The 72,089-nt window shown below is 38.7% G+C and overlaps 2 protein-coding genes across 2 annotated transcripts; one reads left to right on the top strand and one right to left on the bottom strand.

Annotated features, from left to right (window-relative positions):
- Positions 1–22,647: 22,647 nt before the first annotated feature.
- LOC121870608 lies at positions 22,648–67,195 on the bottom strand. The gene is made up of 8 exons (XM_042372445.1): positions 67,103–67,195; positions 53,898–54,048; positions 49,982–50,133; positions 41,043–41,171; positions 34,800–34,943; positions 33,230–33,319; positions 32,474–32,877; positions 22,648–31,588 (listed from the first exon to the last, which is right to left on the bottom strand). The coding sequence occupies exons 1-8, from the start codon at positions 67,158–67,160 to the stop codon at positions 31,337–31,339; spliced, it is 1,380 nt and encodes a 459-aa protein (XP_042228379.1). The 5' UTR covers positions 67,161–67,195; the 3' UTR covers positions 22,648–31,336.
- LOC121870566 (tigger transposable element-derived protein 1-like) lies at positions 23,516–24,256 on the top strand. Its single transcript, XM_042372397.1, has one exon. It carries the CDS (start codon positions 23,516–23,518, stop codon positions 24,254–24,256), a length of 741 nt encoding a protein of 246 aa, XP_042228331.1.
- Positions 67,196–72,089: the final 4,894 nt, after the last annotated feature.

Raw genomic sequence — 72,089 nt, 5'->3', positions numbered from 1 at the left:
TGACGCACGCAGATAGCATATTTGTATACTGCGGTGGCCAGAGACGATACGTGTTTAATATGCAGGTAGACAGAAGGCTGAAATATTCGGCACATCAGACACGCTTTCGACATTACAAAAGTCAACAGCGCATATCAAACCACACAAGTTAATAAACTGCCGAATTTAATACACGATTCGAAACTTACACTATAAACCGTGGAAGGTTAGTACATACGAGGACAAACGAATGAAACCAAATGGTCTAAGGGCGCCGTCACGACTGTTTGTCCCCACAACACCACCACTTGTATGATTATGGAGTCGTTTTATTGATTTTGGGTCGACTTGTAGTGCCCTGGATAATACTGAAGTAATTAGACGGTGGGTGGCGTATGGTTGGTTACGATCAACAAGTGTGTGGCCCACCTACCAGTGTGATGCAGCATTACTGACCACGAATAAAACTGCCGATTCTATCACCTATGACAACAGTAATAAGAAACTGGCCTACCTTCATCTGGCACTCCCGGCTGAGACCGTATGATGGACCGTGGTAAGCCATTTTATATAAATTTTACACCGGATTTATCCAGAGGGTGGTTAAGGCCACAAGAGCGGCTGGAGCGCTGCGTGTTCACTGAACGAGAGTCAACTAGTGAGTGAGCCAGGCAGCCCCCCGCCCTGGCCCACCGCCGACCGTCCGCCTGCCCCCTCACTTTCACAGGACAAACCAAATATGGCAAGGCCGGACGATGCCAGCTGTTAGCCTTTATATCTGTCTCTTATCTTATACAGCCTGTGATGCTGTGATCATCACCGCCGTTCGATGACTTTCACAAATCTAAAGCGGGAGGCAGCAAGCAGGAGGGGAATTATTTTGCAGTAAGTTGGTAAGGCTTCTGGTAAGATCCACACGGGGCACTCAAGTCTCTGACCCAACGGCCAATCATATTAAGAGGATGGAGTGACTCACTTTTGTGGACCAATGAGGTGTTGTCTAGCAAGCGTCTCAGTGATGTCACTATGACGTCGGAGGAGAGAGAGAGAGAGAGTTAACATGCCGGCGTGTGTTTGGATGACATATTTCACCGACACTAGACTACAGAGAGTGTCCCTAGCTAATGATGGTGTCGAAAAACAGGTGAATGAAATAATACCCGGATGACCTCAATAAACTGGGTTAGGGGCATCAGAAGTTAACATGGTGAATAACCCTCGTAACTAAACACTTAAGTATACTGTTGACTTAACCTACAACAAACAATCTTAACATTATCTCCTTACAGCGAATTATAATCATGATTTTTTTTAGTTTGTTTTTGTATTTTAACTCAAGTCATCCTGTTAGGTTACGAGAGACTTTTGAGAATACAAATCCTGTTATTTTTACTAGTCCTACTTACTTCAATAACCTCTAAGTCACAAGTACACAATCACAAAATTAATGAAATATAATTAGTTAAAATATAAAAACAATATAAAGAGTTAGTGGTGTGGGTAATACTTAAAGCAGGTAACGCCATAATTTACCACACCTGTGAATGGCAATCACCACCCCCTACCCTCATAAGGTCAGGTATTTCCCTTAACTCTTTATATAGACACACTGAGACCCGCCTGTCTGGGTGTCTTAGAAAACTTTTGAGTAGGACAAGCTGTCTCTGTCTCTCTCTGTCTCTCTCTCTGTCTCTCTCTCTCTCTGTATTTCCACCTCTCCCTCCCCCTCCCGTTATTCCGTTTCTTCTCCCTCTGCCTTTTTTCTTCTCATCTCTTCTCTATTTCTCTCCTTCCTTCGATTTCTCCTTATTTCCCACCCCACCCCTCCCTCCTTCCCTCCTTCCTTACCTTTCCGTCCCTCCGTCATTCCATTCCTCTCGTTCCTCCCACCGTAACAGTCAGCCAGGCCACAGTTCAACAATTCAACTGTTTATACACGCAAGAGGAACAGTCTGGCTGCCATACACCTGACGTAGTGAGTGAGTGAAGTCGCTGCTGGGGCGCCATGAATGAATGAAAGTGGTGAGAGAGAGAGAGAGAGTGATAAACATGTGTGAGCGGTGAGAGGGTTGATAATGGGGAGGAAAGAGAATTGATAATGGAGGAAATAGGTAGGGAAAGAGGATTGATAATAGGGAAAATAATGGAAAATTGATAATGGAGACGATAGATAATTGATAATGGAGAGAATAGATAATTGATAATGGAGACGATAGATAATTGATAATGGAGACGATAGGTAATTAACGGTTCTAGAACAATTCACCAGGTACTTTCACAACTGTGGCATTGTTATTGTTTTAGTCTTTATTCACAAACAATTAAAGACCAATATAAACCTAACCTAACCAAACAAAAACTAACTTAACCTAACTTAACCTATCCTAACCCAACTATGACTTTATTGTTTCTAAAGTAAATACATTATTATCTAAATTTAATAGATATAACACGACATTCAACAAAACTAAATAGAATTACATATTTGTTAGGGGATCGGATATTACCTGATGACGAAAATATCCGATGACGAAAATATCCGGCGATGAAAATATCCAGTAAAGTAAATATCCGATGACGAAAATGTCCCGTAACGAAAATATCCTATGATGAAAATATCCTATGATGAAAATATCCTATGACCAAAATATCCGGCCACCATGACTGACAGACAGATTCATTGTCATGTTAAGTTAATTGATCTATAATAAAGCTTAATATCTAATAAACTTTATAATCAGTAATAAAAATTGTCATGTGATTTACGGCTTATTATTTTAATACATATTGACGTGTATAGATTAGTGTAGGTAATTGTGTTTCTGATACTGGGGCTTAACGACACACACACACACACACAGACACACACACACACACACACACACACACACACACACACACACACACACAGACACAGACACAGACACACACACACACACAGACACACACACACACACACACACACACACACACACACACACACACACACACACACACACACACAGACACACAGACACACACACAGACACACACACAGACACACACAGACACACACACACACAGACACACACAGACACACACACACACAGACACACACACACACACACACACACACACACACAGACACAGACACACACACACACACACACACACACACACACACACACACACACATACGCAGCTTAGTAATTTAAATATTTTGTGACGTAAATATGGGATCTCCTGAAAATTAAAAACCCCAGCTTACCTCACCTGATGATCTAACCTGACACCAAATGTGGGGTTAGTTAGGTTAGCTTAGGTTAGCTTTAAGTTAGGTTATGTTAGGTAAGGTTGGTTTAGTTTAGTTAGGTTAGCTTAGGTTAGCTTTAAGTTAGGTTATGTTAGGTAAGGTTGGTTTAGTTTAGGTTAGGTTAGGTTAGTGTAAATTAAAATAAATGTTTCGAAATTATCAGTATTTAGCGTGACAAACATAACAGGTATTCATATGTAAATTATAAGTAAGTGAATCAGACAAAGTTCACGTTAGCTTATTAATCTTCGCCTCAGGGGTGACGGTGGGTATACCTTTCACTTTATCTGTCTCTGTTGGTCCGTCTGTCTGTCTCTTTTTTTTTTCTTATTGTCAGTCTATCTGTCGATCTTTGATTATGTCTGTGTGTGTGTCTGTCTGTGTGTCTGTGTGTCTGTGTGTGTGTGTCTGTGTATGTGTGTCTGTGTGTGTGTGTGTCTGTGTGTGTCTGTGTGTGTCTGTGTGTCTGTGTGTGTGTCTATAGATTAGTTCATTTATCTACCTGTGTGCTTGTCTGTCATTATTTTCAGTCGATTTCTCTACACATGTTCGTCTGTCAGCCTCTATCTATCTATCTATCTATCTCCTAACACTTGTCCGAATTGAATAATTGGGGTCTACACAAACTGACAATATATTAAACAACAGAGAAAGTAGGTCAGAGGTCAAGGTCAGAGGTGAGTGCCCTCTAATCTATTGTTAAGATGATTGTCAATTTACCCTAAGGCCTAAGTGATAATTGCCTGATTCGTCGACTTACATGTAATAATAATAATAATAATAACAAAATATAATGCCATTTTCTTTAAACATAGTATATGAATTCAGACTAAATTATTTATATAGGAACAACAATCAACAAACGCTACCAAGACATCACACCGACGCCCCAGTGACTTCAGCGAATGGCGTCATCATTTCCCTGCGCGGAGTTCCTAAATTGTTTTGATAATTACAAGTGAATGTTGCCACCTGTTGCTGATACATTACCTGAATCGTATTATGTATTATTACCGGTATATAGTTATCGACGACGTGTGTGAACCTGACATATGTGGTTAATTCGGGTCAGGGCGTGTGTGTGTGTTTGTGTTCCTTGTGGCTGAGTAAATAATTTCTTACTGTTTTGTTCATCGTTGAAGTTTAGGAGAAATACGACATGATGACAAGTTTATGTAACAGCAGACTCACAACTAAAATGTTGACAAGACGACGATGACGACAACATCCGTCCCCTAAATATTTAAACACGTGCTCCCTACCTCTCTCTCAGCTCACCTTCTCCATCTAAGTATAAAAGATTGTTCTAGAAGACGTTAAATTCAAAATCGATTTCTGCCCTACTACGCTGTATTATTAACGTCTTTAGTCTATTTTCATTATATATCTTTTATTTAGATGCATTCGTAGCGAAAGATCTGGTGGGTTTTCATCTGGGCATTATATCGGGCGAGACAGATACTTTAAACATATGTTCAAGGCCTCGTGACCTGCCCAGTACTTCTCCATTTTTTTCCGATCAACACATTTTCGCAGCGAGAGTTAATTGATTTGTTTAACTTTGCTACTGTAATTCTTGGATGAGTGTATGGACGTGCCAGGTCCATCGTATAACTATGATCTTTAAATATACCATTATGTAGTGGGCAGGATGGGCACCGTGGGCAATAATAACCAAGGCTCATGTCGGAACTCCATATTAATATACGATAGACTTGTTTTTAGCAGATGTTAAGTGTACCTCCACTGAATCTAGGTTAAGCCCCTAGTCTAGAGTCTCATGATGGTATCGCTACTTGGAAATGACAAGACAGTAGGTGTACTTGCTGTAACACTTGCGCCTGTTTTACCTTGTACTAATTTATCTCAATAAGGAATACGTCCTCACATACAGCACCATTGTGTACATTTTATTTTTTCCTGACGCCGTTTTATTCGCGTTTTATATCACTTAAATTCCGTTTTCTATAACACTTCATTTGTTTTTTTTTAGTTTTGTGTACCTGAATTCACTTCTCTACCAGTAAAACCATTCGTATTCCTTATTTTGTATTTATTGCTGTTTCTCTCCCTTTTCCCGCTATGCCCTTCCTTTTTTATCGCGCTTTGGTTCACTTTACATTAATTCTTTTTCGTTACTTTAATAATTCCACGATGCTTTTTATTATTGTCTTCGTCCGCTTTTCCTCGTCTCCTCCTACCATTCATTCCCTTCGTCTCCTGTCATTCACTTTCCTACTCCCGTTATTCGTCCACTTGTTTGTTTTTCTATGGTGTTAATAATTTTCCTCTCCCTCTTCTGATGTTTTCTTTTTTCCCCCTCCAGTTGTTCTTATAAACATCAACAGTATAAGCATGTCTTCTTTTATTTCTTCATCCCTTTAGTTATCCTTCTCCTATTCTTCCTCCGTTTATCAATCCTTCCCTTGGTATGGTTCTTCAGAGTAAACACATTTTTTATAAACATCAAAATGACTGACTGCCGATTATATTTTGTTTTTTAATTGCTTGTTTTCTTTATGTAACTGCTGGCAGTATTTTTTTTTACACCAAACTTGTCAAAAATTTAATTTAATGATTTTGCTTTAGTTTTAATTTAGTGTTATGTGGTTTTTGAAAACGGTGGGTTTTTATTTACAACACACACACACACACACACACAGTGGTTCCAGAAACTGTATCAGGTCAACTCTGAACCCCTGACATGACCTTTTAAATATTTACAGCAGTAGTTGCAGTAGCTGTAAACGGATACCTAATTTCACAGTTGGGAAAGTGAAGACAGTCTAGTGCAGTGTCGGTCACGCTGCCTCAAAACTGTGCCAAACAGTCGTCAAGCCTATGAAACCCATGAAGTGGGTCTCATAGCTTCATATAGAAAAATTACGATGTTCCTGAAGTATTTGTTCAGTTTGTCCACAAGAGCTGATAGCACCCTTATAATAACACGCCGTGAACGGTTCTTGGATTAGACAAGATATGTCTGACTGTCGGGCACTAGCAGAAGACATGTTGTGTAACGAAACTTGTTTTACTTTCTCTTTTGTTATTCTCCAACTTTCTCTTTGTTTTCTCTTTTTTATGTATCTGTTTGTCAGTGCAGTTTACTGAACACACACAGTTGGTCAGGCTGTTCTTGTAAAGAGTGTCGCTTCTCACGAGAGGTAAACCTGAACTTGGTGAATTATGAAATGGATAAATATGCAGTATAATCGTCGTACAGGTTCACTTTGGTTCAGCATGTAGCTGGCATCTAAAAATGGTAAACAGTAAGAAGAGTTCACCAAGTATAGCCCAAGAAAGCTGTTAAAAGCTAAATTCAATTAGGATATTTATTAAACTTTGAGGGAATATTTGAAAAGGTGCATAGAAAAGAAACACTACATTCCTTCAGTCAAAAATCTACACTGTTAGAAAGTTAAAATCAACTAAATTGGTTTAAATGAAAATATTCAAATTTGGAGAGATAATCACGTCAGCTACCAGACCAATCAGAGACCGGCATCCTCGATGACGTGTCCAAAACCACAACTTCACGTAATCTTTTTTTTCTTTTTTTTCATGGGAATTAGCCCACCCGGGCACAGGTCAAACGACACACAACGGAGCCTGGGGGGCGAAAAAAAACCCGGAAAGAAATTGTAAATATAGACGAAAAAGGTGATACTGTATTAATCTACACCAAGAAGATGCCGGAAAACCAGCTTTTTAAAATGAGACAGATTGTAAGAGCATGGAAACACAGAAGAAGGCAGAGCATTCCACAGTTTGGCTGTGTGGGGAAAGAAGGAGGTACTATAACGGGTTATTCTCGTGTGACCGACATCCACAGAGAAACGGTGGGCACCGCGGGCAAGACGAGTGTTACGAACCCACGGCCTTGCCGGCGGTACACAGGATGCCAAATCCTCCAAACATTGCCTGTAAAAGAGATAGTGTGAAACAACATTGCGGCTAAGAGAAAGGGAAGAGAGATTGTCGACTAAAGGAGGAGAGTTAATAAGACGAAATGCCTTTGATTCCACCCTATCTAATAGTTGGACAGAAGAGCCACCCCAGATATGAGAGCAGTACTCCAAGTTAGGACGAATGAATCCCTTATATACTTGGAGCAACTGCTCGGGAGTGAAGTAGCTGCGGCATCTGTACAGCATTCCCAACTTTCGGAAGGCAGCTTTAGTTATGCTAAGGATGTGTGATTTCCAGGACATATTGGAGGAAATGGTGAGGCCTAACATATTTATTTCAGAATTTGGGAGGATGATAGCGTCCTGAAATGTAATTGGTGGGAGATCGTCTAGTGCAAATACCTCATCCTAAGTTATGAAATCCATTCAGTTCCTTAATAAGACCTATAGTGTCATACTGTTTCCATAAGTCGAGTAACACATCATAGACCTGGTAATAAGTATAAGAAAAACAAAAAGAAACACCGTAAATGTTCCTGGCGAGATCGTGAGTTTGTGACTCCAGATGGTGGGAGAGGGCGCTGGCACAGTTTTCAAAGACTCCTGAACAACTGTGCCACTGTACTGTTCATTTAACTGTGCCATATATATATATATATATATATATATATATATATATATATATATATATATATATATATATATATATATATATATATATTTACGTACCTGTCTTTCCTTAAAATTGTCCCTCAGTTTCCTTATTTGTATTAATGCCTTTATTCTCTCCCTCTTTATCTCACCTTCCCTCTTAAATATGTAGGTCTGTCTTTCTCTAGTATCTTCTCACTCACCTTTCCTCCTATACGTGTACAGTATATGTATTTAATCATGGTCTCTTACTTTCCCTCTCATATGTCAGTCTGTTTTCTCTCTGTCACTTTCATTTCTCCCTGCCTCGCCTCGCCTCGGTTTGACCTCAAGCTGACACGGAACATAAATCTAGCCACTACCATAATGGGATCCATGTGTCCAGTTTAGTGCCCTCACACTCCACTGTCCTACTTCTCCCACACTGTACGTCCCGCAACGCCTCCCACACGTTAGCAGGCAGCTCATGCCCGCCAAAATATATACAGTTTAACCTCTTATAATTGTTGATAACTCGTCTAATTACTAATCTAGTATACGTGCTTAAAAGACCTTAGTTGTTTAAGTGCAGTCATGCATTATAACATGAACATAAACATGCACACAGACACTTCCATTAGTAAGTTGATAAATTATGTACAGTACAGTATATCTGAACATAATTTATTGATATTTTGAACCGGCCAAAAAACATAACGGTTGTAGAGATTACCTGAAGATTAACCACACCCAGATTATTTTCCCTGATGATTAAACACTTCAATTCTACCTGGGGGAGGGGGGGTTCTAGGATAATGCTAGGTTAGGTTAATGTAAGATTGGGTTAGTGTTATGCAAGGTTAAGTTAGGTTTGCGTTTAGTTAATGTTAGGTTAGGTTGTTGTTGTTAGGTTAGGTTGGTGTTAGGTTAGTCTTAGGTTAAGCCAGATTAGTGTTGTGTTAGTGTTGTGTTAGGTTAGTTGGCATTAGGTTAGTGTACTGTATAGTGTTAGGTTAAGTTAGTGTTAGGTTAGGATTTGGTTCGGTTAGTGTTACATCAGTGTAAACTTAGATTATGTTAGGGTGGTTAAACTTCAGGTAAAATAATATGGGGAACTAATCTTCAGGTGATCTTATCGTAGTGTAGCTCTTTCTCTTCTCAAATTAACGTACTGACACACATATTTGCCAGTTGAGAACCTTAACCTTTGACCCCTTGACCCAAAAGACATGGTAGTTCTAGAATACCTGAACCGTCTAAGACTCTAGGTAGTGTACATTGGAAACTGGATACCTGCACGATCTACGTACACTATACCTGCGTTGCCTATATACTGTACTGTACATGCCAAAACAGCCAAACCAAATATAAACTTGTTTGGTGATTTTATTGTATATATTATTATTATGATTATTATTGTAGTTATTATTATGATTATTATTATTATTGTTGTTGTTGTTGTTATAATTGTTATTATGGTGATGCTGTTGATATGACTTAATGAGTTTGATCAAGACCAGATGGATCCAGACAGTCGGCAGAGACAGTCGGACACTTGGCCACTCCAGTTTCATATAGATAAACGTAAAGTGAAGATTACTGGCAGGACTGAAGAAGAAGAAGTTAAATATAAAACAATTGACCATGAAGGGAGATAATGAGCAACTATTTAAAGAAGAGAGACAGAGACAGAGGCCTGAGAGAGATAGGTGATTAGTATAATGACATTTGAAGATCACAATAGAGTAAAGAAGAAGATGGATCATATCGAGTTATTTTACTCGTCTAAATGCCGAAAACTCCAAGTGCTTGTAGCCACCATTATACTCCTGGATACCGAAAACTCCAAATGCTTGTAGCCACCATTATACTCCTGGATACCGAAAACTCCAAATGCTTGTAGCTACCATTATACTCCTTGATACCGAAAACTCCAAATGCTTGTAGCTACCATTATACTCCTGGATACCGAAAACTCCAAATGCTTGCATAAAATCATTCAAGTGACCATACTTAAGAATTTACCAGTGCAATTTGGCATCTCATCACAGAGACCCATACAGTCTAGAATGATGGGGGACGGGCGACGATTTTGATAAGACGCTCGATAACACTTAAGGTATACAGCTATGAAGACCACCTGGGGGAAGGTCTGACCAAAACCTTTAAAATGATGTACAGTACGAGACCTATTATGATGAGGGACAGATATATGATGATGAAGGACGGATACATCACAAAGAGGGACAGATATATGATGATGAGGGACAGATACATCACAAAGAGGGACAGATATATGATGATGAAGGACAGATACATCACAAAGAGGGACAGATATATGATGATGAAGGACAGATACATCACAAAGAGGGACAGATATATGATGATGAAGGACAGATACATCACAAAGAGGGACAGATATATGATGATGAAGGACAGATACATCACAAAGAGGGACAGATATATGATGATGAAGGACAGATACATCACAAAGAGGGACAGATATATGATGATGAAGGACAGATACATCGCACTGATATATTATGATGAGGACAGATACATCACAAGAGGACAGATACATGATGAAGAGGGAAAGATACATTAAAAATAGGGACAGATATATCACAAAGAGGGACAGATATGAGAGGACAGATACATGATGAAGAGGGACAGATACATGATGAAGAGGGAAAGATACATGATGAAGAGGAAAGATACATTAAAAGACAGATATATCACAAAGAGGACAGATTCATGATGAAGAGGGCAGATTCATGATGAAGAGGGACAGATACATTATAAAGAGGGACAGATACATGATGAAGAGGGGATACATTAAAAGAGATACAGAAAGACATACATGATGAAGAGGGACAGATACATCACAAAAAGGGACTGATACATTAAAAAGAGGGACGAATACATCACAAAGAGGGACAGATACATGATGAAGATGGAGATACATTATAAAGAGGTACAGATACATGATAAAGAGGGACAGATACATGATAAAGAGGCAACAGATAAATGAAGAATAGGAAGGAACACTACTGAGACAGGCACCAGAGATCAGAGTTTTAAGCTACTCAGACACGACCACACGCCAGACTGAGACAAACCGACACCTGACGTACTGAATTTATATTTTGACATTCTGAAGTACTGGTAAAATGTTCACCATCTTCCAGTTCCTTGTACAAAGTCCAATATTCCCCTTCTATTTTTTCTGTTTCTCAAGCTTTTGTGAACCCACACATTAACTTAATATCACACAATCTATTCCCCTCCTCCTTTTCATCCAATAATCGTGCAGTCGCTGCAAGCTTCAAATTTCCGGCCATGTCTATTCATCAGGTGGACACAGACTGAATGGAATACAAGGTAATTTTAACGGAACGTTGATGGTCAGTGACGGAGCGGAGACACAATGGTAAATGTGAGTCGGCCTTTTAACTGACTTGCGCAGCTTGGGGAGGTAGAGATATGATGTCAGACCTCAAGTTGGAGCTGTACTGAGATCTACTAAGCACAGGGAAAGTGGTGTATCAAGATAGACTTGTGAAGCACCAAGCATTGCCTTGCTCCAGTGTGTTGGAGAGATTCCTGTTTATGTCATCCTAATCCTGTATATGCTACTTTTGATGGGCTATAAACATCAGGTATGGTACTAAGTAGTGCAGTGGCATACCATGGTTGCACTGATGAGGCAGGCAGAACACCCACATATATCAGTTATCAAATCAAATATCAAGTAGGAAATGGCCTTTCTCTAAATAAGGGTTGTCAAGCTTTTATAAACACCTATACTGTATATACTGCCTATTTTTATGTTTGGCTTGTTGCCATTTAAGTTAGAATCTAAATTACATCTTCACTTAATTTCTTAAATTATATCAGTGGCATTTGACAAAGTATCTATTATAAATCATTAAATAATGGGTGCAAAAATTATTACGGCGAAAGAATATTAAGCTTTCAGTGTGATCTACAGCAATTTAGAAATTAAGTAGTTAAAAAATGACTAAGCATCATGCACAATGCTGGCCCTCTGTAAAGTTGCCAATGATCTTATTGTTGAACATTTAAATAATTAGTACCGGGTAAATATTTTTATTTATATGATCCGATTATTTCAAGTAAAGCAGAAAACTGAATAACTTTCTCAAGTGAAAAAACTATAACTGAAAGCAGACTGTAGGGTTATTTAGAAAAATAAAAAATAATAATGAGGGCCAGTTTTGTCCAGCTGACGGAGAGCCGCTCGACAAGTGAATGTAGTTTTCGATGTGCATGCATTTGTACCCATTACATTTACAGAAACCTTATTAAACAGCCACTCTAAGGGAGCAACAACTCTTAGTTAATATAATATCACCGTATAACATAAGACTTAATGCTTATTAAAGGAAAAAAGTATTAAATTTGACTAAAATGACTCATATTCCTTATGCTCCAACACAATAAAAATAATTTTAGCATGATATTGTTAGGATGGTTACGTTTATATGTCCATTGAGGGCATGCGGCTTATCCTTGCCTTCTGCATGTACTAAGGGATGCTGAGTCTCCTCGACTTTCCTGAGTGAAAACTGAAGATTCTAAAATTAAATCTCTATTATTGAAGATACTATTTAAAATTATATTTTGCTTTCTACTAGGCATGCAATGCATGCCTTGCATTCATTAAGAATATGCCACTGAAGTAGTGTGTATTAATGTAGAAATTGCCTGTACTTGAGTGAAGTGCAGAGATTAACTGTAATGTACTGTGTATGAGTTATAGGTGATCACAGACTGTATTCACGGTTTGGTGAGCTTGAATTAATGAGCTATAACTAAGACGCCTAGTTGCTGGTCCTAGGGAGTTGACAGTGTGACCTGTAATCAGGTGCTTATGTGTGCTATAATGTTTCATAATTCAAGACGAAGAAGGCATCCGTTATTGCTGGAGAGACCACTACCATTCGTTGCTCAACCAAAACACCGATGTGGATGTCCTGACTACCCAGCAGGTCCCTAAGCACCCAGAGCTGACCCACCTCAGCTATCCTTCATCCTTGAATGTGGTAGCTACTGCCATCAAGCAGATGAAAAAATAACAAAGCCACATGGCCTGATGGAATCCCAACCGAGGTGCATAAAGCAGGAGGACATCTACTTACCAGCCGTCTTCACTCTCTCCTGCAGAATGTATTAGAGGAGGCACTCCACCAAGCTCTCAAAGATGGCTTCATTGTCAATATTTATAAGAACAAGGGAGACTGGTCAAGCTGTGGCAACTACCTCGGGATCTCGCTGCTGACCGTAGCTGGCAAGATTATCGCCTGAGTTCTCCTAACCAGATTTCTTCCCGAGGCAGAAAATTTCCTCCCAGAAAATCAATGTGGCTTTAGACCGTCATTTGGAACCACTGACACGATCTTTGCTGCCCACGAGATACAGGAAAGGTGCAGAGAACAGTATCGTGACTTATACATGGCCTTCATCGACCTTACTAAGGCCTTTGGCTTGTTCTACAGTGACGCCCTCTGGCGAACCCTCAGTCATTTTGGCTGCCAGCCAAAATTGATCGTCACTGTGAGGCAACTCCATGATGGCAGAAATACCAATGGTACTCAATCTAAGTTCTTCCCCATCCAAACAGGGGTAAAACAAGGATGTGTACTGGCATTAACTCTCTTTTCCATTTTCTTGGCTGCCTTCCTTACTCGTGCCAGTACCGGACGAACGGTCTTTCAACATAAGACGACTCCAGGCAGGAACAAAGGTGTCGCCAGCTTCCATTACTGAACTTCATTATGCAGACGACCTCACCCTCAACGGTCACACTGAACGCGACCTACAAGAGATCGTGAACACCCACGCAGATACTGTACGTATGCACTCTTCGGCCTTGAGGTGAATGTACGGAAGACTATGATTCTCTTTCAATCTGCCCCTTGTTCAACCACACCTCCACGATCAATCCAGATTAACTGTATTACCCTCTCTAATGTTACCCACTTTCAGTACCTTGGCTCCCACCTGTCCACCACCGCAGACATCGACGAAGAGATTCAATATCAGAGCTGATGTCGAGAGCTTAAATTATCTACAAAGTTGCATGCATATTGAGCAGTGATCCTTCCCACACCTGCTGTATGGCAGCGAGACATGGGTCATATACAGGAGGCACCTAAATGCACTTGAAAACTCTCATCAATGTAGTCTAAATTCCATCCTCCGAGTTCGCTGGGAAGACAAGAGAACAAATGCCAGTACTGTATTCCCGCTGACACCATCTGTAGGAGCATCGAGGCTACCATTATCCATGAGCAACTATGTTGGACTGGTCATGTTGCTTGCATGGGTGACAGTAGACTGGCAAAGCAGCTACTTTACAGTCACCCAATGAATGGTAAACGTCATGCTAGCGGGCAAGGGAAAAGGTATAAGGATACCTAGTCTTAAGGCAAACCTAAAAAAGTGCCAAATCAACACCCTCACCTGGAAGACGATTACTCCACACCCTAACACTTGGAGGAGCACCACACGAGAAGGTGTCAATACTTTCCAATCAGCCAGGCTGCATACCAAGGCAGACAAGTGCCACTGGCCGGAAAGAAACTACCGCTGCCCCTCCTGCACTAGATGTAGCCATCCACACGTGCAACATCTGAGTCACCTCAGAGCTCACCAACGAAGGTGACCTCCATAATAACTCATATCATTGTACCATAGCTGGATGATCATCATACTTGATTCCCAGTGACAGCAAAGTAGTAGTAGTAGTAAGTAATGTTTTAGTATTATGATTGTTAATTGATAATTGTTGATTGAATGTGCTTATTTTTTAACTATAAGCAGTGGGTGGACCTTTGCAAAGATTCTTTATTTTTGTACCTTATGATTCAGCATGGTGATAGATACTATGTTTTACCTTTAATAAACTGTACTGTAATTAACTGTTATACAGTACTGTACTGTATATAGTATATATCCCCTTCCTTCCTTCCTCCAGTATAATTTGTATGCCAGAAATTACCCAGAATTTATGTGTCTTGACTTCTGGCCAGCTACCAAAATAATTTAAGAGGTTTTAATGATGAAGCCCAAGTTTATGTTGTGTCAGGCATGCCTGGGTGGTGGCAGTATAATTACCAGTTAATTCATTAATGAGAAAGATAATAACAAGTAAGTACAAATTCTCCGGTATGCCCAGAGGAAATAAAATTACATTGAAAATATAAAATAGAAATAGTACTATACTGGCAGTAATGGTGTGCTGAGTCACTGGCTATGACACTGCTTTCCCATGACATAACCCAGTGCCAGACAATGCCCAAATCACTGATACATGGCTGAAACCAATGGGTGTGGTGGTAGCAAAGGATATACAGCCTACTGGGTGAGTCAGTAACTTAGTATAAACAACTTTGCAACAAGATTACTAAATGCTATACTGTGCTCACCTTATTTACTTATACCGTACAGTACTACTTTGAACTATGTGTGATACATCCAACCTACAACCACTACAAAGTGTCAGAAAAGTTAATTTAAACCAGTTACTTTCCAAAAACAGAAACATAGTTAGTGGACTGCATGGACATACCCCTGTATAACTAAGGGAGGCTGGAACACCAGGCAGTGCATCTAAATCCAATGTGGCTGCCATTCATAATGACTGAGTGACAATGGTGCTATACTGTACATGCCTTCTGAGGGTGACATCACTGTACAGTAGCAATTCACTCAACATCCATTTTACCCCAGAACAAACTACTTTACTTAAACACAGTCGACCAACCTCTTATTTAATTATACTGTATATATCTTCCAGATTGTGGTAGTCAAGTGGATACAGCATTCACCTCCTGTTTCATGGGTTGGTGGTTCGATCCCTGGGCACTCCCAGTTTACCCAGCTGTAAATGAGCACCTAAGTTTACAATTTGGGGAAGTGAAGGAGGTCGAGTGCAGTACCGGCCATGCTGCCTCCTTGTCTACTGAAGGTTTAGTTCTATACTGTACAGTATATAGTGTGCTGTATCCACACTGTCCCTTATGAACAGTCATGCCTATGGGGCCCACTTTCCCATTTCATCCTGTATCAATCACATTTTGCATCTGTAAATAACAAAAGTTATTTTATTTTTTTTTACATTTGTTTATGTAAACTTTATAATTTTCATTTGTCTTGTGTGATTTTTATTTTTCAAACATACAGTATACAGTACTTAATACTGTAAACATATGGTGTACAGTTGTGATTTTATTTGCTCTTCACCTTGAAATACTGTATATTACTCTATAACTACGACGATAAAAAACCTATTTGAGAGAATGAAAATGGCCATTAAATGTTGATGAAGAATAGAGACAGAAGCTTCATCTCAAAAAAGCCTGAGCCTCTGGTAAATTTTGATTGATTTATGTACAGTAAATGAGAAACACAACATTAACCATTGTGCTATAGATACAAACTGCAGAAGTAATTCATTGTTTTGTGTCACTTATTCGCTTTACTATAACAATAAGGATACAGTATTCAAGAGTACTGTACTGTATATCCTTGGTGCTGCTGCTACACAAAATATAATAAAAAGTTAAGCTTCATCTGCTGTTATATGGTTGAAAAACAGTGAAAAACACTCTGTTAAAAAGTACTGAACTGCACTCTATGCAAAAAAATTTTCCTTCACAAAAAATATCATCACAAACCATCATAGGAATAAAAAAAAAATAAATAAAAAAACTTAGGTCATCTGTATATATTTAACAACTTTAAAACAAAATTTCTGATATTTCTAATATAAAAAAGGAAATAGACATTTATTTAGGCATACAATGACTACAGTATACAAAAATTTCTGTGTGAACAGCTCTGGGCTTTGGCACATACCAATACAGCTAACATACTATTGACACGTACAACATTTCTCAAGTTATAACTACTAAACAGATTCAGTCTATGCTTTATAAATTGCTAAAAGTTTTTGCAAATAAATACTGTACAATGTAAATATCTCTATAGGATCTAATAAAAAATAAAAATAAATGTTAATGAAAGATGTATATATAAAAAAAAAATCTGCTCCTTTACGCTGTTATACAATATGACACACCGGACCAAGAATTCTGAACAATACTAATTTACTAGGGTGATTCCTGTAAATTTCTCTGTATTAACTATGCTGTATGTGACATAGAGAATACATCGTATTGGTTATACAATGCATTGTACAATCAGAAGTACCAACCTTACCAAATTAACATGGCTCAATCAGTGATCATTGTGAAGGCCGCCAGACCAACTACAGTACGTGCAAACATGAAGGTGCACCACATCTGTCTCACCATGATCCTCGCTCTAATATCTATTTAATCCAGTGCAGCTGATGATGACCTCATTATCTCTCACATTCTTTTGAGATGAATTTAAATAAGTAGTTTATTCAATTTCATCCAAAAACTTAGAGCAATTATATACTGTACTGAAGATTGGTCAAGCAACAACAGTACAGTACAGTACAGTACAGTACAGTACAGTACAGTACAGTACAGTACTTACTCTTAATACTTGAGTGATTTCTGTATTGTACTCTGGAGTTTGTTTTATGTACCGGGGTAATCGCAATTGAACTTTGCAAAAAAAAAATAAAACTTTGAGAACATCTCAAGTTTTATGTTTAATGGTTTCAACTGGTGAGAGTCTGGAAACTTTCACACTAAAATTTTACTCAAACATTAAAAATTTATCAATATACTGTAAAGATAAAATATAGTTTGCCAACTGTAAAAAAGTAACTTTTTACACATAGCTGGAATCATTTGTAATATCTCTTTCAGATCTACAGTATATATAGATTACACTCCTGCATGTACAAATCATCAAGAGGCCAACAGTGACTGTTTCCAATAGAATTTCTGAGCAATATTTATACAACAACAATTATAGTGTACTATAGTACTGTACACGTATAGTATTACAGTACTTTACAGCTTAACTTTCCAGAACTACAGTATTTCAATAAACTACTTAACACATCACAAATTATTATTATAAACCAGATCATAAGTGTATGTTAAAAATGTAAGGTTGTGCTTATCTGCCAACCAGGATAAATATCCATAACAATTCACCAAAAGAAAAAAATATGTTTCAACTAGTTGGTCTTTTGTCTTTGTGTGAATCTAACTGGTAATATAACAATAAAATTGAAGCCAGGTTAACTATAAGCTGGCTCCTGCACGTTCTACACAGACAACAGGTACAGCCTGGTAAACAAAAGCTCTGATTGATGCACTACATCAAACATTGTGATAGAAACAAACTGTATCTAGGCAACTGTGAATATAAAATGGACGATAATAATGTAATAAATTCTGTGATATTTGCCAAGAAAAGGTATCCAGTATTTCACAAGATAATCCTATTGCTTCTCGACATGAGCCAGTAGGTTTCTCTGCCCTAAGTACTGTACAGTTTTCCTAATTAATAATCCTTTCTCACTATATAAGTAAATAAAGTATTAGTCCATTAGGTTAATATAAAAAATAATTAACCACTCAAAAAATTTCTATAAATGATTGCATCTTCCACTTTATTTCATGCTGACTGAGGTAAAAATAAATATATTATGCTCACAATATTTTTTCAATAGTGTCTATGATGAGGGAGTTTAGCCAGTTAATGCTGGTAATGACCCAGTCTGTCCTGTTGTTTAAGTAACAAAATAATTCAGCTCTATAAACTACTAAGAAGGAAAGAGGAATACAGTATAGGAGAAAAATAAATTGAAAAACTAAAGTTAATACTGAATAACAAATAAATGTGAATGACACCATTGTATACAAATGTCATAATCTGAGCAAAGGAATATAATAAAACAGATCTAAAGTGGACTTCACAATACCTGTAAGGCCATCAACACAGGTCAGTTGTGTCTCACATTTGCATGAAGCTCTGCGTGAATGTCTCAGTTTGTGCATTACAAGACACACTGTAGCAGCAATGCAAACATGGAGCAATTTACTTAATATCCAAAGGTGTTGAATGAGACCAATGAACTGAACTGTTCAATCGTTAAACCCACACGAGCAGACAGAAGTAAATCAGCCATGGCTCTCCTTACTGGACGGGTGAGAGTCATACAACTATTGTCTGTGTGTGCATGATTCTCTGTGTGAATGAACTGCTATGACCTTAACTAATAAACCAAGTCATACTTCAAGTACAAGTGTTTATTGTCATGACTGAGGATCTGTAGTACAGTATATTGTCTGTCTGTCAAAGAGAATAGCATGTATTTAATACCATTTATGATATTTTCTCCCCCCCCCCCAAAAAAAAAGTATTAAAATTTATGCATGAAAACTATGCAGCCAACTGCCATATGTCATACTGCATTCATACACTAACAAGATAATTAGATATACTGTATTTTCATATGATGCAAAATTTCCTGTTCAGTATAGTAGTTGTCTTCACCAGCTAAAAGAGAGATTCTACTTTTCTTGAAATAGCAAAAAAAAAATTTATTTCTATTTGTAGGAAGAGAAAGACATTTATTCACATACAAAGTGACAAAACAGGGTGTGACCATGACACTGTCGACGTGTAAATGTATGTTCATGTGTAAATTTATGCACAAACATAAAAAAAAATCGGTTTTTGTTTTTAAATAAACTGAAATTACAATAACGCTGTCCAACACCAAAACAGGAAAGAGTTTATCAGTATAAATAGAAAGTTACACTACAATGATAACATTGTAATACACACAAAATACCTTGTTCTTTATAGGATAAACATAAACTGGTCCTGAAATTAGTAAAGTATACATATTGAGCATATTATTATTATTCATCAGCAGTAAACTCTCTGATTAAAGAGGTTTTCTACTTAATAAGATGCCATCATCCCAATAATATTCCAGGATTGAGCCCAGCATCTCCCTTATTAGAAAATACTCCCACTATTTCCCATGCAATATACAGCACAGTACAGTCCCCCTCCCCTGAGATACTGGTCGAGTCTAGATGGTGACTAGTCAGCTGCTTCCCGCACCACCATCATTGTGTACTGCCTCACTCATAAATTCAGGCTGTGATAGGTACAGCCAGTTCACAAGTTCCTCAGTTCTTAATCTGGAATTGTCTTGATGTCTTTTTGAGCATTTTTTAGCATTTATTATTCTGTGTAATTATGTAGTATAGTACAGTACAGTACAGTATACTTTACAAAATAGTGCAGGGATTCCCCAATTAACAAAAGGACTCGTTCCTGAAAACCTTTCATGAATTGATTTTTCGCAAATTGGATCACTTTTCCCCACAGAATCTCATTATAAAAGTTGAGATACGTTCCTACAAAAAAAAAAAAAAAAAAAAAAAATATATATATATATATATATATATATATATATATATATATATATATATATATATATATATATATATATATATATATATATATATATATATATATATATATATATATATATATATATATATATATATATATATTACACGAAAGCACTTAGGAACTTTGTGTTTTCTTGTGGTTATCAGTGTATATATATATATATACACAGTGGTCCCTCGGTTAACGAGTTACCTTCCATAAGATTCTTAACTTCGGTTAACGAGCAATCCCTCGATTAACGAGTATCTTACGAGCTAACCTGAACATGTTTTTGCTTGCATTTGGCGGTCCACCAGCTGTAGTATTAGTCCGCCAGTACAGTAATCGGTTCTAGAGTTTAAATTCCTTACCATTTTAGTAAATATCAAGAAGTGTATACTATTCAATAATTTTTAAAGTTTAATATTAAATTTTTTTTTTAGTAATTTTAACAATTATTGAACATGCCATCCAGCCTGCCAACACACCATGCAGGTGTCAGTCTTTGTGTCTTTTTAGTGGAGGTAACATCTTGCTTGAGACTCTCTTCAACTAAATGCTTTTTTCTGTGTTTGCAAGAAAATTATTGGTCATTTTGAAATTTATTTTACATATTGACAATATATAATGCAGTGCAGTGTTGATTTAAAGGACATAATCTTGAATTACACCAAGAGAACTAAAATTTTATGGGTGAAATGGCACCATGGGGTGACTTCTCTTCCACCCCAATGCCTTCTCTTCTCCTCCACCCCCATTCTAATTCCCATCATCATCATCAGCATCATCATCATCATCCAGGAGCCTTCTACATACACACCTCAAAGTAAGTGTACTTTTCTACCTTTTTTGTTGAATTTAGACAATTTTCGGTGAGCTGGAACCAATTACCCCAAAACCCATTGAAACAATGGTTTCGGTTAACGAGCAACCTTCTAGAACAGATTGTGCTCGTTAACCGAGGGACCACTGTATACACTTCTGGTAGCGAAGAAAAAAATACTTAGCATAATTTAAATATTATTGACAAAAATTTAAAAAAAATAATTTTTTGGTTCGTAAATTGAATCATGTGACAAAATTTACTCATTCAGAACTCCGTATTTTGGTAAACCAAACCTTCATAAATCAGGGACTGCCTGTACTGTTTTCTAAATGCATTACAATACAAATGAATCATCATTACTGGTCTATTAATTAAAAGAAATATTATAAAAAAAAAAAAGATTCTTATTCAAAGATATTCTACTAAGTGTACAGTACTGTACTGTACTGGGATCTTGCTAGACCAAGTCTACCATTAATAAGAGAGTTTACTTTACCTGTACAGTACCTAAAACACCATCCCTCTCAAGATAATATGAGCAGCAGAAGCATACATTATTGTCCAACAAACATTATATGCAAGTATCTATTCCAAGAAATACCTGACAGAATTAAAATATCAAATAACATAAAAGGCTACAAACACCAAAAATTAAGCTTACATTACTATATACAGTGCAGGTATACAAAATTTATGAATATTTCAAAAAATTTAGTTGAAATACAGTTTTGCTCTTCATGGGCATTAAAACTCCTGTGACCATAGCAACAGTCATGAGGCTCAACAAGGTACTGTGTAAAACAAAGGTACACCACTGATATTCCGGGAACTGATGGTCTGGCACCTCCTATAGTCCGGGCAGAATAATGAGAGGGCATTTAACTTCCCTCCCAGCCAGGGTGAAGGTAGTTTTAGGCTTAAAGTTTTTATCTTGTAAAATGAAGCTGACTAGACTTAGCAGAATATAACTTGCATTGCTGGAATTCTTGTAAGATAGTGATTAATTTGAGTATAAACACCACACAGTTTGCACAAGAGATAAACCTTTTAGTCCTTTAGTGTACAGTACTGTAGTACATTTGAGTACAAAGTGAGTACCGTACAGTAATATGTTGCTTAAAATTATGGCTTTTTCACATTTAATTTACATTTAACATTTGTTTAATTTAAGTTTCTAGCAGTCCATGGTGCTTTAGAGACATGGGAGGTGTATCATTAGTTGGTTAGGGGTGTATTGTTGAATTATTATTATGTGACCTCGGTTTGTCCGGCAAAACGGATAATCAGCAAGGCTTTGGAACCAAGGGTGCCGGAAAATCGGTGGTGTACCTGTACAATAAAATACATTCAAACTAGAAATAACCAAACACACTAACCCTAACCTAACAGTGTCTACTCCAGTATGACCTCACCTAAGTGAGGTAGGAGGAGGTTTGATTTATCGGACATTCTACAGTATTACAGTACTGTACTAAATTCTGTTTTATTTCACCAAAGTTACAAAGGTTTTCCATAATAAAAAGACAACTAATGGGTTTCTTATTTGGCACAACATTTGTGTATGACTGAATTAAACTTTATATTATTACCAAAATTACATACAGTACTTGTACTCATATACAATATTTTGGTAAATTTACAAATAATATACCCTTTATTTTTTTTTGGCACTATAAATGGTAAGAACAGCAAAACATCCAAATTTCTGAAGGTCTGTGTAACTGAATTTTACATATCCACAACACCCAAATGATATTAGAGTACTATACTGTATAGTACATACAGTACAGTGTACAGGCATCCCCCGGGGTTATGGCAACTCAGGTTACGGAAATTCGCTCTTATGGATTTTGTAAATTATGACCCATATATCTGGGATACGGACAAAAAATTTCCCATTACGGAAATTGGGTATAAAATATTATAAGCTTTTTTTTTCAATACCTGTACTATAAGAACAACTATAAGAACAAAATTCAGAGATGTTAAAATTTCTTTCGTGTGAATTTCTTGGTGGTTGCTACAAAACTGCACAGTGGGGACGCCGCGTACCCACGCCACGCCAACCCGTTCTGTTTGAACCCACGTGCGGGGTCGTGTGCGATTGGTCTCGCGACACTTACATACTTCTGTATTCAGGACTGTATTACTGTGTACCCTTATTCAAGATAACTGGAAAGAGGCCAAGTTCAAGTGAAAGCAGTGGTGCTAAAAGATCCCATAAAGGAATTACATTGGACATTAAGCTTGATGTTTTATGGAGGTTTGATGCGGGAGAAAAACTTAGCCAGGTTGCAAAAACATTAGGCCTTGCTACGACTACAGTGTGCACAATACGTGATAATAAAGACAAAATTAGGTCAAGTGCTCAATTGGCTACTCCTGTAACTGTCCGTACATTGTTTTTTCATAGACGTAATGTGATGCTTAATATGGAAAGACTTGAATTTGTGGATTGAAGGCCAAACAAAACGGAATGTGTCGCTAAGCACGATGATCATTCAGGAGAAAGCAAAAAGTTTGCACGAGGATTTGCAGAAAGAACAAGGTGCAAGTTCTGATGCAAAACCTTTTCAGGCGAGTAAAGGATGGTTTGAAAGGTTTAAGAAGAGCCTTCATTTGCATAACATTACGATGGTCGGTGAAGTTGCTAGTGCTCATGCAGAAGCTGCATGTAAATATCTGGAAGAACTGAAGAAAATTATTGCTGAAGGCAGCTATATACCAGAACAAGTGTACAATGTGGATGAAACCGGACTTTTTTGGAAGCGCATGCCTGCTAGGACGTTCATTTCCAAAGAAGAAAAGTCGGCACCAGGTTTTAAAGCTTCAAAAGATCGTCTAACTCTTCTTTTGGGAGGAAATGCTGCTGGTGATATGAAATTAAAGCCTCTTCTTGTGTACCACTCTGAAAATCCAAGGGCTTTCAAGGGCTACGCCAAGCCTAAACTACCAATGACTTGGCGTTCAAACAAGAAAGCTTGGATGACCATGAGCCTTTTTCAAGACTGGTTCACAAACTATTTTGCCCCTGCTGTTGAGAGGTACAGTAACAAGCGTAATATATCCAAGAAAGCTTTGCTCCTCTTAGATAATGCACCCAGCCACCCAAATAACCCGAATGATCTTTCTGGTAATGTACGAGTGGAATATATATCCAAGAACACAACTGTCTTGCTCCAGCCAATGGATCAAGGTGTGATTGCAAACTTTAAGGCAAGGCCTATTACCTAAGAAGAACATTTAAACAGCTCATAGCAGCAATTGATGGGGAGGATAAACCAATAATTAGGGACTTCTGGAAAAGGTTCAACATCATGAACGGTGTGGAGAACATAGCCAAGTTGCCGGATGAAGTTAAACCATCAACTATGCATGGTGTGTGGAAGAACATATGGCCAGAGTGCATCAACGACTTTCAAGATTTTCACCAAGCAGAAACCATTAATAAGTTCAGCAAGACATTGTGACATTTGCAAATAATGTAGGCTTTGAAGTTGTGCAAGATGATGTGGTTGAGTTACAGGGGTATTAGAGTACCATAGAGAGGATCGCACTTGAGTTGACAACAAAGCATTTGGCTGAAGGGTTTGCACTTGTAGAGGAAGCTTTGCAAATCTTTGCTACTAACGATCCTGACCATGAATGCAACCTCAAAGTTTCAAGAGAAATGCAGAATAGTCTCAACTGCTACAGGGAGTTGTACAAGGACAAAATGTGCCGTCAATGCCAAACAACCTTGGACAAGTTTTTGGCCCCAAGAGCAAGGCCTGTAGCAGATGAAGTAGATGATGATGGTTTACAGGGCGAGGCAGGAGCCAGTAGTGCCCCTCCGTCTGCCTCCCAGTAACTTTGATTGCACCACCTTACCTCACCACCTCACCTAATGCAGCACTCAACATTGTTTGTGTTAAGTTAAATTCAAGTGTTTTGTATATTTATTATCATATTATATCATAAAATAATAAAAGTATGTGTAAAAAAAAAATTAGTTTCATTCATAAATGTGCTTGTATTACGTCTTTTTGACAAACAAATTTCCTTGGGAATGCATCTCAAATTATATAATGAAAGTCAATGGGGAAATTGGTTTAGTATTACGGACAAATTTTCACGAACACACACCTTCCGTAACCCCGGGGATGCCTATATTACAATTTAACTGAGTTCATCTGTATAGCTGAAACTCCTACATAGTCCCATTAATATTGTCATAAATGCAACTGAATAAACAGAGCTGCTCCTCTTTATTCTGTACTGCCAGTTTCACATTATTTTTATTAGAACTTTCATTTTCTTACAATTTCTTTCATTTCTATATATTTTGTGCTTATCAGCTATTTTTTTTTGCATATGGGTAAGTGAGGGACTTACAGACACCCATAAGTAGGTGCTTTCTTAAGGCCTCAGAAATGGTTCCCTTCTGATGTGTGGACTTGTAATGTATACACTCAGTTTCAAGCTTCCTACTGTATAGTGTTCTACAGTTCTGTACACAACACACCAACACATATAAGACATATAAGTGATTCTTAATAACTTAAGAAAGAGGATTTATCATAATTCACTGATTGTAAAATGAGAATTTACTTCAAAACATCATGTATTATAGGAAGATTTTTTTTTCTTAAATAACATACGAAGCAGCACTGAAGTAAGATATCCCCTTTTATACTGTAGCAGAGGGGAAGAAACATGTGACCTGTGGCACTCTACTACAATAAGACCCCCTGAAAGAGCTTGCCTTATCCTGGAGGGGGATCTGCATCCTGTCAGATCAGTGTACAGTTGTTGTATAAACATGTACTTGGCCAGATGACCTGATTTGAAGCAGAACCTAAATTATGATGAAAGATTGTGTAGTTAGTTAGGTTAGGTAATATTAGGTTAAGTTAGGTTAGGTATATTTAGGTTAGATTATAATTATTAGATCAGGTAAAATTAGGTTAGGTAAAATAAGGTTAGCTTAGATAGGTAGGCTTAACAACATTTCTGACATCAACACAGAGACGGCCCCCTGGATAGACACACTCTGCCAGGAGGTGCTCTGGTGGCGGACACTCATGCATCACACAATGAATAACCAATATACTATACAGCAAAAGTAATGTTGGATAGAATGCCAAAGTTGGAAAATTATTCCAATTATACAAACTATTTTCCATTTGTAGTTAAGTATTAATATTCCTTAAGTGAACTACAGTTATATAAACAAAAACATATAATAATCATCATACTGAACTAACATAATAGTGTAAGTATTTTGATGCTGTATTCAAGATGATTGTTTACAACATTTTTCTAAATATAATCGTTTCAATAAATAAATTGATAAAGCAACTGCATTTCTTACCTGTACAGAGAAAAATATAAAAATATAAATAAAATGGTAAAAATCAATTGAATTGACAGATATATATGTCATGATAAGTGTACGAACAAAAAAAACAACAAAAAACACTGAACTGGGAAGCAGGTCTTACTGCATGATGGCATCTAGTATTGTGTGCTGTTGGGTGATCATTAGCAGCCAGGATCATAGTGTAAATGTGACCACAAGGAAGTGAACTACTGTAACCGCTGTCACACTGTAATCTCCCGGGTAAATAAGCTGCCCTCTGACCCTCAATAATTATCTCTCACGGTCAAACATTAACACATAAATAAAGACATCCCATCTCTACATTATATAAAGTAACAAAAAACAAAACAACATCAGTATTGGCACTATTAACAAAATAACAAAAACAAAAGTAAAAATAACTAGCTACCCCGTTGCTGAGTGAGTGATGAAGATGATGATGATGACATATTTTTAACAGAGAGAGAGTACAGTATATACAAGTTCATAAACATCTACTGTACTATTTATTACATCATCGTGCCTGTAAAGGAATTTAAAGCTAATTACTTGAGCTGCCAAGGAACTCCAACCCTAAAGGCCAGCCTCTAGGTTCATTACCTTACAACACAGACAACAAAACACACACAAACATAAGTCATGAAATACTTAGAGTATTCAACCATAGTGAAACTGATCTATTTTCATGCCTGATATATTGTATGCTATCATTACACACAACCTCAACAACAATTTGAAAGCTTTTCTAGCTAATAAAATTACATAAAAGATGTTTTAAATATTGCATCAACAGCTTGGCCTAAAAAATTCTGATCTTCATTACCAACACAGGTTTGACTTATTGACCTTCTGTACCATAAATACTGTACTGTACTCCTACATTTTGTTCTTCCTTAAAGGTTTCATGATATGCACAGTACAGTGGTGGTGTTACAAACTTGTGATGCTTAATTGAACAGTAAGAGGCCAACAGGAATGGTACTTTCCAAAAGCAGACCAATATTAAACTACTTTACAATGTCCTTACTGCAAGGTCAAGGTAGCTTATGCATGTACGAAGGTAATAGAAGTGGTTAAATGGGGTAATTAAAGCATGCAATATGGAGCAGTTTGTTATATAAAATGAATTAATGTTCACCATGAAGGAGAAAATTTAGGAATTATTCCTACATCATCAAATGTGATCAAGAATCATTGATTAGTTACAAAAAACTGCACTGAGAAAAACAAAGCACAGCATAAAAAAAAATGTCCATCGAACCAAATAGGAAGTACAGAACAGCACACCTCTTGTACTACTAGTACCTTGATGGTGAGGTCTGCGAGTCATCATGGTACTGTAATAACAACACACACATACACACACACCTACAAAGCTCATGAGTTGTCACGTCAAATATCATGTATTCAAAATAATTCACAAGTGAACAATGTCTACATCCGAGCAGTAATACCTTTCCCATTACAGATTTATTATTTCTACTGGTGTCTCCTGCTGCTGTGCGTAAAGTGAATGTCAACTTTAAGAGGCCTTACAAGTTGATCATCACTACAAGAGCCGACCATACCACTGTAGCTGGTGAGAGACCATGTGTTCTTACAGTACATTGTAATTTTATATTTCAACAACTAAATCACTTCATACACTGGACAAAACTATTAAATTTTAAAAGGGACACATTTCTACATGTACCTGGGGGTGACCATTATCCAAGTCACATTTAGCATCTCTCATGTGATCAAATATTTTACGGGGCAAAGCAATTTAATAAGAGTGTTGATAACGACATACAATACGCCTGCCATGTAAACATGTATTTGGAAAGTGATGTTACAGCCTAGCAACTGAAATTCTATCTTCATTACCTGTAACCCTGACCTTTATCCTAAAATCAACACTTCTCCCCTTGTCCAAGAGTAACCTCCCTATCTCAGTTGGAGTGCAGGATTGCATGTTCTCCTTTGTGCACTAACCCTAGGGCATTTAGCTATAAATAAGTACACTATCTGATATGCTTATCAACTATGGAAAAAACTTTACTGCATTAGCATCCTGTCATGGGGGTAGGATAACCCACCATCTGCTGAAAACTAAGAATAAAAAGTCAGCACTTGCTCAGCCACCCCGGATCAGAACATGAAAAGGCTGTACGTGTCAGCATCATCTTCATCAATGTTCTACAGCTATTTTCCACACTTATGTGGGTTAGCAGCGATTACCTGATGGTAGCTATCCATACTACACAGTCTCTTACAGATTCTCTCATCAGGTTCATAACTCTAATATAATTTCTTACAACCTTGCAAGATGCAGATAATAGGAAATACAGCAATCAGGAGACAAGAAAGTAAAAGGTCTCCTCAGTTTGAATAGACAAAGTAGGAAGTGAAACATTGACACACACAAAAAAAAATATGATGGGCACCATTCAGTTCCAGATGGCATGAGGGAGAGGGGAAGACTAAGAAGATAAAGGAAGGATAAGGTGAAGGATGCACTAACAGTTCTGAGTGAGGAATAGTCAAGAAGGAAACAGTTATGTTCATGAAAGAGTGAAGAACTTGGCATTAAATAATTTTGAGGGCAGGACGTGCTGCTGGTGAGTGACACTGGCTTCTCTGCAGCTACAGCGGTAAAGTAGATTTGGGGCCATGTTGTGGAGGGGAAGTACCAAAGCAGAACACAGCTTTTATTAAAGAATGAGTGAATAAATGGACAATGTGTGTGGATGTGTGTTCTCAATTCCAGCCACTATACCATTATGTTGGAAAAGGCTTCAAAATATATATATTTATACAGAAGTGTAAACTGAACATACAAAGTCTAACCGGTTCTTAAACACCTCAAGATCCCACACACAGAAGATATAAGATGTGAAAGATACAACAAAGCTCAAAGTGTTATGGTAATTAATAAAAAAATTCTTGATCAATGTTCAATAATATGTTTGGTATGACATTAAAATCTGTCCTCCTCAATGCCTCCTGTACAAAAATCATCAATTCAAGAACAAATAATAAAATCCTAGACATTAGTATGGCATTCAAGACTTTATATAGACCCATCATCCCTCCTCTATTCTCTTGAACCAATCAAAGCAAAAACTATAATACACTAAACAAAAAGATGATGTGAGACATAATTTAAAAGCTAAATCAAAAGCAAATGGATCAAATGATGGAACCAACACATAAAAGTTATGTGAAAAGACGTGTAAACTAGATGGCTGGCTATTTTGGGGCTTTGGTGTACACGAAGAACATCACTGCCGCAATATACATCTCTTATAGGAATTATAGTGAATAAGTGACAGCACATGAAGAGCAAGTCTGTGTTTACTTTGGTTTCTGGCCACCCTTTTATGATAATGGGTTAAAGCTTACACACACACACACACACACAGAGAGAGAGAGAGAGAGGGGGGGACATTACAACACTATACTATATAACACTGTATCTAGTAAACTCTGAAAAAAGAAAATCTGGTTACATCTGATGAGCATGTTCAAAATTTGGCAACACATCTGGATACTCGAGCTTCCTTCTCTGGACTACTGTATCTCCCTCTGGCTCAACAACTGAGTGATCCCTGGGCTCTGATTATAAAAACACTAATGAATTGATCTGTCTGAAATTAGTGCACCTCTCTACACTGCCTACATAGATTCAACCAGACTGGAACAGACGTGCAGAGTTTGTTAGTGAATCCAGTACCTCTGCCTCTGAAAACAGTAACTTTTTAGTCCAATTTTTATGTGTGCATTGGTTTTCTAAGCTGTCTAATATTTGTCTTAAAGTGTAGAAATTATCCTGAAATGGAGAAAGGTAAACCCTCAAGCCTCAAAGGTCTTGCTGATTTTACAGTAAATAAAGCAAAGAGCTCCCTCAAATTTTGTGAGACAGCCCCTACACATATACTGCGGCCCAGAACACAAAAGGTGCCTGCAAAATATCGATATAATGCAAGCGTCAATTTCCGATTCAATCTAGTCTTGTCCAGCCTTCATGACCTTGGGAGCTGAGACTGCTCCGGACTTACAAGTTATGGTGTACAGTAGTGTAGTTGGCACAATATGGTAACTTAAAGGAGCATCACTGATGGAAGATTAAACACCACTGAGGTCTTAAACACCTGTTATAAATTCATGAAAACTCTGCTTTAAAATGAAGTATCTTTCATATAAATCAGGAATTATTATGTTGTTAAAAATATTTTTTAGATGCATATAAAGCTGCCAATAAGTCAGATACAACTTGGAGGAACTCGATAGACCCTGACCTAGATGCAGAAAAGCAGAATTAATTGGCAATTTCACAACCCCCTTTCACAACTTGCCTTGTACATAGATAAAGAATATTTAAAATTTCTGGCAACAATACATTTTGACACAATGTATTTATGTACTTGTAGCATAAAGTATGGAAGAAGTAAAATTTAATCTACTCTTATCAAAGTAACAGCAGTACTGTATCTATAAAAAATATCTAAATATACTTTGTTACACATTTCATGTCAATCTATTACAAAGTATAATGTTATGTTATATGTTGTAATGGAAAATATCTTTTTCTTTACACAGACACCATTCAAAATTTACATATCAGCAAAATTATTACTACATCCACTGTTTATCTGATGTAGGGAGGGACATGGTAACCAGGCTAAGTATAACACCACCTGCTGCATATTACAGATAATTCCTTTTCTTTAAAACATATTCATCAGTAAATCTCACCTTCAATTACAGTATGATAACATATAACAATGCTTACTACTCTACATCATCTAACCACCAACGTTCACCTTAATCACAAATCTAACAAGTCTTGACACTACTGAAAATGAGTAATTAAAAATTGAACACCTAACTGCTACAGTTTTACAAGACAATAGTGTTTATGCTGTGACATAAACAACAAACAGAAGTGTTAGAGCTTCCAATGTGGGATCTTATTTGTTACCTCGTGTCTGTGAACCCGTGTAATGCGACGAGGTTGACGGTGAGGCCGCTGCGTGACCAATATTATGATTGTGCATGACTGTCAGGTGAGGTGTGCTGTTACCATTGATGTCTCCATTGTTGTTGATGTTGTGGGTGTTAGTGAGGAGCGGGGAGAGCAGGGAGAGAGGCAAACCGTCACTCACGCCCCCGACGGTAAGGTCGTCACGCGAGGAGTATGGAGGAGGTGGTGCTCCAACAACCTTGAGAAAAATTCACACAAACTATTAATACTACTACAAAACTTCCTGAGGCCATCCTACCTTGTCATTGCTCTTTGAAAACTTGATTTGGAAGAATAATATCCCAGTGTACTTTTATACACTAGAATGACTCAGTCAACCAACTTTACTTACCTAAGGCTATAATGAAGTGGATAAAATAATGAAATTGTTCTTAAAATACTAATATGAATTTCCTTTGAATAACCTTAATTCACACTTTAACTGTGGAAAATGGTTTACCCCACCACTCAAAAATGCAACAATGAATCAAATTTATTGTTTTCCAATTCTCTAACTCTTCTTCTTGATCCATACATAATTCTTTTATCTTTCTCTGCTTCTCCTTTTTAACGTTCTCTCTCGGATACATCTACTCAGGTAAACCCTCACCCCTTCCTTATAAAGTAGACTGGTGTTGAGTAAATTACCTCACCACTCTGACCTTCGTGTGATGGCCACCACAACAAGCACCAGACCCTTCACATTTACAGGGGAATGATTATTGACCATAAAACCCGTGATAAATTGTGTTAACAACAGATCTCTAAGACAAAGATGTTAATTAAAATTCACAGCTGAGTATTACATAATCCTACATACAAGTAGCTGACCCACATCTCTCTAATTATCTGTCTTTGATTCCTAAATTTGTCACAGCAATAAAGTTTGTGTTTTCATCAGCATTATACTCCATTTATGAACAAAATATATCAAAACCACTAACACTATCAATAGTCATTGATGATGTGCATTAATTATCAACTTAAGTACTGATGTGTTTGTATAATAAAGGCAAATTAACTGAATCTCAAGGATAACAAATAAACATTACAATGTGACAACACTTCATGTGGGTTAACTTGCCTGATGGTACGAGGGAGGTGGACCTGTAGGGCCATTAGGAAGCTGGGAGTAATGTGGAGGCTGAGAACTTGAGGGAGGACACAAGACGACTCCACCACTAAACGGTCGCTGTTGACGTGTACACTGGTGGCGCTGTTCACGCAAAATTTCCGGAGCTAATAAATCGGAACGTAATCCAGGGATTATTCTGGAGTACAGGTTATCCGCTGACCTCAGCTGATACTGATCTGTGGTTGACGGAGGGGTGATAGAGGAGCTCAGGCCAAATGGACGGAGAGTTGCAGATCGTAGTCGATTTAGGTGATAGTGAGCACGAGAGGAGGTACCGTTTGAGCGCCACAGGTGGTATCGCACTCCAACAATAATGGCTACTGTTACTAAATTTGCGACTGCCACAATACATCCTGGAAGAAACATAGAGAGAATATTTATAAACACAGGCACCGCCTTTAGGTTAAGACACAACGGAATAAGGAAAGAAGTGTAGCAGAAATTCTGTGCTACTTGATGACAGCCCATGTTTGCCCTAACTAGACGATGATTCTGCCCACCACTTATCTTTATCTGCAATCTATAAAAGTTCCGAACACTAATGAACTGAGGATGACTATTCAGAGAAAAAAGCATCATCTATGGTTGCCATGGGACTCCAAACCACCTAAAACACACCCATTTATGTTAGGCTGATACAGTAACTGCAACCGGAAGCTTACTAGAAAGTACAATAATAACACACCAAAATCAGAGTTATCTTACCCATAACAAGCGTTGAATCTGGTTGGTTGTTCCACTGTTGGTGAAGGCTGGGTTTTGCCTCCAAGTAATAAAGGTCCTGATCAAGGAGAGCTGCAAAACAAATATAAGTACAGAATATGTTTGAGGCAACAGTAGTGAGAAAAGCTTACTTGTGTGCTGCAAACTAACACTAAACATATCCAATTTTCAGATTAACTTTGTACTATAATGCATATAGAGGATAATGAGTAAGGAAATGTGGCTATAAAGATAATAAGTATGAGTATAAAGAAAATAGAAATTCACCCTTAAATTATTTCCCCAATTGAAATCTTTGGCTATATACAATATCTTGACTGTAAAACAAAGGTGCATACTGTATCCATATAATAAAAACAAAGACTCAACTCTATAATTACAGCACAAAAAAAAAATTATCATTACTGTACAGCAAATAAAAAACATTAAACAAGACTATTTACAGAAGACATTCTTCATGTACATTGCAAGGGGCCTAAAGTTGAAAATGAATTCACACAAACACATACAGTATGTACACACACACACACACACACACATGCACAAACACTCTTCATTTGCTGTCAGCTATTACCTCTTACAGCTGAAACAAATGAGCTATGGTGTCCACTTTCACAACAAAGCCCCAAACACCTATACCTGGTTTCTGAAATAGTTGTGTGGTAAAAGTTTGTTACCAGGGCACCCCGTAAGGTATTTTTCTCTTTATAATCTATCTAAAATATAATAACCTTAGATTCTTTTGTCATACCTTATGACTATGAAGCTTGTCACTCATGAATTTTGCCACTTTTTATCAAACAATTGTATCATCTCTCCCAAACAGAAACGTAATACTGTACATCATACCAACTTTACTAGGACCTTATGACTATGAAGCTTGTCACTCATGAATTTTGCCACTTTTTATCAAACAATTGTATCATCTCTCCCAAACAGAAACGTAATACTGTACATCATACCAACTTTACTAGGAGGAGGAGAATATAAATAATAATACAGTTCAATAATAACAAAAACAACAGCAGCAGCAAAAATAATAATCATAATAATACAGTAAGCCTTCGATAACTCGGCACATATGGCGCTCTGGCCTTGTCGAATTATCCTAAATTCCAACTTATTGAGGCACTTTCCCCCCTCCTACAAAAATACAACACTAAAAAATTATCGATCGATAAATGTGTACATGTAATTACTAAATGTAAAAAAGTAACACTTACCAGCAATGCAGGTGAAGAATGGAGCATCATAGTAGGTGAGACAGAGGTATGGTAGGTGACACAGGCATGGTAGGTGTCACAGAGGCATGGTAGGTGACACAGAGGCATGGTAGGTGACACAGGTGGCCAGATATACTGAGATTTTCCCAGATAATTTTATATATCTCGGCATTTCCCGAGTTATACTATAATACATTCCGTGAATATGTCTGTGCTGAGTTATAAGAAATTTTGAGTTATCAAATGCCAAGTTATCGAGGGTTTACTGTAATAGCAATAATAATAAAAAATAAATAAATACAAATAAAGAAAGAACATTTAATACCTACCAGGGTGGACCAGCTGCCTGCAACACTGTATTGTGGCCTCTATGGTACAGTTTGGAGGAGACTGATCACGTTCTTGGCAGCATATATTACGAGCCAGGCAACGTCCGTCATTGCAAGCCAGCTTATTTGAACAGACATCTGCACCTAAGGAATACAAGAAATTTAGAATGAAGAGGATGTAGATAAATGAGTGAAAACTGAATAATAGGCTTAATGGCTTCACTTTTATTTCCACTGCTCTTGTTTCTGATATGTGCACGGGATGTTGTTGTCGTTTATATCTTCACATCTGTATTGTATGCTGAAGGTTTAGGGGTACTGTACTGTATGGTCTAATTTGTGTTGGTGTCTTGCATATTTTTCCCTTAACCTCATCCTAAAGACTTGCCCTTAAACTTATTCAAATCACCAAGACTTGCCCCTCAACCTCCACCTAATAACTAAGACTTGCCCCTCAACCTCCACCTAATAACTAAGATTTGCCCCTCAACCTCCACCTAATAACTAAGACTTGCCCCTCAACCTCCACCTAATCACTAAGACTTGCCCCCAGACCCAACTCTAGGTGAGACATGATTTATGCCCCCTCCCCCATTATCTCATGGGAAAACGTCCCCATCCTGCCCCTCCCGGTCCCATCCTCAAAAGGAAAGCAAATCAGTACCAACAATTTGTTGTTGCTACTATATATTATTACTTCAGTAATTTATATATCATATAATGTTATTCCTATGACACTTGTTTCCCAACAGCATTATTTATGCTAATGACAGTAAGCCCAGTAAGCCTATCCTGAGCCATCTTAGACCTTAAGTATGTTTTGATAAGCTTAAGCTTTGAGAAGCTCCTCTCTGCTGAAGCTACAGTTACAGGCAGAGTGACTGCTATCCTCAGAGCTCTCCACTTGTTTGGATAAAGCTCTTTAATCTACTTTTCACATATATATTTAAGAAGTTCCAATGCTGTCATTTCATCAGAGGGTAAGTCTGGTAGATTTCTCATCTCAAAGGCCAGTTCTTTTCCATCAATATTTGACTCTCCACCATAGCTCAGGGTGTCACTCACCTCCTGACATTGTGTTGCGAGTGAATCAATGGACAGTTCTTTGAAGTGAAAGAGACCTCCAAATTTGTCTCAAACTTCTCCCAGGCTCTGGAATCTTTCATTGAGTGATGTGATGGCAGAGTCTACCACCATATTGAAATTGGCTCACCTGGAGCTTCATATCCAAAGTGTATCTTTGCCATTCTAAGTCTCTTTTCCTTTAACACAGCCTCCACATTCATTTCCTTGCACATGTCCTTAGCTGATGCTTGTGCTGAGACAAATCCATTCTCACGGGAGCTCACCAGGGAGGCTTTAGTGTGCTTGAGTAAGCTCATAGCCAAATCAAGCTGCATGGTTGTAGACTGCATGAGTTTGCTCACTTGTTGTATTTGTTGCGGAATGTCATACCATACCATGGTGCACATAAAAAAATGGTAAGACTCAACTTCCTCTGCCAGTGACTGGGCCTCTGTCCTTGTGACAGGGTCTGTGAATTTGTTCCTCTTATCCAGCAGGACCTCCCTTACTTGTTTAGTTTGACAATGGACAGCCTCTATAGCTTTGATATGGCTTTCCCACCTTGTATCTGACCATGATTTCAGGGAGATGTCTACCCTGTTCTTCAGTATTGCCCATTGTTGTGTTGCAGCTGAAAACATAGTACTATAGCAAATATGTCAGGAAATAAATTATAACAACAGAACAAGAATAAATAATGTTATTGTACTCGACATAGAAATATTAAGAAATCAGTAATAATTAATTTATTGTAATGCTTTTTAAGGTTCAAATTTTTATTATAGGAGTTCCTAACTCGGCAGATACCTGTAACTTGAAAAATTCACACTCGGCCAGCCTCAGAGATTTTTAACTAAATTTTTGAAGGAGGCATCAGGGGGTCCCTTATAAGCTGCGGGGCAGCCTAGTCCGTCTATGGCTCAAGCCGGGCCTGCTTGCCCCTCAACCTCCTCCTAATCACTAAGATTTGTGAGTGTCTTAACTGAGATATAAGAGTGTCTTAACTGAGATATAAGAGTGTCTTAACTGAGATATAAGAGTGTCTTAACTGAGATATAAGAGTGTCTTAACTGAGATATAAGAGTGTCTTAACTGAGATATAAGAGTGTCTTAACTGAGATATAAGAGTGTCTTAACTGAGATATGAAAGTGTCTTAACTGAGATATAAGAGTGTCTTAACTGAGATATAAAAGTGTCTTAACTGAGATATAAAAGTGTCTTAACTGAGATATAAGAGTGTCTTAACTGAGATATAAGAGTGTCTTAACTGAGATATAAGAGTGTCTTAACTGAGATATAAGAGTGTCTTAACTGAGATATAAAGTGTCTTAACTGAGATATAAGAGTGTCTTAACTGAGATATAAGAGTGTCTTAACTGAGATATACTGAGATATAAGAGTGTCTTAACTGAGATATAAGAGTGTCTTAACTGAGATATAAGAGTGTCTTAACTGAGATATAAGAGTGTCTTAACTGAGATATAAGAGTGTCTTAACTGAGATATAAAAGAGTGTCTTAACTGAGATATAAGAGTGTGTAACTGAGATATAAAGTGTCTTAACTGAGATATAAGAGTGTCTTAACTGAGATATAAGAGTGTCTTAACTGAGATATAAGAGTGTCTTACTGAATATAAGAGTCTTAACTGAGATATAAGAGTGTCTTAACTGAGATAGAGTGTCTTAACTGAGATATAAAAGTGTCTTAACTTGCAGAGATATAAGTCTTAACTGAGATATAAGAGTGTCTTAGCAGAGATATAAGAAGTATGCTTAACGTTGAAGATGTAAGTGTGCTAGCAGAGATATAGGTATCTTAACTGAGATATAAGAGTGTCTTAACTGAGATATAAGAGTGTCTTAACTGAGAGATATAAGAGTGTCTTGGGAAGCCAAGGTATGTAACTGAGATATAAGGAGTGTCTTAACTGAGGATATAAGAGTATGTAACTGAGATATAGAGTGTCTTAACTGAGATATAAGAGTGTCTTAGCACATGAGATATAAGGTATCTTAGCACTGAGATATGAAAGTGTCTTAACTGAGATATAAGAGTGTCTTATACTGAGATATAAGAGTGTCTTAACTGAGATATAAGAGTGTCTTAACTGAGATATAGAGTCTTAACTGGGGGTATAAGAGTGTCTTAACTGAGATATAAGAGTGTCTTAACTGAGATATAAGAGTGTCTTAACTGAGATATAAGAGTGTCTTAACTGAGATATAAAAGTGTCTTAACTGAGATATAAAAGTGTCTTAACTGAGATATAAGAGTGTCTTAACTGAGATATAAAAGTGTCTTAACTGAGATATAAGAGTGTCTTAACTGAGATATAAGAGTGTCTTAACTGAGATATAAAAGTGTCTTAACTGAGATATAAGAGTGTCTTAACTGAGATATAAAAGTGTCTTAACTGAGATATAAGAGTGTCTTAACTGAGATATAAGAGTGTCTTAACTGAGATATAAGAGTGTCTTAACTGAGATATAAGAGTGTCTTAACTGAGATATAAAAGTGTCTTAACTGAGATATAAGAGTGTCTTAACTGAGATATAAAAGTGTCTTAACTGAGATATAAGAGTGTCTTAACTGAGATATAAGAGTGTCTTAACTGAGATATAAGAGTGTCTTAACTGAGATATAAAAGTGTCTTAACTGAGATATAAGAGTGTCTTAACTGAGATATAAGAGTGTCTTAACTGAGATATAAGAGTGTCTTAACTGAGATATAAGAGTGTCTTAACTGAGATATAAGAGTGTCTTAACTGAGATATAAAAGTGTCTTAACTGAGATATAAGAGTGTCTTAACTGAGATATAAGAGTGTCTTAACTGAGATATAAGAGTGTCTTAACTGAGATATAAGAGTGTCTTAACTGAGATATAAGAGTGTCTTAACTGAGATATAAGAGTGTCTTAACTGAGATATAAGAGTGTCTTAACTGAGATATAAAAGTGTCTTAACTGAGATATAAGAGTGTCTTAACTGAGATATAAGAGTGTCTTAACTGAGATATAAGAGTGTCTTAACTGAGATATAAGAGTGTCTTAACTGAGATATAAGAGTGTCTTAACTGAGATATAAGAGTGTCTTAACTGAGATATAAGAGTGTCTTAACTGAGATATAAGAGTGTCTTAACTGAGATATAAGAGTGTCTTAACTGAGATATAAGAGTGTCTTAACTGAGATATAAGAGTGTCTTAACTGAGATATAAGAGTGTCTTAACTGAGATATAAGAGTGTCTTAACTGAGATATAAGAGTGTCTTAACTGAGATATAAAAGTGTCTTAACTGAGATATAAGAGTGTCTTAACTGAGATATAAGAGTGTCTTAACTGAGATATAAGAGTGGTTCTTTAACTGAGATATAAGAGTGTTCCTTAACAGAGATAAGAGCACACCTTAACAGAGATATAAAGAGTGTCTTAACTGATGGTAAGAGTGTCTTTAACTGAGATATAAGAGCGTTCTTAACTGGGAGATATAAGATGTCTGAATCCGAGGATATAAGAGTGTCTTTAACAGATATAAGAAAGAAGTCTTAACTGGAGATATATGATGTCTCTAACTGAGATATAAAGAGCAGTCTTGAACTGGAGATATAAGAGTGTTCAACTCGAGATATAGAGGCACCCCAACTGAGATATAAGAGTGTTCTCTTAACTGAGATATGGTAAGAGTGTCTTAACTGGAGATATAAGAGTGTCTTAACCGATATAAGAGCGTCTTTACTGAGATATAAGAGTGTTCCGAACCGAGATATAAGAGTGTTCTTTAAATCGATATGATAAGTCTTAACTGAGACATGAGCAATCTTACTGAGATATAAGAGCGTTCAAATCGGAGATAAGAGCAAGTCTTACTGAGATATGCGTTATGTCTTAACCGAGATATAAGAGTGTCTTTAACTGAGATATAAGAGTGTTCCTAACAAGAAAGATATAAGAGTCTTAACAGATATAAGAGCAAACTAACTGAGATATAAGAGTGTCTAACCGAGATATAAGAGTGTCTTAACTGAGATATAAGAGTGTCTTAACTGAGATATAAGAGTGTCTTAACTGAGATATAAGAGTGTCTTAACTGAGATATAAAAGTGTCTTAACTGAGATATAAAAGTGTCTTAACTGAGATATAAGAGTGTCTTAACTGAGATATAAAAGTGTCTTAACTGAGATATAAGAGTGTCTTAACTGAGATATAAGAGTGTCTTAACTGAGATATAAGAGTGTCTTAACTGAGATATAAGAGTGTCTTAACTGAGATATAAGAGTGTCTTAACTGAGATATAAGAGTGTCTGAGATATAAGAGTGTCTTAACTGAGATATAAGAGTGTCTTAACTGAGATATAAAAGTGTCTTAACTGAGATATAAAAGTGTCTTAACTGAGATATAAAAGTGTCTTAACTGAGATATAAAAGTGTCTTAACTGAGATATAAGAGTGTCTTAACTGAGATATAAGAGTGTCTTAACTGAGATATAAGAGTGTCTTAACTGAGATATAAGAGTGTCTTAACTGAGATATAAGAGTGTCTTAACTGAGATATGAAAGTGTATCCTGTATTCCAAAAATGTGAGAGAAGCAGCTGACAAAGAATTTCTCCTGTAAGGTGAGCAGAGCAAGGGAGAGAACCGTATTTATACGAGCAGCATCGAATTGCAGGAACAATGAAAATACATCAGAATCACTATGCATGAATAAAGTTCTGTATAAAATCCGCTTGTTTTTTATGGTAGATGACACACACATGTAATGTGATTGGAAGAAAAACTTAATTAGAGCATCAACGGTAAGAAAATAGAGCCAGAAAAGATGTTACGCCACATTGACAATAAATAAGACTCTTATCACTGTGGAACTGAACACTAACTTGAGACCAGCTTGAGTTTTATCACTGTGGAACTGAACACTAACTTGAGACCAGCTTGAGTTTTATCACTGTGGAACTGAACACTAACTTGAGACCAGACTGCTTGAATGACCAACTGGTATTTTCCCTCGAGTGTATCAAGAGGCGGGTTCTGACACGCTCATAAGCATGGACACATATCACCAGGGATGCCGGGCTAATACAGTACATGCAGCTGTATCCTTCACATCAAAAAGGTGAGTTGAATTAAAGAAACTTCATTAATAGAGAGTGCAGGAGAGTGTATTAATTGTCTACTCACCACACTGCTCCCTCGTCTCGTCAGAGCCATCAAGGCAGTCAGGGCGGCCATCACACTTGTAACGGGTTGGGATACAGCGTCCGTCTGCACAGTTGAATGCATCAGAGGAGCAATGGGACACCTGACCACCTGCAATTATTTGAACTCACATGATGTCCTTGTTAACCCTTTTATAAGAATATGTGTCAAGGTTAATTTAAGGCAATATTTTTCCAGTACTGTACTGTACTGTACTGTGTATGTACAACCATCAGAGGCATTTTGGGAAACAGGTCAAAATGGGAAATATAAAAGAATGGGAAGGAATACACATGAATACATAATAATTAATTTACTATTAGTAGACCACCAGGCATTCCTGAAAAAATTGCCCTATAAACATTTTTATGGCATTTCTGTTAAAAGCAAGCATCCAGCTAAATCCATCACTTATAGCATAAGAATAAAAATGTGGGTGAATGCCACCCTTGAATTTTGACTTGCTCATTTTTAAGGTCAAATGTTTCATTTTTGTTCAAAATCATATTTTTTCATATTTATCACTTACTAACATCTACTTCAAGATATGTCCCAAAGGCGATGTTGTCTGTTATTCCCAAACATAATTGTGACTTTACAAACAGTATGTACAGTATGCATGAAAAATGTAATTGCAACCTTTTTTCTCAAAATCAACAGAGTAAAATGAGTCGACACCTCCATAGAAGAGGCCATTCTCAATAATTTTGCCAGGAATGGCAATGTCTACATTCTAGACAATGTTGCCTTGAAGTGAATGGTCCACCTTCCATATTCACAATGGGAGGACTGCACATCAACTTCAACTTACTGAAAGTCATTGGGCAACACATGGAGAATGTTGGTCTCGATAATTTGTAGACTGAATCTGGTGTGTATGTTACACATACCACTGAGACCATGATGGATGGCAAAGCATACTATCGAGCAATACAGGGTCTCAGGCAGGGTTGTTATGACTTAAATCAAATGATTTAAATCACATGATTTAAATCGATTTAAATCAGAGTAAAAAAATCATGATTTAAATCAAAATGATTATTTTTTACTAATAACTGTTTTCTCTTTTTATTCTACATGATTGAAAAGTATATGCAATGCAGCAGGCTAATACAGGATGTACCTCTCTAGTCTGGCATTCTGTGGTTTGGAACGATTTTAGTTTGTCCAATAGGTAGATAGGCAGCCCCTCAGGCCCCAATGTGGGTCAGTGACTTATGCCCGGGTGGGCTAATCCCCGTAAAAAAAAAAAACAACAACAAAGCAGCGGGAAATTAAGGTTTGTTTACATCCGGCAGTTCGGCTGCTCTCTCTCTCTGCTTGTCTATACAGAGTACAACATTTAACCCTTCAATATATATGAGCAGTAAATAAGTGTTGCTTTCATATTCTTATGTAGAGTAATGACGATATGTTTTCACATGTGCGCACTTACATACACGCAGTCTCACCTTTTTTTTTTACCATTAATGGTTAGCTACTTATATTGTTCCATTTATTAACACTAAATAACATTACAGGTACTTCAAACAACCATATTAATTTTTTTACAGCTACAATCAGGGTCTTATTTTCTTCAGTTTTATATGTAGAACCAATCAGTCACTGGTTTTGTAAGCTTTAACAGAAACAAAGCCGGCAGCCGTCTCGTCTCCTCGTGCGTTTTAATATTCCACGTATTATTAATAAATTGTATTGTCAATTTTGCACACACAAACATTAATTCAATAAAAACAAATTCAGAAACATTAATTAAAATATATATGAACAGTATATAAGTGTTGCTTTCATATTCTTATGTAAAGTAATGACGATATGTTTTCACGTGTGCGCACTTACATACGCGATCTCTCTTTTTTCTTTCCCATTATCGTTAGCTACTTCTATTGTTCCATTTATTAACATTAAATAACATTACTTAAAACAACCATATTAATTTTACTACAGCTACAAACAGGGTCTTATTTTCTTCAGTTTTATATGTAGAACCAGTCAGTCACTGGTTTTGTAATCAACGAAAACAATGCTGTCTCATTTCCTTGTGTGTTTTAATATTCTACGTATTATTAATGAATTGTATTGCTCATTTTGCACACACAAACATTAATTCAATCAAAAAGACATTCAGTAATAAATAATAATGAATCTTTTGTACATAAGAGAAATGACGCTGTTTACATGATTGTGCACGTCGTCTGAACGTTGGTGGGCCGTTCAAACCCGTCGAAATTCGAGTTTCCGCCATCAAAATTTTTAAATGTGTTGTTTTTTGTGTGTTCAAATAGAAAACGTCAAATTAAAAACTGGCGAAATTTGAGATGCTACTGTACGACATTTAACCCTTCAATATGTCTTCAAAGAAACCATGAAGCAGAGAAAGTGGTGCTAGTGCTTCCAAGCATAAGCACAAGTCACTATCTATCCAGGAAAAGGGTGAATTTCCATGGTCCGGCACCGGTCAGGTCCCGAGGTTGCCGGACTAGAGAGGTACAACCTGTAACATTATTTGGATTTACATAATTATGTACTGTACTATAGTCTGTTCTCTCCAGTTTTGCGAAACTTTGATCTTATCATAAGGTCTCATTATTAATGTATATATTTACATGAAATATATTGTTACTTAAGATAATAAATACTATTGAAATTCAGAAGAACTGTAGTATTCTCTTCTCCCGGCATTATATATCAGTCAATAAGGAGCAAGGGGCTGTAAATTTTTGCAAAGCTAGAGTGAACAGGCTGTAGGCATTAGGCTATACATATTCAGATATTCTATTTTTATCACTTAGTATGTTCGTTTTAACAGCGGACGATCGTATTTATCTTGTTGACTCTATAGACACAGAATCAAGACACACAGCTGAATATCTGTTGAAATTAACTGAATGTGCTACAAAAAAGTGTGAAGACAAATTTGGATGCACAGTAAGAAGCTGTGTAACAGATAATGCTGCTAATATGGCAAAAATGAGAAGTGAATTTGGACCAGATAAATCCATTATAACATATGGTTGCTCTGCACACCTGTTAAATTTGCTTTCACAAGACCTGCAAATCAAGAACATTAAGGAGCACATTACTGAAATCATTAAGTACTTCAGAAATAATCACATCCCAGGATCTTTGTATAGAAGAGCAGGAGGAACAATGCTAGTAATGCCATCAAACACATGATGGAACACAGTGGCAGATTCTATTGAATCTTATTTAAAGAACTGGGAAACCCTTGTCAAAGTGTGCAAAGAAAATAGTGAAGACATTGATAAGAAAATTGAAAGAAAAGTTAATGATAAGGCATTGATAAGAACTGCAGAAGACTATTTAGAGAGACTTAAGCCTATTGCTGTGGCATTGGACTGTGTCCAGAGAGAACATACCCTATTAAGTGATGCTGTAGAAATCTGGGTAAAACTGAAAACTGATATTAAGGAGTATTTTACAGATAAGAAGGATATGGATAATTTTGAAAAAAGAATCAAAGTAGCATTGACACCTGCCGATTTTCTAGCTAATGTGATAGATCCAAGGTATCAGGGCAGACATCTGACGCCTGAGCAGCGAGACATTGCAGAACAGTATGTGTGCGAGTCTCTTCCACATTTCCTTTCAACATTAATGTCCTTCCATGGAAGAAGGGCACCATTTAAAGAGGTCTATTTTGGTAAAGATGTTGTAAAATCTCTCTCACCCCTTGCTTGGTGGCAGTATTTTGCCAATGATATGACAGAAAATGTAATGGATGTTCCTAGGCAATTATTTACAGCTGTTGCATCATCAGCAGGAGTTGAGAGAATTTTTTCCACATATGGATTTGTACTCAATGGTAAGAAATCGCCCAGGACAGGAAAAGGCATCTAAGCTTGTCACAGTACATAAGCATTTCAATGTTCAACTAAGCTTATTTAAATGTTTTGAACTATTTTTGTTGTTTGCAGAATGAGAATATTGTGTTGACTTGAAGTTATTACCGGTAATTCTAATACACTATAATCCTACAAATGTAAGAAAATAAACTTGTTACCAGTATTACTTTTTTTTACAAAATGAGAATATTATTCTGTTGACTTGAAGAAATTAAGTTATTAATTTTTGAAACATTGTAATCCTATAAGAGCATTTATGTTAAATTTCATTATTACGTTTGGATTTGTGCACTCAAATGTAAGATATGTTACCAGTTTTCTTTTATTTTACAAAAAGAATATTATTGTGTTAAATTCCATTGGTACATCTACTGCATAAATATCTTTATGCCAATTTTCTGTTTATTATCCTGAATAAACTTTGGTTGAAAAATACTGTTTTTATGGCTTAAAAATACTATTTTAATGCAATTAGTAAAAAATAAAAAAATCCGATTTAAATCAAATAAATAGATTTTTTTATTTAATTTTTTTAAATCATGATTTTTTCCAACCCTGGTCACAGGTTGACCTATGATGCTCTTTGGCCTCTACTGTGGCCAATGTTTGAGTTGTGACTGACAGCAAATGGTCAAGCAGGTGATGCCAAAGTCAAGGAACTTGCCCGACTGGTGACCCAGCAGTTTAGACAGAAAGACGGCTCAGATAGGGTCGATCTCAATACAGTAGTGGACAAGTTGGCAGAGGGTCTTGGTGATGATCAACTCCAAGACCTCATGGATGACATACTGTACATGAAGATGGAGGAGATCTTGCTGGACTTCATTAGAGCAGAGAGGGATGGTAACTGAAACCTGCATCTGGAAATATTTGCTACAATACTTCAGTGGCTCACAATAAATGACCACACAAACTACCTAGCCGACATGAAGAGGTTAGAGAAGACAGCACCAGAAGTTCATGGAAGGAAACTTTGTGGTGAAGAAAAATCAACGGCTTTTCAACTAGGTCCCAACTGATCAAGCCATAGAATGGATGAATAAAATATGCAAGGTGCACTATGGAAATACAGTACTGGCATCACAAGAAATGACCAGGCCAGGGACAAGTTTTGCATTTCATCCTAATAAAAGTGTTCACACATCTCGTAGGACACAAGGTGTCTGTTTGACCTGGAAAATGATGAGGAAGAGGCCACCTTTGTTTCTTCAGATAATCTTCCTTCCTGGATAAAACATGATACTGATGATGTCAAGAAGCTGGTGACTCAGTTAATCAGTTTTATTGTGTTCAAGACAAATGCACTCCTGGTTTGTGATGCAACAAAGACATAGATGAATCAGAAAGGACAGTTAGAGTGCCCTCACTTAAGCTCTGGGAAAGCCTCCTGGTGACTAAGCTGTGGTCTTCGAGCATTCAGTGACAAGACAATATGGAAACACACAATGAGGTTGGACATTGTGTTCGACCACTACACTGGAATTCACTCTACAAAGGCAGCTATAAGAACAAAAGAGACTGGGGTAGAAGAAGCCCATACAGAAGCTCATTCATGGACTGCACATTCCAATGTCACAGGTCTGGAGCTAGTTTGTTGCACTGAATGAAAATAAGGCTAGCCTTGCATGCTTTCTCTCAGAAGCCCCCATGAAAGGTGCCAAAGAGCTACTGCAACAATACAAGTTGGTGGTGGGTGGCAGCTTCACTGATGTGAAAGATGCAGTCAGTGGAGTTGGCCATGATGGATCCCTTGCACACGTTGAACAATTCGTGTGTCATCTGTATGATACTGCAGACCAATACACCATCGATAATGCTTTCCTCCATCTATTTTCTAGAGGCGAGAAGGGTCTTAAAATGTTGCTCCAACGAGAGATGCCCTGGAGCTTCACCTAGCTTGTGCCAACTACCAGGCCAAGATATGGCTGCAGGCAGACCAGGATGACAGCAAAACCCCTCTCCAACTGACACACCAGGCTGGAAATTTACATCAGTTCACCTCCAAGTAGTCTGGACCCGGCTACCACCTCTTACAGATGCATGCTCACAACTTGTTACTTGTGGCTGCAATTCCAAGTGTAGGGCAACTCGCTGCGCCTGCTGCACGTGGGACCTCAAGAACATCCCTGTCTGCGGCTGTGATGCCACTGAATGCTGCAATTCAGCAGGCTGGTGAACATTTAGAACATGTTTGAACATTTACAAAATGTATGCCAGCATTTCAACCAAATGTATTGTAAGGGGTTTATATTCCAGTCTAATGATTGTTGGTACAGTATTGTTCAGTGTTGGGTTTGTTCCCTGTATCTGAAGCAGGTGTTGCTCATGGGTAGCTCGAACGGAGTCATAGTGCGGGCTGTAACCGTATGGCTGGTCACTTGGCTCCCTTTCTTTGACCCAGTTGGTCATCTGCTACCTCATTTTTATTCATGGTCACATTGGTGTGAACTGCTGCACTCCTAGTGTTGTATGTCAGCACACCAGCTAGGACACTGTCAGCCCTAGCCTCTGTGCTGTTCCTCCCAGGTCCATTACCAAGTACCTGTGCCGGTTAGGAGGATACATGCACGCCCGTGAAGTTGTAGAGAAGACGCCAATTTACTACCCGTGCCGTGTGTATATCCAAGACCCAACGCTTGACATCCAGTGTCTACACTCCCGACTTTTGTCCCGACCGGCAGTCCGGCACTTCCTTACCACATATGTTTATGTTACTCTGTACAGTACAGTCTTCAAGCCCATTATCAGTGTAAACACTGTAGACCTCTTTTGCTACATATATCTATAATCTTGTTCAATATCCTTGGTGAAAGTGGAAGTGTTCCACCTGACAGTAATCTTTAAAAGAACCAGGCGGCGTTAACATCTAAACCCTCGACATGTATCTCACCCAGAGACAATGTTCTCCTCACACTATGTTCTATGCTGTAATAAACATCTGAATGCACTACAACTGGTTTTCACAAAAGCTATGGTTGAGTACAGTACTTGTGAATTCACCTAATAGTGACAAAATACATATTTTGGAAATTTTTGGTTAATGTGACCTTGAAAAGAACCTCTAAGTTCAAAATCCAGGGTGGCATCCACCCACATACTATTCTCCATCACATAAACAATTAATCCAGCATGGATGCAGACTTTTAACAGAAAATTATGTCAAATTTATTTTTTGTGTACTTGACTGGTCTGCTTTATAGAAGGGTTATATTCTGTTTAACATCAATAATAATCTACTCCAGATACATCAGGATAGAAAAGCAGAAAAAAGAAGAGGGACAACACAAATCATATTTTATTTCATCTACTCCCTTTGCTCCAAGCCAATCACAGGAAGCTGCTAAGGTTTTGTTAGTGTTGGCACACATCAATGATTAATATGTGATTTATATTAGTGACTTTGACTGTGATCATGACTAAAAAAAAAAGAAAGTGGGCCAAATGAATATAATGTACAGTACAGTATGCCCTGACAATTTGCAGACCTCGATTATTCGCGGAAGACACCCTAGATGTACCCAAGAATTTTTAAGAGTAGTTTTAAAGTTGCTGGCATTTTCGCAGCCGAGACAGGGAGCCATTCATTCTAGAGACAATAATTTGTTTTACCTGTATTGTATATGTGTGTGTTTTGTGTGTGTAGTCACACACACAAAACACATACAAGTAAATAATAATGGAAAATCCTCTCACAAATAATCAGAAACAAGAAAACAAAATGTATTAAAAGCATTAGTCTACCCTCAAGTCAACTCCGTGCTTTCTTATAATTTTAATAACAAAGCACAGTGTTAACTTGAGGGTAGATTCTTACATTTTTAATTCATTTTTGTTATTGTGTTTCTGATTATTTGAGAGAGAAATTTTCCCATTAATATTTATTTGTATGCATCTGTGTGTGTGTGACTATATATATATATATATATATATATATATATATATATATATACACCTAGACCCCGACTTACGACTACGTGGACTTACGACCGTCGGGACTTACGACCGCCTCAGATATAGATAAAAAAATAATAATAAATGACACGCATTTTCTATACCGAAACGTTTCCAGTTAATGTAGTCTCCATGTATAATTAGAAAATTATGGGGGCCCCATGTGCATTCAGCTGACTACATTAAAGGTTAAGTGCTCAGTCACACTATCCATTCCTTATTATTTATTACTTTCACTGTACTGTATCCATTCATCATTATTCATTACTTTTACTGTACTGTATTTCATTGTAGATTTTTTATTAAAAAAAAAAAAAAAAAAAAAAATTTTATCTATATCGGACTTGACCATATCGGACTTGACCTGGATTTGGGTCCCTAACGTCGTAAGTAAAATTATATATATATATATATATATATATATATATATATATATATATATATATATATATATATATATATATATATATATATATATATACATTGTGGTAAAATAAAAAATCGTCCTAAGGACAACAAAAATAAAAAAGAATATACATTTCTTTGAGCATGAGTAAGCAACCCCCCCCTCCGGTCAGCAAATGTTATTCGCGGATTTGGCTATTCACAGCCATTTTGAGAGCATAACCCCCGCAAATTTGAAGGGCATGCTGTACAGCTCCTCCCCGACTTACGACTTGCCTCAGTCGTACCAAAATTTTGTCAAATTACGTATTTTCGAGTCCCAACGTCAGTGTACTGACAAAATTTTCGTTTGTAATCCACTTTAAAATGGCTGGCACGCTTAAAAGTGAGAGTTTTGTGGTGCTGAGAAGAAAAAGAGACACCCATTTTAGATTTTTTATGTATTATTTAAGCATTTTCGACTTGCGACCTGAAGTTGAGTCGCAAACCCCGTCGTAAGTCGGGGAGGAGCTGTATACAAAAGTTGATCAATTTTAACTCTAAATTCTATTTACTGTACCATTTTTATCAAAACTCAAGACTTTCAATGACAGGTGAATATGTTATGGTCAATCAGTCTGTGTGTAAGGTTAGAAACAGCCTGGAGGATGTGGGAGGGTACTGTACTGTACAATGTCTCGAGAGAAGTGCAGTACTCACGCGGGAGGATGACGACGTACACTACTGTCTTTACCGGTGAGTCAAGTTCTGCTTCAACATTGCATGTGTAGTTTCCTCCATCTGTCTCTTGCAGGTCATTAACAGTCAGTGTTGCTCTCCTGGTACCTTCGTCCATTTTAACTCTCTCCTGCCTGTGCACCATACAAACAAAAAACATTGAAACAAGTGAGATACCATGACTAAGTGCTCCCAACAGACCCTACCACTGCTCATGAAGTGTGTACTGTACAATATAGTCTCGATTTACGCAGATTTGGTTTACGCGGCACCTTGCCAGACCGACAATTTTTATTTACACGGTTCATTACGCGGGAAGCGTAAGAGAGAGCAAAAATTTTATCTTTTGTGCAAAATATATGACGTTTATATTCAAATTATTCGCAGTCTTGCAAGGAATCCAGCACTGTCAATTATAGTATCCTAAACATAGTCTGAGGTATTATTTATTACTAAACATAAAAACTTAGTTTTTTCTCCCAAACATTTCTCAGGGAGGGAGCACCCAGCGAGCGTGGAAGGGGGGGGGGAGCGGGAGGTGGGGCATTTTGATTGACAGATAGTGTCTGGGTGAAGTATTATTTGTTTATTTACTGAAGATATTTGTTTTTAGCTCATAAAATTCATAGAAATTACCAGGCCAGAATATAATTTACATTGCTGGAATTCTTATAAGATGGTGATTAATTTAAATATAAACATCCTAAAATTTGCATTTGACATACAAATTTTAAATCTAATTTAAGAATTTTATTAAAAGAGGAAAAATTTTATCTTTTGTGCAAAATATATGACGTTTATATTCAAATTATTCACAGTCTTGCAAGGAATCCAGCAATGTCAATTATCTTATCCTAACTTTAGTCTGAGGTATTATTTATTACTAAACCTGCAAGCCTAGTGTTTTTCCCCAAACATTTCTCTGGCAGGGAGGGAGGGAGGGAGTTGAGTCCATTATTTGAATGGACATTAACCGGCAACTGTATTTCTCTTAAATATTAATTGTGTGCATACCATCATAAAATTAAGATATTTTTTTACTACAATGTAACTATTGTGTCGGAAAAAGTGTAGTTTGTGGGTCGGCCCAGTCTCTATTTCAATTAATCCCATATGTTCTGTTATTTCGTTTACGCGTTTCTCGTTTTACGCGGACCTCCACGGGTTCAATTGACTGCGTAAATGAAGACTATACTGTACTGTAGTGCTTACCAGTGAGACAAAATATCCATGTGAACTGTCTGGCCTGGAGGGGATGATACAGTACATCCATTTGGTCATCAAGTACAATTAAGTTAAATTATTCCTATAAACTACTGTACAGTACTTATGTTTCTTTATAAATTTTCCCTTATTATGCTAATATCTGTTGTTCTAGCACATGTACTGTAGTTAAGAATATAGTAGAGGAGGTCCCCAGGTTACGTACGTCCGCCTTACAAGCATCAGCCAATATAAATGGCAGGGGGAAAAATATTATTAATTCAACCAAAAATAAATACAGAAATGGAAAAAATTAAACAAATCAAGAGTGAGAAATGATATACAGTGGTCCCTCGGTTAACGAATTACCTTCCATAAGAATCTTCAATTCGGTTAATGAACAAAAATTTGGTTAACGAAATTCTTACGAAAACATGTCAACATCTTTTGGCTCGCTCACCAGCTGGAGTATTAGTCCGCCAATACAGTAATCGGTTCTAGGGCTTATATTCGTTTCCATTGGAGTAAATATCAAGAAGGTTGTGTTATTCAATACTGTACTTTTCCAAGTTTTATATTAAAATTATTAGTCGTTTTAACACATATCTAGCATAATTGCAGTACAGGGAACTAAATTTTGGTGCGCCCATCAGCCACTTCACTCACCCACTAAGGCGTCAGTTTGTGTCTCTGTTCAGTGGAGGAAACTTGTGGGTCTCTTGAACACAGAATATTTTTACGTTTTTACAGTACAATTATTGGTCATTCTGAAATTTATTTAACATATTGACAATATATAGTGCAGTGCAGTGTTGATTTAAAGAAAATAATCTTGAATTACACCTAGTGAACTTAAAATTTTATTGGTGAAATGACGGCATCAAGCATGGGGTGATTTATCTTCCATCCCCACTTCCTTCTCTTCTCCCTTCTCCTCCACCTCCATTTCTAGTTCCCTCGGTTAACGAACACAATTCGTTCCGGAAGGTCGTTCGTTAACCGAAACCATTGTTTCAATGGGATTTTGGGTAATAGGTTTCAGCTCACCAAAAATTACATACAAAGTAAAGAAAAAAAATGCAGTAAAGCACACTTACTTTGAGGTGTGTATGTAGAAGGCTCCTGGTTGATGATGATGGGAAAGCATGCCAAAGCATGTCGAAACATTTTCGTAAGAATTTCGTTAACCGAATTTTTGTTCGTTAACCGAATTGAATATTCTTATGGAATGTAATTCGTTAACCAAAATTTCGTTAGCCGAGGGACCACTGTATATATATATATATATATATATATATATATATATATATATATATATATATATATATATATATATATATATATATATATATATATATATATATATATATATATATATATATATTGTGATATTGTGTGTAAATGAGGCAGGGTCTACCATTAGACAATACATTATGCTTCCAATATCTTCCCAGAAGGCAGTACCTCACTGTTTGATACCTTTACATGATGACTATTTTTTACTATCATTTATTGTATTTTGTCATTCTATTTCTTATTTACTCTTAAATTCAGTGATTTTAGATGTAAACAGTATTTTCTCGATTTAACGAACTACTAATTCAAGCCACCCCTTTCCGTTAAATTAAAATTTCTGCTAAATTGAATTTAAGTTATTTTCACTCGATTTAGCAAACTAGTTCACAAAATTGAGCATGATTCCATTAAATTTCGTGCCAAATGCACCACTTGGCATGTGGGGTTTGTTTACATCCACTCAGTCTGTGTCCTGCCACCACCGTGTGTGTTGTTCACAGCTACCTTTCGCTCTACATCTAGGTCAACTAACTACTGTGCTTAGCCATCATGCCGAAAGTCTCTCAGAAGTCTCAGAAAGGAAGTGGTGTGGGGTAGAAAGTCAAAAGAGTGTGAGTATCAATTGGAAAAAAGTTTGGAAATAATAGAAAAAAGTGAAAACAAACACTGAACTCCTAGTTTAAGGTAAGCCAATAATAATGTTCTAAAGGTTCTATGTACATATCATGCACCTGAGGTGTCTCTGTAGGTGTGATAGTATCAATGGAATTAATCTCAATTTAGTGAAAAATAAAGAAAAAATTTCTTCCGCTAAATCGAAAGTTCGTTATATCGGACTCCCTCAAATGAAGAGTATACTGTATAAGCACTTCGACTGATATAGTGGGATTTTAAACACTGTTCTGTAAGTACAGTATGCACATAGGGTATGTGCTTCGACTTAAGAACGTGCATTGGCAAGGAACTCGTACGTAACCCAGGGACTGCCTGTAATGGTAACATAAAACAGCAAAGTAAAGGTACAGTAGCAACTAAGAGTACAAGGGGTCCCCAACTTATGAACGCCTGCTGATACGATCAAGGTTAAACTTTAAATTTACAGTATTTTATTTACCTGACGACTTACCGGGTATTTTTTACTTTTATTTACTGTGTTTTGTCATTCTATCTCTTCCTTTCTCCTAAATTAAGTGATTTTAGGTGCATATAAGGACTTAGTCTATGATATAGCGGGATTTTAAAATTTTTTCTGTAAGTACGGTATGCACATAGCATGTGTTTCAACCTACATACATTTTCAACTTGAACATCCTCAGGAACGGAACCCGTTCGTAACCTGGGGATCCCCTGTATTGTCAAGAAAAGGGTTGTAGTACAGAAAAAGAAAGAAGAAACTCACGCATTTGTGGGAACAATCCAGGACATGCTATACTTTGAGTCGTCTTCCTGTTTGTAATTCACGGAGCAGATCAATGTGAGGGTGTCCCCCACATACTTCCTCAGTGGCCACTCATTAGGCTCCACCTTCAACTGTACGCTGGAGCAAGAATCTAGAAAACAAATTTATGATTCAAATAATATTTAAATAAAAGTAAGAACAATAAAAATAAAAGTACTGTAAAGCGATAAATAATAACTCTGCATTGAAAGTCTTGAGCAATAACTTAATGTGTACAGATGACATGAGCCAGAATGATACACTATAGAGGACTCCTATGGATAATCAACATTAAAATTTTCTTCGATTTAATACTATACTGCCACTGAAACAACTGTCAGAGAGATACAATAACAAATTCGGCAAATGGAACAAAAGAAGAGGCAAACAGATGGATGTAAAGTTTACTTGTGGGTACAAAGAAAATAAGCCATCAACTGAAGAACACAGAGATAAAGTGATACAGTAAGTCCTCGCTTAACGTCGGGGCTACGTTCCTAAAAACGCGACGTCATACGAAACAAAGTTAAGCGGATAAATTTTCCCCATAAGAAATAGATAAAATATGGGAGTTACGTTCGTGAGCCTCCCTCTGCCCCATGAAATACAATACATATACAGAAAATCATTGCCATTTCTATAGAAAACAGTGCATACATATACAACTACACAGTGTATTGGTACTCACCGATGGGCAGAGGTGGTAGAGCGAGTGTGTGGTGGGTAGTGAAGCAGAGGAGGTGGATGGTGGGAGGGGAGGAGGAGGGTGGGAGCGGAGGAGGGTGGGAGCGGAGGAGGAGGGGGGAGGAGGTGGGAGTGGAGGAGGAGGAGGTGGGAGTGGAGGAGGAGGAGAGTGGGAGGCGGAGGAGGAGGAGGGTGGGAGTGGAGGAGGAGGAGGAGGTGGGAGTGGAGGAGGGTGGGAGTGGAGGAGGAGGAGGATGGTGGGAGTGGAGGAGGGTGGTGAGTCACTGAGACTCTGCGGCTGCCTCCTCCTCCTCCTGCGCTGACTGGAGTTCCTCCACTGCTGCTTAGACCTCCTCCGTTGATGTTTGCTCTTCTTCCGTTGTTGTTTGCTCCTCCTCGGCTGCCGGCTGTTGTGAAGATGAAGATAATGATGCCCCTGCTGCTGCTTCTGCCGTCCCGTGACGAAAAAATGAATCCAGTGTTCACTACTTGGTGCTACTCTTCTTCTCCTTATACATCTCAGTGTAACAACCAAGACTGTCATCAATGCTGTGCTGAATCATTGAGCTACGTTCTCTGTTTGGGTCGTCATCTACAAGGATATGCATACCTTGCTGGATCACGGTGAACACTTCTGCCATCCTCTTGGAAGTTAGCGTTCGTTAAGGTTCTTCTTCATCGTCTTCATCCTCAACGGGACTGTGTTCTGTTAACAGTTGCAAATCTTCTTTGGTGAGCTCTTCTGTATGGGATGCCAGGACGTCCTCAATATCCTCTGATTCCAGCTCATTAAAGCCTGCCTGTCTAGCCAACCTTGAGGATGTCCCTATTCACTGCTGGGACTAAGTCCGTGAATCCCGTAAAACTGTTGACGCACTCGGGCCACAGTTTACCCCACACACCATTCAGGCAACTTCCTGAAACCTCTTCCCATGCCTTGCCAATGTTGTTAATTGCCTGAAGAGTGTTGAAGCCGCGCCAATATTCTCGGATCGTAAGTTTATTATCTCCGTCTGTAACTTTGAGCAGCTGGGCCATGGTCCGGCATAAATAATACACCTTGAATGCAGCGATGACTTCTTGGTTCATAGGCTGCATCAGTGCTGTCGTGTTGGGAGGCAGGAATAGAATCTTTACACTGCCATGCAAGTCGTCGAGATTGGAAGGACGAGCTGGAGCATTGTCAAGGATCAGAAGAATTTTGAATTCAAGTTTCTCCTTGGCACAGTATTCCTTCATTGCAGGGACGGTGTACACGTTTAACCACTGGCTAAAAATGGAGCCGATTATCCATGTCTTGTAGATCACTGGAAGGTAATCCTTAGAGTAACCTTTCAGGGCCCATGGGTTGGCAGCGCGAGAAATCAGCATAGGCTTCAGCTTGAAGTTGCTGGCAGCGTTCGCGCCAAGCAGCAGCAACAAGCGGTCTTTTGCCGCTTTAAAACCTGGCGCGTTTTGCTCTTCCTTTGAGATATAGGTCCTCTCAGGTATTCTCTTCCAAAAGAGACCAGTCTCATCCACATTAAAGACTTGCTTCACTGAGTAGCCTTCTTCCTCGATAATGTTTTTTGAATTCAGGCGGGAATATCTTGGCAGCAACAGTATCTGAACTAGCAGCTTCACCAGTCATCTTTATGTTGTGGAAGTTATAACGACGCTTAAATCGTTGAAACCAGCCTCGGCTGGCTGTAAAGGTCTCTTCCTTCGATCCTTCACCCTCTTCTGCCTTTAAGTCGTTAAACAAAAATCTGGCCTTATGCTGGATGGCCATAAGACTCACAGGGGCACTATGTTGATTCTGGTCCTCCATCCACATTGTTAGCATCTTTCCACCTTTTCTATCACAATGCTTCTAGTACGAGTTGTCTTAGTAGCACTCAGAGAAGAACCACTTCAAGCATTAACCTTAATCTTGTCAGCGTTGGTCCGGATAGTACGCACCGTTGTGGGGGTTAGTCCAAGCACAGCGGCTATGTCCACAGCACGTTCCCCTTTTTCAAAACGGGTTAATACTTCCATTTTCGTAGCCAGGGTAATGGTCTTACGTTGGCTTGTTACTACACTAGCATCAGCAGCACTTGATGGGCACTTGGAAGACATTTCAAATGACTAGAGTACAGTTTTAAAGCAAAAGCACTTAAGTACACACAAATGATGTGAAGTCGTAACAAAGACTGGCTCGGCGTCACTTGGGGACACTGTGAAGTTCCGCAAGTGAGGGTAGCGTGCCGAGCCAAGAGAGCATAGCTTGGATACACGAGAGAGGGTGATGTGCTGTAGAATGTCGTCCCTGACGACGCAAAACGACGTAGTATCCGATCACCGGGACGTTAAACGAATTTTTGGTCTATAGTTTAGACATAGTAACGAAGCAACGTTAAGCGGGACGACGTGAAGCAAGGACTTACTGTACCTGCTTTTGTTGTACCACCAAAACCGTTTTATCAGAAATTATCATGCAGATAGATAAGAGGTTAACATTTGCAAAGGGTGTACAAGTATTTGCCAAGTAGTCATGATACTGACAGCTCTGTCCTCTTGTTTCACCTTAATAAAACCCATGTTGTTCTGCTTCCCTCACTTAACAGATTTGTTTTTTTTTCAATTTCCACTGTAACTTATGTATATTCTTATAATATACTGTAGATGAAAACAAAAAAATAAATAAACAAAATAAATAAATATTGAAGTGATAACCGTGGTAACATTATGAGATGTTCTTATTACCACCATGCTGTGAGTACTATTCCAGATGATACTACATGTTACACAATATACGTATATCAGGTGCCTACAAGAGAGCTCAGGCTCTCAACTGGCTCAGCCATGTTAATACTGTATTATTATTATTACCGACTCTGTATCTGTGTTTTTCTGGCAAAATTGCAATAGGCCCTGTCTCATCAACAGAGCGTATTATATAAATGGGTCAATACATCTGATATTATATTCAGATTCACCACCCTGTAACTTTCCACTGTCTATGAGTAAGACATGAGATGGACACGTGAGCGGGCAACTCACCCAAGAGGGCGAGACCCATAGCTCAGCATTTCTGTAAGCACACACTGCGATGCCCCCAAGCTTCAGTAGCTCACCTCAACTCATATCGTAAGGACGTGACCTAACGTTTATCATACATAAGCGCCGTCCCTTTCTCATTCACTCCTAGACAGTGAGACTTACGGTTGATATACACTCAGGAATTATATCTACAACCTTTTATAATAAAACAAAGGAACTACCGTTTGGGTTTCGTTACTTAAAACCCAAATATAAATATGTGTGAACGGACTGGTTAATTGGACAAGCAGCCGATTCACAAATTATCTGTTTCAATATCAATTAAAAAAAACTCCATCCCCAGAATTTTCCGGGTGTCGGAAAAATTTTCTCTGAATTTTCCAGAAAAATCTATCTCAAACCAGAATTTTCCGTAAAATTCCAGCTTTGGGAATGATTTTCCAAGAAAATTTAACTTCCGGCTAACGAAAAGTTCTGGGTTTGAGGGATTCCGGCTAACAAAAATTTTACTAACTCCCACAATCTGGTAATGAAATGTTCCACCAGGCCCAGTGAATAACATAGAGATATTTTTACAGTACCTACTGTACACTATTTAAGAACCTTTAAGCTGTATATCACTTTGCACCATAAATTGCACATTTTATATTACAATACTACTACTACTACTACCGTAAACCCTCGATAACTTGGCATTTGATAAGTCGTAATTTCCTATAACTTGGCATGGATATAGACTCGGAATGTATTATAGTATAACTCGGATAATGCCGAGATATAAAATTATCTGGGGAAGATCTCGGCATATCTGGCATGCGGGTAAGAGTAACACCACGCGGGACACTGGGAGGTTGGGCCGCGCTCCAAGCATGAGTTAGTTTGGCGATTGTTATTGTTGCGGTCAGGTGTGCGCGGCTTCTATCTCCACACTTTGTTCTTTGCTTGTGTTCTCCCTCATCAGACATCACTTATATGGCATCTGCACCTTCAAGGAGCTATAGGAAGGGCATGAAGCTCAAGTTCCTGAGTCTTCAGGATAAAAATAAAGTGTTAGGCTGAGTGGATGCTGGAGCATCCATGCATATGGTGTGTGAAGAGTATGGGATCAAGTCCAGCACATTTTATGAATCGGGACAAGATTCGGAAGCACTTTCAAACTCTAGAGGACGCTGGAAGCTAAAAAAAAAAGTGCAGAAAAGAATTGAGCCAGCAAAATTTATGGATTTAGATCAAGCTGTGTACAAGTGGTACAAGCAGGAACGTGCACCAGGCATAAACGTACGTGGCAGGGACATTCAAAATGCCGCAGCTTGCTCAGCACAACACCTTAAGATGCAAGGCTTTAACACAAGTGCTGGTTGGCTTTTTAATTTTAGAAGTCGTCATTGTTTGGTTAACCGGAAAGTTGATGGTGAGTCTACTAGTACTGATGAAGGAAGTGTTGAACCCTTCAGGAAGCGTCTTGTGAAAATTATTGAAGACGCTCAGTTATTGGTCAGCCAGATATACAATGCTGATGAAACAGACCTTTTTTGGAAGGCTCCACCATCCAACACCCAGGCTTCCAGGCACAAGACACACGTAGCTGGCGGGAAGATGGCAAAGGATTGCGTCTCGATTCTTGTCTGTGCCAATGCTGACGGCACCCATCGGCTGAAACCGATGGTTGTGGGAAAGGCAACCAAGCCCCAGGCTTTAAAAAATATCATGAATGCCTTATCAGTGATATACAAGGGGAATAAGGCTGCCTGGTTCACTTGCAACATCTTCCACACCTGGTTTCACACCCACAATGTACCTGTCATCATCAAGTATCAGACAGAAGAGCCGGGTATTTCGAGGGATAATGTGAAGGTCATCCTGCTCCTTCACAATGCCCCTGCACATTCTGCCTTGGAGGAGCTTGTGGGACATGGTGGTCGTATCAAGGTCTTGTATCTTCCTCCCAACACCATCTAATTAATTACAGCCATTGGACCAAGCAGTGATAGAGGTCTGCAAGTGACACTATAGGTAATGTACCAAGGAGAGTGTCTTGTGGTGTTGGAGGACAAGGGTGACATGGAGGCTGACATGAGGGAGCTTGCACTTTGGAGCATTATAAAGCCTACAACATCCATAATGAAGTGTTTAACTGGGCAGAAGCATGGAAAAACCTTAGTGTAACTGCCCTAGCCACTGTGTGGAACAAACTTTTGAAAGGCACTAAAGTCGAGGTTGACTTTGCAGGGTTTGACACTGACGATTTTGTTAACTTGCTACACCGAGATGGCGAGACTGGGATGTCTGAGGACAATGTTGTGGAGTGGCTGGAGGTAGACAACACAGAACAAGGATTTTGTCATACCACAGAGGAGGAGATAACTACAAGTGTCTCTGAAGAAATGACAGAAGAACAAGATGATGAAAATCCCAGTCCACGGCTGAAGCTATATCATCTCAGATTTCGCTTGGACATGGTCTTGGAGGCAGTGGGGCAGTTGCCTGACCTAGAAAAACACTATTCATTTCTTAAGAGACATCACACACCAACTTTAGGCAAGGGAAAATATCTGACTTCCTTAAACCTGTGTCAAGGGTCCCAAGAACCAGTCGTCCTTCCTCCAGAAGTGTAGCCTCCTTAGTGATACCTTCAGTATCAGGATACTCTTCCTCAAACTCCACTTCCAGCAGTGCCAGTTTCCTACACAGTATTTCCCCAGAAGTGCCACATGTCTTGCTGTCATCCGACAGTGAGTGATTACTGTATTAGGGTGTGTGTCATAGGAGGGAAGATCAGCTAAAACTAATGGCCCATCACTTTTTTGGTAGATTTTAGTGTATATAAACAGAAAATAATTTCAGTTTCAATATTTTGCAACCTTTTGCTAGGTAAATTTTTAGCGTGAAATTTATCGAAAATCTAACGTACAGCTGCATTAGTGCATTACAATTAAATAGTGAACATTGCTTTCTGACTTCATTCTTTAACAACCCAACTAACAATATTTTTTTCTGTTTCAGATTCTGATGCATTTATAAGTTGATAATATTTGCAATGGCTGCTTGTGTCAGGACGAGGAACCAAAAATCCAGCCATCTCAGTCACTATCTTGGGTCTGGGAGAGAGCTCCTGAAGTCGGAGTTGCCTACATTGTGAGATGCTTTGAGATACGGTGTTTTAATCAGGCAAATCAGTGAAAAGAACCAAAGAACTTACACAAACAAAGACATTGCCAGTGATATGACCAAAGCTGTCTTGGCACAGTACACTCTGGCTAACGCTCAGTTCAAGCCTCCAGTCATAACAAGTCAGAAGAAGATTAGTGAGAGACTGCTAGCCAGTTGGGAAAAGGCAAGAGATATCTCTCTTGGGAGAGGAAAACTTGCAGTTAAGGACAGCTTTGCCAAGCAACTGGACCAGTTATTTGACATAATTACTTGCAAGTGCCCAATTGTTCTCTGTCCTGAGTTTGGATGCGATCGTGACTGTAAATCCGAGGCCCGCATCTCCTGTATTTGCAAGCGTGAACTGAAGATTCCTGTGATCGAACTGGCATTTGTCAAAGCACAGAGAGAGAAGACTGGCAGTGTCAAGTAGCTCTCATGATTTCTGTAAGATATTCCGAGTCCAGGAACAGGCTGCCACAGAGAGACAGAAGAGGAGAAGAGGTTGCGAGGAAAAGAGACTTGAGAAAGGCCCAGGGTGAGGTAAAAAAGGCGGATGATTGGAGTCAAGCTGATTCAGAGTTTAATGACTTCCCCATGGCTGATCCGAGTGCTGACCAGGAGAATGGTGACTTTGTCCCTAACCCAGAAAATAGTGATCCCAAACCTTCCAGTCATAAGATTCGAAATAGGAAAGATATCCCGAGCATAGCTCTGGCCAGCATGCGACACTACACTGGTCTCAGAGAAACTGGAGAGATAGCAACAGCTGCCTGGATTGATGGTGGTTTGATAACACCTGATGATGTTCACCTGGTGATAGATCATAACAAAGTAAGGAGAGCTCAGGAGAAACTTGTCAGTAACCTAGAAGAGGAGTTTGATAATGGAATAAGAGAAAATGGAATCAATTGTTTGTTCTTTGATGGGAGAAGGGATGACACTAAAGTGTTCATGAAAGTTGGAGATTCTGACAAGTTGTTCCATGCCATGGTGAAGGAGGAACACTACTCCTGCTGCAGTGAACCAGGAGGGAAATATTTGTGGCATTTCACTCCAGAGAAAGATGACATCAGGAAACCAGCTGAGATAGTGGCAGATAACATTGTGAACTGGCTCAGAGAGAGGAACGTAGACCAGACCCTGCAGGCCATTGGCAGGCCATTGGAGGGGACAGCACCAACACGAACACAGGGTGGCAAGGGGGGTCATACAGTGGATAGAGCGGAAGATTGGGAGGAAGCTGGTCTGGATTGTTTGTGACCTCCACACCAACGAATTGCCACTCAGACATCTGATCCAGGAGCTGGATGGCAAGACTCTTTCAAACAACAGATGGTCTGGTCCTCTTGGCAAGATGCTGGACTCTGCCACTGAGTTAGAAATAAATCCGAGCTTTGAAAAAATCACAGTTGGCCCTCCACTCGTTGAGCTTGCACATACTGTCATTGACGACCTGAGTACTGACCAGTACTATGGTTACATGATTTGCAGTGCCATCAAAACTGGGTCATGCCTGATAGATTTACCTGCAGATAGGTCCAGTCTCATTCTAGGTGGCTCATAATCTACCTTGGGTTCCAGAATTTGGGTCGCTTCATCATAAACTGAAAGGAACCAGCTTCACAACCTGAGACTTATTGTCCAATTCATCGTGAGTGTCTACTTGCCAAATTGGTTCAACACTCAAGGTCAAGTCATCGTTCTCCGAAGGTCTGAGGCATGTTCTCTTCCAGCTTGAGCTCCTGAGGAGTCAGCCAAGGAAGGTTGTTCAGATTGTGGAGCAGACTGTGAGGAGATCTTCCTGGTATGCTCATCCCGGGGCAGTTCTGCAGACAATGCTCTGCAGTAAGGATGAGGAGGAGAGAAGAGTGGCAGTCAAAAAGATCTTGAATATGAGACTTATGAGAGGATCTGGGCATGACGAATCAGTTGGTGACGATTCCTTCAGGGTCAGGAAGACCCTGAAGTCAATCTAGGTTAAGACCCTCACTGATCTCATAGATCTGATAACATCCAGCTGGCAGTGAGCCCCTCTTACCTGCAGCCTCACCAATGTTCAAGTCAGAGCTTTCCTGACAACCCCATGTATGTTCCTGCCTGGCCCCTGCTACACACCCAGAGTATAGAGCGCCATACAGCAAGTGAGCGAGGCCAGCAGTCACGTGTACAGCCAGGAGAGGAGGGAAGGCTACATCCGAGCTCAGGTGGTCAGTGCAGGGAGGTGATGAGTAGAAACAGAAGCAAGAAAGACATGTTCTCTATGGTGTGCAGCAACACCAGGTCGTAGTAGTAAAACCGGTTTTTGTATTTGATGATTTTGTTTTCTAAAGGAATATTAAATTTAATAAATGTGTCAAGATCATTCGTTTTACTATTCTGGATCAATTTCATCCTAATAAATTAACCTGATACATTTACTTTACTTTAAATAAGCTATTTAGTGGTGTTGGTAAAAGGGTGGGAATACTGAATTTTCATAAGATTTCAAGTTAAAATTTACCTAGCAAAATGAAAACTTTTCAAATCTGAAGATATCACATGATTCTGCAATAGAACTATATCATTAATACCATAACATTTTTCAAAACTAAAAATTATCACTGTACAGCATTGTACAATAGTGTTTAAATGAAAATACTTTGTACAAGTAAAAAAATTTTATTTTATAAAAGTGAACATATTACTGTACAGTACAGTACGTATATTGTATGTAAGTGCCTCTATCACCTCCGCCACCTACCATGCCTCTGTGTCACCAACCATGTCTGTGTCACCTACTGCACCTCTGTGTCACCTACCATGCATGTGTCATCTATGATGCTTTATTCTTCACCTGCAGTTATGGTAAGTGTTAGTTACTAATTTTACATTTAGTAATTACATGTAGACAGATATGAGTCAATAATTTTTATTGTTGTATTTTTTTAGTGTGAGTGTGTGTGTGTGTGTGGGGAGGGGGAGTGCCTCGATCATTCAGAATTTGGGATAACTCCTCAAGGCCAGAGCCCCATCTGTGCTGAGTTATCAAGGGTTTACCATACTACTAATATTTTTTAACCATTTAACCCCAATGTTCAGCACAACTGAGCTATTCTGGAGCTTTCTCAGTTTTAATTATGTTCTTGTTACGAGCAACCTGCGCCACTTTAGCACCTGCAGGAGCACTTGCTTGAACAGAATCCCGAATTGGTTGTTCATTCTTTCTTATGTACCGCACTCTGGATTTGTTAGTATAGTTAGTATTACTATCGTTTTGGCCATCCAGCGAGATTAGGTTTAAGTTAGGTTAGGTTGAAGCCATATTTTTACATTGGTTTTTTATGTGTTTTGAACGATCCTGACCTTCATTACAAATTGGTGGATGACCGAAACGATAATTTTACCGAGTAATTATTTACGACCTTACAGCTGCTGATTTTTCACTGAAAACTAATTAAAAGAAATGCAATTTAACTGTCCTTTAAAGAGGACACAGTCGGAGTTATGGCAAATGTGTTAAAAACTGTTTATTTAAAAGTTCAAGCAAAGTTAACCTCACCTAACCTTAACCTCACCTAACCCAAACCTAAACTAACCTTAACCTAACCAAGCATAACCTAACACCTGCCATGGGCCAACTTACTGTTACTGAGGATACACCCCATTTCATAACCAATCCACATCGTCACCGACCCGGTTCGTCACCAAAACCCCAATTCGTCACCAATATCAAATCCGTTTTGTCACCACTAACAGTCAATGGTAATACAGTGACCCCTCGTTTAACGTAATTTCGATTAACGAACTGCCTTCCATAAGGATCTTCAATTCGGTTAACGAAGTTCTTACGAACCGACCTCAACATGTTTTCGCTTGCACTGACCGGGCAACCAGCTTTAGTATCAGTCCGCCAATACATTAATCGGTTCTAGGGCTTAAATTCCTTACTATTTTAGTAAATATCAAGAAGTTTATACTATTCAATAATTTTAAAAGTTTAATATTCAATTTTTTAGTCATTTTAACAATTATTGAACATAACTGAAGGTAAAGTGACTAGTTTAATGCGCGGCATCCAGCCTCTTAACACAGCAAACAGGAGTTAGTCTCTCTCTGTTTTCACTGGAGGTAACATCTTGCTTGAGACTCTCTTCAACTAAACGCTTTTTTCTGTGTTTCCAAGCAAATTATTGGTCATTTTGAAATATATTTTACATATTGACAATATATAATGCAGTGCAGTGTTGATTTAAAGAAAATAATCTTGAATTACACCAAGAGAGCTAAAATTTTATGGGTGAAATGGCGCCATGGGGTGACTTCTCTTCCACCCCAATGCCTTCTCTTTTTCCTTCTCCTCCACCCCCATTCTAAATCCCATCATCATCATCATCATCCAGGAGCCTTCTACATACACACCTCAAAGTAAGTGAACTTTTCTACCATTTTTGTTGAATTTAGGAAATTTTCGGTGAGCTGGAACCAATTACCCAAAAACCCATTGAAACAATGGTTTCGGTTAACGAACTTTTCGGTTAACGAACGACCTTCTGGAACGGATTGAGTTCGTTAACGGAGGGGTCACTGTAGTGACAAATTGTAAGTTGTTATTTTACACGAATAGAAATTACACAAGTATACAGACGACTCGAGATGTATTGTGTTATTATTATACATGAATATTTTTTATTTAATAAAGAAAATGATTAAAACATTGGTACATAAACAAAATATAGAACAATAATGAAGGTTATTTGGCATCAGCGCATGAACCACCGAGCAGTGAGATGTTTTTATTTATTTTTTTTCGTCTTTAATAAATTGTCTTAGTGTTTTTTATTATTTTCTATCCCAAGCAACAGTTATTTTTGTGTGTATATTACTTTTATCCTCTTCACCACCGATAAGCTTGTTAGCCGCTTGGTCGATCGGTTACGTCTCTGTTACACACTGTTGGCCAGTACTGGGCATGTACTGGCTCTGTTATGCACTGGGGCAAGTACTGGCTCTGTTACACACTGTTGGCCAGTACTGGGCACGTACTGGCTCTGTTATGCACTGGGGCAAGTACTGGCTCTGTTACACACTGTTGGCCAGTACTGGGCATGTACTGGCTCTGTTATGCACTGGGGCAAGTACTGGCTCTGTTACACACTGTTGGCCAGTACTGGGCATGTACTGGCTCTGTTATGCACTGGGGCAAGTACTGGCTCTGTTACACACTGTTGGCCAGTACTGGGCATGTACTGGCTCTGTTATGCACTGGGGCAAGTACTGGCTCTGTTACACACTGTTGGCCAGTACTGGGCATGTACTGGCTCTGTTATGCACTGGGGCAAGTACTGGGCATGCACTGGCTCCTGAATGTATCTGAACCTGCTCCAGTGCTTATCCAGTCTGAGCACAAGCTAAAATCGTGCACAAGAAAAGAAAATCATGGCAAACAAGTCCATCTCTGGAAACTATGGGATAAATATGAAGAAAAAATATCACCAAAGCTAATTTCCTAAAAAATATTGTCATTGTCTTCTGCCAAGCTCGCACGAGTAAATTTTAATCTTTCACATATTGTTTGAGTGAGATGATAGCAGGCGTATGAACAATGTTTTTATTTTCGTCTTTAATAAACTGTCTTTGTGTTCTTGATAATTTTCTATCCCAAGCAACAGTTATTTTCGTGTATATAATGATGGGAATGAACAGGGTGACGAAAGAGGTAAAGCAGTGGTTACGAAACGGGTTAAAAATACTGGTGACGATATGGGGAGACCCTGTTACTGAGACTGGGAGAAGTGGCTGTGAAGTTCTCCAGATTTGCCTTTTACAGTATAGTCTGCCCACCACTGTCACTAGCAATAAACAAAACAAAAAAAATTGTGGTGGAAAAATAGTGTGTTATTGCTAGAATCGTTGGCAGCATTAATCTACACGTTAACCCAAAGGAAAAGCTATTCTCATACTAAAGGAAACAACTAACCAACCAACCTAACCTAACCAAACCTAACCTACAGTACAAGTTGGATGAGGAAAGGAAGAGACAACGGACTCCAAGTGAAGAGTATAGCCACAGGTAATCATGGCGGGAACCCGAGGACAGCCAATAGACGAATATTAACCATATTATATCTATGGTTATTATATCCAACCATGAAAAACCACAACAAGTACTTTAGGTAGGAAGAGTAGTTAGGGAAAGATTCCGCTAAGTCGGAGAGCCCAATACTTTAGCTTCGTTCCCTCTTTATCTAAGGCTTCTGTACTTCTAGAATCCTTAATATAGTGTCTGTATAAAGTTATCAACCCAAGATAATGAAAACAAATAACCTTACCGATGACCCAACAGCAAATGATGAGGGTTAATACAGCTGACAGACTGCAGGAGGCCATTTTCTCGACATTATTGTTGTTTACATGCGAGAGGCTCTCAGGTGACTCTCACCATCATAATGTACACAATGGATATATATATATATATATATATATATATATATATATATATATATATATATATATGTTTGAATTATTATTATTATTATTATTATTATTATACGCTAACAACACCGTTTTCACAACTCAGCGAACTACACACAAGGAACTGTTCACACTGATACGGTAGATTTTGGAGTTTATACTCTCCCAGCCCCCCCTCATACTCTTCCAGCCCTCCTCATACTCTCCCAGCCCCCTCCTCATACTCTCCCAGCCCCTCCTCATACCTCCCAGCCCCCCTCCTTTTCCCAGCCCCCTCATACTCTTCCAACTCCTCCTCTCTCCCAGCCCCTCCTCTCTGCAGCCCCCTCCTCACTCTGGCAGCCCCTCCTCATACTCTGGCAGCTCTCCTCTGGCAGCCTCCTCTCCCAGCCCCTCCTCTCTACTCTCCCAGCCCCTCCTCATACTCTCCCCAGCTCCTCCTCCTCCCAGCCCCTCCTCAATCTCCCAGCCCCTCCTCCTCTCTCCCCGCCCTCCTCCCTCTCCCAGCCTCTGCCTCCCAGCCCCCCTCCCTCCCAGCTCCTCCTCCTTACTCTCCCAGCCCCTCTCTCAGGCTCTCCTCCCTCTCCCAGCCTCATAATCTCCCAGCCCCTCCTCCGCTCTCTCCAGCCCCTCCTCCCCTCTCCCAGCCCCTCCTCCTCTCCCAGCCCCTCCTCCCAGCCCTCCTCACTCTCCCAGCCCCCTCCTCAGCCCCTCAGCCTCACTCTCCCAGCCCCTCTCCCAGCCCCTCCTCCCAGCCTCTCATAGCCCCTCCTCACTCTCCCAGCCCTCCTTCTCCCAGCCCCTCTCTCCCAGCCCCTCCTCATACTCTCCCAGCCCCCCTCATACTCTCCCAGCCCCTCGCTCTCCCAGCCCTCTCTCTCCCAGCCCCCCCCTCCCTCTCCCAGCCCCTCCATACTCTCCCAACCCCTCCTCATACTCTCCCAGCCCCTCCTCATACTCTTCCAACTGGTCGTCTCACTCGCCTCCTCTCACTCTCTCAGCTGATCGTCTCTCTCCCAGCTGGCCCTTTCACTCTCCCAGCACCTCCACTGACTCTCCCAGCTGGCCCTTTCACTCTGAGCTTCTCTCTCACTCTCCCACCTCTTTCACTCTCCCAGCTCCCCCTCTCCTCTCAGCTCGCCCTCTCCTCTCTCACCTCCCCTCTCACTCTCCCAGCTCCCCCCTCTCTCCCACCTTCCCTCTCACTCTCCCAGCTCCCCCTCTCAATCTTCCACCTCCCCTCTCCTCTCCCAGCTCCCCTCTCACTCTCCCAGCTCCCCTCTCACCCTCCCAGCTCCCCCTCTCAGCTCCCCCTCTCACCATCCCACAGCCGGGTACAACAAATCCCTCTCCACCAGTCAGTAATTTCCCAGAGGAAGACGAGGTCAGGCTTTGAGCAGTTCCTTGATCTGGTTACTCCCTGTAACCTTAACAAGATCTTTGTGTGGGTCAGTTCCGGGCAAATCTGTAGAGCCCCGCGACAAGTTCCGGGTAAATCTGTAGAGCCCTGTGACTAGTTCTGGGCAAATCCAAAGAGCCCCGTGACTAGTTCTGGGCAAATCCATAGAGCCCCGTGACTAGTTCTGGGCAAATCCAAAGAGCCCCGTGACTAGTTCTGGGCAAATCCACAGAGCCCCGTGACTAGTTCTGGGCAAATCCACAGAGCCCCGTGACTAGTTCTGGGCAAATCCATAGAGCCTCGTGACCTTTATAGCTTGACATATTCAGCTATTTTTTCTTTTTTAAGTTTTTGTCACATACTGTTTGAGGCATCTTAATCTCACTTCTCGATGGATTCTTGACCTTGATGACCTCCTTTTACAGTTCATGGTGTGTGTTTTTTATCAGTGTCCGTCAGTGTGTTTCTTGGGCTGCCTGCGTGGTTCTGTCTTCACGGTGTCTGGTGCACTGTGTGGAATTAGCAGCAACTTTCTTGAGATTCAGGCACTTATCGTTATACACACACACAAAACCACATGCACCACACTGCGAACGACCATGTCATCGTAAGTCACCTAACGTCATGATGCTGCTACTGTACTACGACCATTATGAGGCGAATACCCTCTTTTATTGTACTACTGCCACTACAGCCACCCAAGAGACATAGTCCTGCCATCACTGCCACCCTCAAGAGACGGGTACGACCTGCTCACATAGTCCTGGAGGTAGTAGGCAGCTATCAAACAGAGAGGTACTACCGCCTGGGAAGACATTAGAAGCATAATGTGGTGTCTAATGGTAGACCCTGCTGCCATATGGCATCACGAAAATTGTGACAAGTCCCAAGTTGCTGATCTGACTTTCTACCTCAGTTACACACAATTGCAGGGTCTCAATTGTTTCTCTTTGACAACACAACATACATATATTGTTTCTCACTTTTGATCTTTTTTAATTTTTGTATTTCTTTATGGTTCTTTATTATTATTATTATTACTATTATTATTATTATTATTTTTTCTCATTATTTTATTTTTATTTGTGTAATTTGTATTATAAATTTTAGTTATCTAAATTATTATTATTATTATTATTTTGCCCCCCAGGCCCCGATGTGGGTCAGTGACCTGTGCCCGGGTGGGCTAGTCCCCAGTAAAAAACCACACACACACACACCTACCACCGCCCCTCAAGACGGGTACGACCTGCTCCTAGTCTGGCATCATAAACCGGATTGCTTAGTAAACTCAGGAATAAAATCCAGTCAAACCGTTTGGTGTATTATGGTGTGAAGAGGCGAGGTACATGGGGGACTGACGGATGGTGGATAGACAGCTGGAAGGACGTATGATAGATTGACGGAAATGAAAATGGATATGTGGCGGAGATTGACAAACAAATGAATGCTCCTCCTCCCACTGATGTGACCAAACTGCGGTAGATTCGCCCACTCTCAGTGTTATTGTCATGTGTCTACAGTATGGTTCGGGACGTAACAATGATTAAGAGGTGAATGGTATCTTGTTCACCCCTGGTCCCTTACTTTTTTTTCTTAGTTGCATTATTGTGTTAGGCCTCTTATTCCCCCTCTCTCTAACTCTTCATTTATCACTCTTCTCATGTCACTCCCTCTCTCTCTCTCTCTCTTCTTGTATCCCCTACCTTCCCATGTTTCCCTCCCTCTCTCTCTCTCGTCACAATGAACTAGAATATCATTACTTGTTGTTGGCTGAACTAAAATGAGACTAACAAAAGTAAGGTTTGTGGCTCAACATAAAACTGGTTGGTGTAATTCATCAAAAAAGATCTAATGAATCCGAATGTGCGAATGAAGAACGCATGTTTGGATCCTGTTTGTCCGTTTTTCTCGTTTTTATTTGGTTGTTTGTTTATTTTCGGCTTTTAATTAACTCCTTTTGTTTTGTAATAAATTAAAGCGTCTGGTACAGGTTATTGTGTATTATTAATTATTACTTATATCTATGTACAGTAATTATAACACAAATTACTGTATATTATGTAATGTTATGAATATCGATAACATTAAAAGATGATTTTATTCTGTTATCAATACTAAAAATATCAGTGCAAAAATAATCGGACGCCAGGCAACAACGCCCTCACACTGCCTACAAGCGACAACCCCCCAAAAAACCCGACACTGAGTGAGTGAGTGAGTCTCTGTCAGTCAGTCAGAATTGGTATTCATAGAGCTGGATAACGCACTTTAAAAAAAAATTATCACGTTTGCTTTCATTGATATTTAGATTTTTGAACCCTTGTGTCTTGGTTGTTAACGGTGAATTTTTCGTTGTAAAGTCTCTCTCTCTCTCTCTCTCTCTCTCTCTCTCTCTCTCTCTCTCTCTCTCTCTCTCTCTCTCTCATTATTATTATTATTATTATTATTATTATTATTATTATTATTTTCTGCTGCATACACACAAAACATCTTATTTCAGTATTTTCAGTTTCTTTAGTCTTGACAACAAAGTGTTAATACCCAAGCTACCAAACACTACACACAACATACATTCACACCATCCCCATGACCACATCTTAAAACCAATAAATACTAAGGCACAGTCCCCTTCACTACTGCGTTTACAGGGGCTCGTCATATAAACATTCCACAAATCATTACATTGATATATTTGTTTTTATATTATTTTACTTTGATTCAATATTATGTTTACTAATGCTAGTTTCCTTCTGTCGACTGTAAACAAACACAGGGCTGCCACACTGCACAAAACCTGACGAGCCCCCTGTAAACGCACAAGTGAAGGGGACTGTACAATACACCCATCCCACTTGGTAGTTCTAATTCCTCAGTTGTAATTTCACCCCAAAGCCCTGGGAGCTCTATACTGCATAAGCCGCGGTGTTATGTATATAGTGGGAAAAATATGACTAGTACAGTATTTTCAACTTTTAAAATATGCGACGTATGTGTACAATGTCTCAGTGTACCAACTCAAGTGTGTGTGTGTGTGTGTTTAAGTTTACAGGTTATATAATTAACACACATATATACGCACACAAGCCCCCCTCCCACACACACACACGCACAGTCATAAAAATAAAAATATTTTCACGATATAATGTAAAAAAAAAAATATACAAAGGTCAATGTTATTTTTTTTACCCCAAACACAAATATGAAACAAAATTTAGGAGAGTTTATTCAGCGTAATTCCCTTTGACGTAGATTTTCACTGTATATTTTAATGTTTTATATTATATGATAATATATTAAATAACACAGACCTGAACCCACGGAACATAACACAGGTCTCGACCCACGGAACATAACACAGGTCTCGACCCACGGAACATAACACAGGTCTCAACCCACGGAACATAACACAGGCCTCAACCCACGGAACATAACACAGGCTACAA

This window comes from Homarus americanus, unplaced genomic scaffold, assembly GCF_018991925.1.
Source record: "Homarus americanus isolate GMGI-L3 unplaced genomic scaffold, GMGI_Hamer_2.0 scaffold56333, whole genome shotgun sequence".
Taxonomy (NCBI): domain Eukaryota; kingdom Metazoa; phylum Arthropoda; class Malacostraca; order Decapoda; family Nephropidae; genus Homarus; species Homarus americanus.
The sequence above is the reverse complement of the archived record's forward strand: the minus strand, read 5'-3'. Positions and strand labels throughout refer to the sequence as shown.

Bases quoted from the DNA above. Each gene is read 5' to 3' on its own strand.
- LOC121870566 (XM_042372397.1), top strand. From the start codon at position 23,516: ATGATCATTCAGGAGAAAGCAAAAAGTTTGCACGAGGATTTGCAGAAA.
- LOC121870608 (XM_042372445.1), bottom strand. From the start codon at position 67,160: ATGGCCTCCTGCAGTCTGTCAGCTGTATTAACCCTCATCATTTGCTGT. The intron at 54,049-67,102 runs GTAAGGTTATTT...TTTGTTTTCTAG, and splicing joins CATTTGCTGTTGGGTCATCG to ATTCTTGCTCCAGCGTACAG. The intron at 41,172-49,981 runs GTGAGTACTGCA...AAATAATTGCAG, and splicing joins GTACGTCGTCATCCTCCCGC to GTGGTCAGGTGTCCCATTGC.